The 72,089-nt window shown below is 43.8% G+C and overlaps 3 protein-coding genes across 6 annotated transcripts; 2 read left to right on the top strand and 1 right to left on the bottom strand.

Annotated features, from left to right (window-relative positions):
* Positions 1-3,855: 3,855 nt before the first annotated feature.
* LOC127333266 (uncharacterized) lies at positions 3,856-8,613 on the top strand. Of its 2 annotated transcripts, XM_071826135.1 has the most exons (5): positions 3,875-3,951; positions 4,081-4,143; positions 4,585-5,357; positions 5,427-5,665; positions 5,767-5,946. In XM_071826135.1, exons 3-5 carry the CDS (start codon positions 4,592-4,594, stop codon positions 5,944-5,946), a joined length of 1,185 nt encoding a protein of 394 aa, XP_071682236.1. In that variant the 5' UTR covers positions 3,875-3,951; positions 4,081-4,143; positions 4,585-4,591. The 2 variants fall into 2 exon arrangements, with proteins under 2 accessions (XP_051215597.1, XP_071682236.1); XM_051359637.2 differs by lacking the exons at positions 4,585-5,357; positions 5,427-5,665; positions 5,767-5,946 and adding an exon at positions 7,861-8,613 and having other exon boundaries at positions 3,856-3,951.
* Positions 8,614-8,768: 155 nt separating this feature from the next.
* LOC127333267 (tyrosyl-DNA phosphodiesterase 1) lies at positions 8,769-21,819 on the top strand. 3 transcript variants are annotated; one of them, XM_071826132.1, is made up of 16 exons: positions 8,769-10,126; positions 10,493-10,684; positions 10,779-11,051; positions 12,291-12,509; positions 12,818-12,878; positions 15,679-15,755; positions 15,830-16,087; positions 16,870-16,959; positions 17,647-17,781; positions 18,260-18,409; positions 18,596-18,699; positions 20,212-20,265; positions 20,867-20,957; positions 21,091-21,168; positions 21,259-21,403; positions 21,478-21,819. In XM_071826132.1, the coding sequence occupies exons 1-16, from the start codon at positions 10,109-10,111 to the stop codon at positions 21,549-21,551; spliced, it is 2,019 nt and encodes a 672-aa protein (XP_071682233.1). In that variant the 5' UTR covers positions 8,769-10,108; the 3' UTR covers positions 21,552-21,819. The 3 variants fall into 3 exon arrangements, with proteins under 3 accessions (XP_071682233.1, XP_071682234.1, XP_071682235.1); XM_071826133.1 differs by lacking the exon at positions 15,830-16,087; XM_071826134.1 differs by lacking the exons at positions 20,212-20,265; positions 20,867-20,957; positions 21,091-21,168; positions 21,259-21,403; positions 21,478-21,819 and adding an exon at positions 19,119-19,704.
* A 31,675-nt stretch (positions 21,820-53,494) lies between these two features.
* On the bottom strand, positions 53,495-55,999 carry LOC127330128 (probable pyruvate, phosphate dikinase regulatory protein, chloroplastic). The gene is made up of 2 exons (XM_051356453.2): positions 55,316-55,999; positions 53,495-54,174 (listed from the first exon to the last, which is right to left on the bottom strand). The coding sequence occupies exons 1-2, from the start codon at positions 55,766-55,768 to the stop codon at positions 54,166-54,168; spliced, it is 462 nt and encodes a 153-aa protein (XP_051212413.1). The 5' UTR covers positions 55,769-55,999; the 3' UTR covers positions 53,495-54,165.
* Between the last annotated feature and the right edge of the window lie 16,090 nt (positions 56,000-72,089).

A 72,089-nucleotide genomic window follows, 5' to 3' on the forward strand; every position in this document is an offset into this window, starting at 1 on the left:
GGCTTGCTGTTTATCAGGCCATCTCACCCTCTAGGCCGGCTGTGGTATGTCTCCAGGAAACGAAGATGGCGGTCATATCTGACCGTGTGGTAAGGGAGGCCCTTGGCACCTCCTTCGATGGGTTTTACTTCCTACCCGCGACAGGCACGCGTGGAGGGATCCTTCTTGCCTGGCAATCTGCCTTGGTCTCGGTCTCCAACCCACACCTTTCGGAGAATGCAATCACTGCCCGTGTTACAGTAGGGGACGGTAATGGATGGTGGTTTACCGGGGTCTATGGGCCGCAAAGTGAGGCAGATAAGCGGTTGTTTCTGCAGGAATTGCAGGATGTCCGTGACTTGCACGCTGGCCCGTGGGTTGTTGCTGGGGATTTCAACATGATTGTGGACGCTGCTGATAAGAATCAAGGGATCCTACACCGGCGTATGATGGGCAGATTCCGCCGTTCTCTGTCCGACCTAGAGCTAAAGGAGCTCTACCTCAATGGACGGAGATTCACCTGGTCTAATGAGCGTCAACATCCAACTCTTGAGAGGTTGGATCGGGTCTTCTCGACCGTGGATTGGGAAGAGCAGTTTCCCGACACTCTGCTGACTGCTACCTCTAGTGGACCTTCGGACCACTGTCCGCTGATCCTTAATCTGGCCCCGGACCTTCACAGAGGGCGTAGATTTCAGTTCCAATCGTTCTGGCCAAAGATGGATGGCTTCTTGGAAGTTGTCCAAGAAGTGTGGAACGCGCAACCGCGGGACCCATGCCCCTTTAAGAGGTTAGATCTGAAATTGAGGGCGACGGCTAAGAGGCTCGCCAGCTGGAGCTCGAAATTCATTGGCAGCGTGAAGATGCAAATCCTTATGGCGACAGAGCTGATCCTGCGATTTGACGTGGCCATGGAGTCCCGCCTTTTATCTCCAGAAGAGAAGGCGTTGAGACGACTGTTAAAAAAGAAGCTGCTGGGTCTGGCATCCCTGGAAAGAACAATAGCGAGGCAACGCTCCCGCATTCTTTGGCTTCAGGAAGGCGACGCTTGCACGCGTTTCTTCCATTTGCACGCGAGTCACAGGAGGAGGAAAAACTTTATTGGACACCTCATGGTCGACGAGGTGCGCATCACAGAGCATGCAGACAAGGCTGAGGCTGTGGATAGTTTCTTTGACGATCTTCTGGGTACCGGGGCTGACAGGCCATTCACTCTCGACCTGGACTACCTGGGGCTTCCTTCCTTTGACCTCCAGCACATAGATGGAGAGTTCACTCAGGCGGAAGTGTGGAAAGCCATCAAGGATATGCCTCTGGACAAGTGCCCAGGGGCACGACGGGTTCTCAGCGCGCTTCTTTGTGGTCTGCTGGGACATCATCAAGGAGGATGTCATGGACGCCTTCAACTCCTTGTCGAGACTTGACTGTCGTGGATTCGGTGCTGTCAATGGAGCCCTGATAACCCTCCTCCCAAAAAAGCCAGGGGCGGACAAAGTGCGAGACTTCAGGCCTATCAGTCTTATCCACGGGGTCGCCAAGTGGGTGGCGAAAGTTCTGGCAAATCGGATTGCCCCGGTCCTCCCGCAGATGGTTGGAGTCCATCAAAGCGCTTTTGTTCGTGGAAGATGCCTGCATGACAATTTCATGATGGTCCAGGGGACTGCTCGCAAGCTCCACAGTAGTTCCATCCCGTCTGTACTTATGAAGTTGGACATCACCAAAGCTTTTGACACTGTGGATTGGTCTTTCCTCATGGATGTTCTCCGGAAGCTGGGCTTTGGAGAGAGACTCCTCACGTGCTTCTGCGCGCTCCTTTCCACGGCCTCGACGCGTGTCTTACTCAACGGCACACCGGGGTCGCGGATTGCCAATAGGCGTGGACTCAGACAGGGCGACCCTCTATCCCCGCAGCTCTTCATTTTACTTATGGAAGTTCTGCATCTGATGATCCAGAAGGCCACGGAGGAGAGATTGTTGAGCCCGCTCGCACCAACAGGGCTGCGTCACCGTACATCCATCTATGCGGATGATGTTGTGACCTTCCTGCGGCCCTCAGTGCTGGATTTCAGGACCTTCATGGCGGTTATTGAGGATTTCGGGGCAGCCTCAGGGCTGCGTACCAACATCGCCAAATGCTCGGTCAACTTCATCCGATGTACGGACGCTCACGTAGCCTTGGTGGAACAGGAATTGCGGAGCCCAATAGAACCCTTCCCGCAGAAGTACCTGGGGCTACCGTTGTCTTTGAGGAAGCCCTCTGCGCCCCAGCTTCAATATCTCGTGGACAGTGTAGCGAACAAGCTCCCAGGGTGGAAGGCGTCGCTCCTCGACAAAGGGGGCCGTTTGGAGCTTGTCCGATCCACTCTATCGGCGATGCCTATTTTCTCCATGATGTCCCTCGACATCCCGGTCAAGACCATCCTTGCGATTGAGAAGATAATCAGGGGATTTCTATGGAAAGGAAGAAAGGACGTGAAGGGCGGCCATTGCCTGGTGGCATGGGACAAAGTTTGCACTCCCAAGGCTTGGGGTGGTCTCGGTATCCCAAACTTGAGAATGATGAACGTAGCCCTGAGGACGAGATGGCTCTGGCTTCAGCGGGTTGATGACACGAAGCCGTGGAAGGAACTAAATATACAAGTTCCTAAGCTTGCAAAGCACCTCTTTGAAGGCGCCACACATTCAGTGGTAGGGGACGGTGCGTCCACCTTTTTCTGGACAGACAACTGGCTGCCTGATGGGCGGATCCGCGACATTGCCCCAAACTTGTTTGCCGCAGTGCCGAAACGTGCAGCCAAACAACGACGGGTCTGAGAGGGACTGGCAGGGGGCTGGCTCGAGGACCTATCCCCGGACCTAGGCGCCTCTGCGCTCGCTGAGCTCCTCGCACTTGCTGATCGACTGGTACAGATCACTCTTACAGAGGGCGTGGATGACAGCTTCAGATGGCGGTGGGAGAGGAACAACTCTTACTCCGCCAGATCCTGCTATGAGGGGATGTTCGGCGCCAGAGTGGACATGGCCGGTGCTCTGCAGGTTTGGAAATCGCGCGCACCCCCAAACTGCAAAGTGTTCATGTGGCTGGCAGTGCGCAACAGGTGCTGGACGGCTGACAGGCTTAGTCGGCGTGGGCTTCCTCACCCGGCATCTTGCCCTTTTTGCGATCAGGGAGACGAGTCCCTGGACCACCTTCTCATGGGCTGCGTCCTAGCGCGTGAGGTTTGGGCTGTGTTTCTACGCCTCTGGGGCAAGCTCCACTGGATGCCACAGCCAGACTCCACTCTCGTCCACTGGCTACAGGATAAGAAGGGGGGCCCGGGAGGGGACAGGGACCTCTGGACAGCGGTGGTGCTCGTGTGCTGGACCCTCTGGCGTCACCGCAACGATGTAGTTTTTGAAGGTTTGGCCCCTTCCAGGGCCGTGGTAATTCACAGGATCTCAGAGGAGGCTGAGCTTTGGCGAGCTGCTAAGTTGTTTAGAGGCATACTCGTGCCGGTGGAAAAGTGGAGATGTCGCGAGTAGTTGCTTAGGTGTGTGTGCTAGCCTTTAGGGTTAGTGTGGGTGCGCCCGTGGCTTCTGTGCCAGAGGCGTGTTGTATCTTTTGGCCTCTTGGCCACCCCTTCTATGAAACCGATACGTCTTTCCATGACGTATCCTTGAAAAAAATGAGATTGTACAGGAAAACAAAGTGCCCCTGAGGCCATGTTTAGATGTTTGTATTGAGGCTTAGCATTGGATATTGGGGCATTCCCAGCCCGAATACCTCAATTGGAGCTGTTTGGCTGTGCTAGACATTGGGGCTAGGTATTCGGCCCGAATATTGACCGGCCCGGTTGCTATGGAGAGAGTCCGTTCCCCAAAGTCGAGCACCACACCTCGACATTGCTTGGCATCGTAGTCGAGCCCCAGACCGCGACTCCCTCGACCTGGCGACCTAGCGCCGTCCTCCAGGCAAATCGACGGCGCCTGAAGGTACCTCACCGCCGCGCGCCCTTCCCCCGGCATCTCCCGGCGACCGCCGGCGTTCGCGCCCTCTCCCTCGACGCCGCCCTTCCTTTTCCCCTGCTGAATCGACCCGGCCCTCACAGATCTTGTCTGCAGGTCGCAAGCAGCAGCGAGGACGACGGGGCCAGCTTGATCTCCCCGACCCGGCGTCGCGCGCAGGTAATCCTCTCCCCGCCCCTCCGGCTGCCATGGCCGGCTACTGAGTTCGCCCCCTCTCCCCCAAATCTCTGTTAACGGGAATTGTATGGACATGGTGACGTACGACCGTTCTCGCCTTTGAACGGCGCTAGCTAGCCACCGCCTGTTTCCTCGATTCCGGTAGCGACGACTAGTACCATACCTGGTCCGCTCGCAGCTCCGGCGGCCGTTCCATTCCCATTGTTTCCATCCGTCTTAAACAAGATTAGTCATCGATCTGGTGGTATAACTTTGAGAAGTTTAATTTTCAATCAAGTTACTTGCTGTGAATTGTTTGTATATGTGATTGTGTGTGAAAAAGGTGTTGTGAATTGTTTGCAAAGTTCTCATAATTTGATGTTGCTATTTACTGTCTAGGTTACAGATTATATGGCATGCTAATAAAATTGATGTATATTGTAGTTGGAAAATGAGCGAAGAATTAGAACTGGTTTCTTATATAACGGAAGAAAACAAAAGAAGAAAGAGAAGAAGGATTGTATTGACTGAACAATACTTCCACTCCATTCTTCTTGCTATGGCGTACCTTAGCTCACAAAGGGCGCCGAGGGAATTAGGAAGCTTTAATGATGATGAGCATAAACTGAGTTTAAGAAAGTACCTGCTAAAAGAAATGTATGATGGCAGCGAAGTAGCATGCTATGATCAGCTTCGTTTAACTAAAAGGAACTTTCATGATTTGTGCACTATATTGCGTGAGAGGTGTGGTCTCCGTGGTAGTGTGTTTGTTGCTGTGGAAGAAAAGGTTGCCATGTTTTTGCTAGTAGTTGGTCACGGTCTGAAAATGAGGTTGCTCCGAGGTCAGTACAAGAGGTCGTTATGGACTATTAGCACACACTTTTCAGAAGTGTTAACAGCCATTCTATCTCTCCATGCTGAGTTTATTAAGCTTCCTGATCCATCTATTGAAGCTCCGAATGATTACAAATGGAAGTGGTTTCCTGATGCACTTGGGGCATTAGATGGTTGCCACGTTGATGTTTGTGTTGATGTGGCTGACCAAGGGAGGTACAGAAATAGAAAACAAGTCTACACCACTAACATGCTAGGCGTTGTTGACTGGAATATGAAATTTCTGTATGTCTTACCTGGCTGGGAGGGTTCAGCATCCGACTCAAGGGTCTTGCGTGATGCAATGAGAACAAGCCGAGAAGATGCATTTGTTGTACCTCATGGTACGACTCTTTCTCTTCGCGTAGTTTTACTTAATTTGTTCGTTAGCTAACTCAGTTGCTTCAACATAGGAAAATATTACTTAGCCAATGCTGGTTATACAAATGGACCTGGCTTTCTATGTCCATACAGATCCACTCGCTATCATTTGAAAGAGTGGGCAGCGAGTCAACAACATCCTCAAAATTATCGAGAGTTGTATAATTTGCGTCATTCTCGTGCTAGAAATTGTGTTGAGAGAACTTTTGGGTTATGGAAGAAAAAGTGGGCTGTTCTACGTTGTCCTAGCTTCTTTGACATAAAGGACCAGGTAACATATGTCCATAAAGTGTTCAATAAAAACTACCCAAATGGCAAATGCTTGATATGAACAAATGCTTGATATGAACAAATGCTTACTGTGTGTTGCAGGTTCGAATTATTAATGCTTGCTGTGTGTTGCACAACTTTGCACGTGATAGGCAGCATATGATGGACGACTTGTTGCTGCCGGAAGTGGATAGTGAAATAGCGGCTCACCCATTGAAGTCATTCCCTTCTTTAAGTCATTCGAATCCACTGAAGCGGAGCTTTTACGCTCATCACTCATAGGCACATACTTCATAATATAATCACCGGGAATAAGCTCTAGGACATCGTCATAGACAATCTTGGCTCTACCCTGAGCACAAACCTTTCTCGCCTGCCCCTCTGACCGGACAACAATGGGATTTGGCCCCTCCTGCAAACCCATCGACATGGAACTGAACCAGTTTATTTTTCCAATCAGAATCAGAAGAAATTAAAACACAACAGCATGCCTCCTGCAAACTCACCACGACAACTTCGACGGAGCCATCCGCGAAGGCGCGCAGACTCAAATGCTTGCGGCTGACCCTCTTGTCGACAACCACCAAATTACTCCTCCCAACGACATTGGAACCCTCAAAGATGGGAATGCTTAGCAGTGAGGCATTCGATGGCCCAGATTTGCCTTGAGCAAAGGGAACCAGGGTCCCAACCCTTACCTACATATACATAACCAACATGCCACATACGAGTCAAATTTTTTCGATAAAGACATACTACCTCTGTCCCGTATTAATCGACGCGGGCACTTCACTTTCTATGTGCAAACAATGAACTAACTTCGCGTCGATTAAAAAAGAACGGAGGGAGTACGAGTCAAATACAATGCACACCATGAAAAATCAGTCGCGCGAAATGAGCAACTGGAACTCATCCAATCCCAATGCACAGGAAAACTCCGATTAGGAGACGGATCGCTGCACTGGAATTCGACCCGTTTCCAATCACGCATCGACCACAAAAATAATCCGACGGAGATTCGCGCGCGGGCGCTCGCGGGGAGAGAATGGGGATGGGCAACTTACTCGGTGTGACGACGCCATGGGAGAGGATCGGGAGGGGAGCTCGGCTCTACCCAATCCTAAACCCTAGAGCCAGAAGACTAAACCCTAGATCAGCATAGCCACAGGAGAAAGAGGCCGAGAGCGGTGAGGTGAAGACGAAGGCCAAGGCTTAAAGCGGCGCACAGGTTCTCCAGTTTTGCCCCCCAAAAATAACATTTTTACACATAGATCCTTACAGCCCTGCCCCTCTTTCAGTGGTTCTCTTCTATCGGCCGATCCCCTCTGTCCAGAGCCGTCCAGCACCAGGTCCAGCCCGCCGCCGCTGACCGGAAACACGCCTCGGAGCTGCCTCGCCGGCCGCGTCGCCAAACCCCGCCTCCCGGAAGAGCTCTACGTCCACCTCTGCCCGACAATCTCCAGCTCCTTCCGACGAACTCAGCCTCGTCATCTAGCTCCCGGTGACCTCCTGCAATCCTCCGGGTATCCTTTCTTGTGTTTGAATACTTCTATTCTCTATGTAACCAATAGGTTAATCTGAGATGGGAGTGTGAACAACAACACGTATCAGATTTGCTGATGAATTTAGGAACTTTAGACAATATAGTGAATTTCAAGGTCATATAATTGATTTTTTCTTCTTTTTGAATACTTGAATTCTCTATGTAATCAATTGGTTAATCTAACCAGAGGGATCTCTGATGAACGAATTATGATATCAGGCGGCTGTAGTCCTAACAGTTTTCATTTTGTGGCCCATAGGTTCTGGACTTCAGAAAAAATAGAGCCTATATCTATTAGAAGAACTTTTTGTCAAAGTTGTACTGTTTCATAATATCTAGTTAGCTAGCAAAGCGTTGGACAGAGTAAGATAATTCCCCTACGTTTCCTTGTCAAGGCAAAGGAAGAATGCAGTGGTAATTTAGGACCCCCTTCACTATTTGTATGTAATGTGTTTGTATTCCTTTGCTTTTCAAATTTTAGTAAATCATCTGGGTTGTCTTCAGTTGACGTGCAACAACATTTAGGCCATATTTTAGGAAAAGCCTGATTTCCCTCTCTTGATACTTTCAGTTAAGAGCATTTTCTCTTGTCCTTTAACATGTATTCATATAGGTTTACTTATTGTGTAACCTTTATTTTGTTTGTGGAGCAGATTGCTTGGACTTGAATGTTTTTGGAAGCCGATTATTGCTTAACGTGATCAGACTGGTTCATATCATGGATCAACAAGCCAAAGACGATACTGATATTTTTGAACCAATGGTAACCTTAGATCAAACACATTATCAAGAGGGTTACAAAAATGGTTATGATGATGGCTTGGTGTCTGGAAAGGAAGACGGAAGGCAGGTTGGTTTGAAGATGGGTTTCCAGATAGGTGAAGAACTGGGGTTCTATCAGGGCTGTTTGGATGTGTGGATGTCAGCAATTCGCCTTGATCAAGATGCATTCTCAGCTCGAATCAGGAAGAACATGGAACAACTGGCTGCACTACTCAGCAACTATCCTTTGTCTGATCCAGAGAATAACCAGGTTCAAGACATGATGGAGAAGATCAGGATGAAATTCAGGGTTATCATGGCAAGCTTAGGAGCAAAATTGGACTATGAAGGTCGCCCCACATCTTCTAAGGAAGACTTTTAGGATCTGTAGTCTGTAGCTGGTTTAGCATTATGGAAGGTCCCTTGTGGATTTCAAATCTCACTTACCACTTTGAAAGTGATGTTTGATATCAATATCTTTGCCTTTTGGTTTTGTGGTTGTGATGTTCTGTTTCATGAATATGGCTAGAGACATGTAAGGACTTATGGTGCTACCGGGATAACTGAGGGTACCTGAAGCACTACTGTATCTTAGTATCAAAGGTCCACTTCAACTTTAAGAAATTTTCAGTCATTGTTCTTTCTTTGCCTGGTCTTCTCTTCTGAAGGTATATTTATTTGTAGCTGTACTTTTACTGTCACTGTTCTCACTTGACCATTGAGAAAGGTCGATATAATTGTTGAGTAGATGATTTACTTCATTATACTCAACGATATAGATATTTTGTTACAATCACATACACATCCACTCTTAAGAGAAGGCGTGGGCCTATCTGCATTACCCAAGGGACCTTCCATAATGCTAAACCAGCTACAGACTACAGATCCTAAAAGTCTTCCTTAGAAGATGTGGGGCGACCTTCATAGTCCAATTTTGCTCCTAAGCTTGCCATGATAACCCTGAATTTCATCCTGATCTTCTCCATCATGTCTTGAACCTGGTTATTCTCTGGATCAGACAAAGGATAGTTGCTGAGTAGTGCAGCCAGTTGTTCCATGTTCTTCCTGATTCGAGCTGAGAATGCATCTTAGAGAAAATGCTCTTAACTGAAAGTATCAAGAGAGGGAAATCAGGCTTTTCCTAAAATATGGCCTAAATGTTGTTGCACGTCAACTGAAGACAACCCAGATGATTTACTAAAATTTGAAAAGCAAAGGAATACAAACACATTACATACAAATAGTGAAGGGGGTCCTAAATTACCACTGCATTCTTCCTTTGCCTTGACAAGGAAACGTAGGGGAATTATCTTACTCTGTCCAACGCTTTGCTAGCTAACTAGATATTATGAAACAGTACAACTTTGACAAAAAGTTCTTCTAATAGATATAGGCTCTATTTTTTCTGAAGTCCAGAACCTATGGGCCACAAAATGAAAACTGTTAGGACTACAGCCGCCTGATATCATAATTCGTTCATCAGAGATCCCTCTGGTTAGATTAACCAATTGATTACATAGAGAATTCAAGTATTCAAAAAGAAGAAAAAATCAATTATATGACCTTGAAATTCACTATATTGTCTAAAGTTCCTAAATTCATCAGCAAATCTGATACGTGTTGTTGTTCACACTCCCATCTCAGATTAACCTATTGGTTACATAGAGAATAGAAGTATTCAAACACAAGAAAGGATACCCGGAGGATTGCAGGAGGTCACCGGGAGCTAGATGACGAGGCTGAGTTCGTCGGAAGGAGCTGGAGATTGTCGGGCAGAGGTGGACGTAGAGCTCTTCCGGGAGGCGGGGTTTGGCGACGCGGCCGGCGAGGCAGCTCCGAGGCGTGTTTCCGGTCAGCGGCGGCGGGCTGGACCTGGTGCTGGACGGCTCTGGACAGAGGGGATCGGCCGATAGAAGAGAACCACTGAAAGAGGGGCAGGGCTGTAAGGATCTATGTGTAAAAATGTTATTTTTGGGGGGCAAAACTGGAGAACCTGTGCGCCGCTTTAAGCCTTGGCCTTCGTCTTCACCTCACCGCTCTCGGCCTCTTTCTCCTGTGGCTATGCTGATCTAGGGTTTAGTCTTCTGGCTCTAGGGTTTAGGATTGGGTAGAGCCGAGCTCCCCTCCCGATCCTCTCCCATGGCGTCGTCACACCGAGTAAGTTGCCCATCCCCATTCTCTCCCCGCGAGCGCCCGCGCGCGAATCTCCGTCGGATTATTTTTGTGGTCGATGCGTGATTGGAAACGGGTCGAATTCCAGTGCAGCGATCCGTCTCCTAATCGGAGTTTTCCTGTGCATTGGGATTGGATGAGTTCCAGTTGCTCATTTCGCGCGACTGATTTTTCATGGTGTGCATTGTATTTGACTCGTACTCCCTCCGTTCTTTTTTAATCGACGCGAAGTTAGTTCATTGTTTGCACATAGAAAGTGAAGTGCCCGCGTCGATTAATACGGGACAGAGGTAGTATGTCTTTATCGAAAATTTTTGACTCGTATGTGGCATGTTGGTTATGTATATGTAGGTAAGGGTTGGGACCCTGGTTCCCTTTGCTCAAGGCAAATCTGGGCCATCGAATGCCTCACTGCTAAGCATTCCCATCTTTGAGGGTTCCAATGTCGTTGGGAGGAGTAATTTGGTGGTTGTCGACAAGAGGGTCAGCCGCAAGCATTTGAGTCTGCGCGCCTTCGCGGATGGCTCCGTCGAAGTTGTCGTGGTGAGTTTGCAGGAGGCATGCTGTTGTGTTTTAATTTCTTCTGATTCTGATTGGAAAAATAAACTGGTTCAGTTCCATGTCGATGGGTTTGCAGGAGGGGCCAAATCCCATTGTTGTCCGGTCAGAGGGGCAGGCGAGAAAGGTTTGTGCTCAGGGTAGAGCCAAGATTGTCTATGACGATGTCCTAGAGCTTATTCCCGGTGATTATATTATGAAGTATGTGCCTATGAGTGATGAGCGTAAAAGCTCCGCTTCAGTGGATTCGAATGACTTAAAGAAGGGAAAGAGGCATAGCGAGGAAGATAGCGTAGTTGCAAAGAGGAATCGGCAAGTCATGGAAGACGAGGCTTTGGCAAGAACATTGCAGGTTAGTTAACTCTGTTTGCTGCTATGAAACTTATGCCTGGATGATCTTTATCAAGTTTATATTTGGGTGCTTTCTTACACTTATTGGCAGCATTTGCATAATACTGTAGTTGGTTTAATCTAGAATTAACACTAAAACGATCCCAGTGTCTGATAGCGCAAACTGAAAAGGAGCAGGAGCTTTTTCCAATACCTTGTATTATTGTTAATTGAGAAAATTAGGCTAGGATTAGGTTTACATGATGATGAGTCCTTATCTTATATAGCTGTACTTTACCCAACAACATGAAGGTAGTGATTCTTAACCTTCTGTTTGTGTTTGCTCGTCAGCCTATGTTGTTTACCTTTTCTTTTGTTGTGATTTGGATGATCACATTGGGCTTCATAAACTGATGTATACAATATTCTGGTAATCTTCGCATTGATAATACCAAAACTTATTGATGCTATTAGCAAAGATATACCAATACTAGCTGCTCATGTCATTCAGCTAATTTACTCATGTAAAGGCAAATAAAATTATGCAATTATCTAGAGTCCGGATATAATATTATTTACTTACTCAGCATTGAAACCATAATACTCCCTCTGTTCACTTATGTAAGACCTTTTAGATATTTCAAAGTGGACTAGAAATGAACCAAAATGAGTGAACCTACACACTAAAACGTGTCTAGATACATGCATTTACGAAAAAAGCTAAAAGGTCTTACATTAGTGAGCGGAGGGAGTACATTTAATAGTTATGCTTTGGGGTTCGGAATGTCTTTTGAGGACAACATGCGGGTGGAGATGTATATATGTATGACACTAGTTTTGACCATTTTTTTACTGAATATTGTTTTTTTATGTTCTTCAAATGCCGATGGATTGCAACTACATGTACTGGGCAAGTATGGACTATTTCAATATGGTACAGGAGTCCTCTTTTGTGCACCTCGTGAACACAATTTTCATGTTCCATAACTTAGCTATAAATGAAAGGGAAAGTGGAAACATTTATGAAATGAACCATAAAGTTTCTTTGACATAAAAAGTGTTTTCTACTTTGTGCCATAGTCACCCCCCTGTTTATGTGAGTGGTGGATATTTGTATAGTTGTACAACAAACATAATTCTTATTCATTAGTTTGTTCTATCTCTTTTTGTTTGGAAAATCTGCAAATATTTTTTATGCAACAAGTGGAATTTGAACTTCATGCGAACATTGGTGCTGACCCCATTGCTGAACTCTAATCAGGAAAGTTTTGCAGAAGAGGGTACATCTGTTCCTGGCATGGCTTGTGGTCAAGCATTAAGTTCACTTGATAGTGCTGGTTCTTCTGAGAGAAATAGCAAGAGAACGCATTCTGCCGGTCCTTTGAAAGATGTACTCCCATTGACTTTTCGACTCATGCGTGTCCAAGGTCTTCCATCATGGACTAACACTTCCGCAGTTACCATTCAAGATGTCATTCAGGTATCATTCAGCATGAACACTTTCAGTGGAAGTTACTTGAGAGATCAGTTAATTTTGTTTAGCAGGTCATGTGACATCATTGTTTACAATAGGATCTATTAATCAAATTATGAAATAAATGTTGCATGGGAGCTCATTCCTTGACCTTTAATAAACATGCGCGGATTTCCTGCTTGTCATTCAGTGAATCTTTATTCCATGGCATTTCACAAAAAGATCTCAAAGAAGCGTAGTTTATCATTTGTTTCGTTTTTTCCTGCATTGTCAGATTTGATCTGTAAGTTCTTACATGATGAATGAATTGTCAGGGTGATGTGCTTTTTGCTGTACTCTCAAATTATATGGTCGACATTGATTGGTTGCTTACGGGTAAGTTATTTATTATGGAGAAATAATTCTCTACATTGTTAATGAATAATATTTTATGTCCAGACTGTTGAATTGCACTCATGCTTTCTTGATGGGATGACTGTTCATTGGTATGAATCCATTTTCTTACTTGGTCGATGCTAGTATGAACTTAAATCATAGGGTACCTTTTTGTATCCAGACAATCAGAGTGGCCATTTTCTGTTGGTTCGTCGAGTCATTTGGGTTATTGGCTTATTGCCTTGTGACCTTCCTTAGGTTGTTTCATGTGTATAAATGTTGAATGCTCATTTGTCTGAGCTGTTGCAGCAAATTTTTGTAACATCCTGATTTTTACGGACTGATTTTTTCTTCTCTTTTCTAAAACGAAGGATGTTGCAAAGGGGTCAAGTTAATCCTCACATAGGATTGCCGAGTAACACAGTGGGGGTTGGAAAGTTAAGTTCCGGTCCTCACAGAAGTCGTATTAGAGCCGACGTTGACCTAGTCGCATGGCCTTAGTTAGAATGGAAAACTTTAGTACTCGTTTGTTAATAAAAATATAGTTGACAAAAATAATAGGTTTCTTTGATGTTACTTGTCTCTCTCATTTAGCATTTACAAAAAAAATTGTTGCTGATTATTTTTCTCTTATTTAAATTAAATGTGCGTAGATGGTAGTACCTTCGACGTGGCGGATCCAGGAGTTTGGGCATCTTGGATAGTAGTTTCGAGACATGTTGACGAGGTTGGGTTACAGCCGTGACCTAGAAGTGTCTAGACACACCATTCGTACGCCCTCGAGCGAGAAGATTGTTAGAGCTACCTTCGTGGTGTATCTGAATCATGCACCACGTGGAAGTCGCGCGGTAGCAAAAGGACGACACCGATTCACTGCTGAAGGAGAGGACTTTGTGGATGCCACTATTCATGTCGTTCACCGAGCGATGCATGGGATGGCGGTTACCTACCAGGATGAGCTACGCAACACACCTTTCCTTTACTTTGCCTACCGAGACAATAGGTGTGTAATTCATCAGAACATGATGTACCAGAATGATGATGATCCTACACTCGTTCGCATGACGTCACTTAATTTTGGACTACAGCATCACCTAGTTGCTGTCACCATTATACTGGACGATGTCCGACACCTTTGCCATCACTACTAGGACCGAGTTGAGACTGTAGAAGAAAGGTTGGTGGAAGCTAACACAACCTTAGGTGCTATTAACGCTGCATGTGAGACTGGTGAGACTTGTGGAGGACACCACCACTGGTGCTCACGTGGAAAATGTTATCGTACAAATTGTGCTCATGGGCGAAGGACAAGAGGACCGCTGCAGACCTTGTACGTAGTGCACAACGACGGAGAGCCAGGCACCATCCACGTATAATGGTTACTCGAACGAAGAAGAACCTTCGTGTGAAGAAGCGCCGCCTGACACTTCGAGCCATCTCACCACCAATTTGACACTTCTTCCCGGACTAGTCGGATTGCATTGGTGGCTTGATGGCTCAAAGTGTCAGACGGCGCTTCTTCACACGAAGGCTCTTCTTCGTTCGAGTAACCATTATACATGGATGGTGTCTGGCCCTCCGTTGTTGTGCACTAGGTGCAGGGTCCTGCAGCGGTCCTCTTGTCCTGCGCCCATGAGCATGATTTGTGCAGCGGCATTTTCCACGTGAGCACTAGTGATGGCGTCCTCCACAAGTCCCAGCAGCCTCACGTGCAGCGTTAATAGCAGCTAAGGTTGTGTTAGCTTCCACCAACCTTTCTTCCAGAGTCTCAACTTGGTCCTGGTAGTGATGGCAAAAATGTCGAACATCGTCTAACATACCAGTGACCGCAACTAGGCGACGCTTTAGTCCAAAATTAAGCGATGTCATGCGAACGAGCGTAGGATCATCCTCATTCTGGTACATCATGTTCTGGCGGATTACACCTTCATTGTCTCGGTAGACAAAGTAACGGAAGGTGTGTTGTGTAGCTTGTCCTGGAAGGTAACCGCCATCCCATGCATCGCTCGGTGAATGACATGAACAGTGGCATCCACAAAGTCCTCTCCTTCAGTAGTGAATTGATGTCCTTTTGCTATTGCGCGACTTCCACGTAGTGCATGATTCGGATACATCACTAAGGTAGCTCTAACAATCTCCTCACTCCAGGGCGTACGGATGGTGTGTCAAGAGTCACAACCGGGTCAACATGTCTCGAAACTGCTGTCCATGGTGCCCAAACTCCTCAATCTGCCGCGTCGAAGGTACTGCCATCTACGCACATTTGAATAAGAGAAGAATAATCATCAACAATTTTTTTGTAAATGCGAGAGTAACATTAAGGAAACCTATTATTTTATTCAACTATATTTTTTATTAACATACGAATACTATAGCTTTCCATTCTAACTAAGGCCACGCGACTAGGTCAACGTCGGCTCTGATAAGTTTCCAACCCTTCCGTGTTACTCGTCAATCCCATGATTAACTTGACTGCTTTGCAACATCCTTCTCTTTTGGAAAAGAGAAAAAAAATCAATCCATAAAAATCAGGGTGTTACAATTTTTAAGAATAAAAACTTATATGTGTTGATGTACTTGTTAAATATATTGAACAGTAATGCAAGACTACATAAATAAGCAAGATATATATACCTTGGACCCTTCCTTATGTTATGTTGTCTTTTTTTCAATATTTCTTCTATCTTAGTGAAGTTGTGATTCCCAGATGGTTTGGTTTATATATTGTGAGATGCCATTGCATCTTTTCTCCTCATTATCTTGATCATTTTGTAATGTGATCAGATATTCCATGTTGCAGCATGTCCAAGCCTAAGGAAAGTTCCACATGTCCTAGTTCTCCATGGAGAGGATGGTGCTTCATTGGAGCATTTGAAGGTGGCAAAATTGCTTAAACAATTCATTATCTTGTTTTATTTTCTTATTTCATGTTACTGCATGCTTGGGTACAGAAATCAAAGCCTGCTAATTGGATCCTTCACAAGCCTCCGCTCCCAATTTCATTTGGAACACATCATTCAAAGGCCATGCTGCTTGTATACCCTCAAGGGATTCGTGTTGTTGTTCACACTGCAAATTTGATACATGTTGACTGGAATAACAAAAGTCAGGGACTATGGACGCAAGATTTTCCCTGGAAAGATGCAAATGATATGAATACAAATATTTCTTTTGAGAATGACCTGGTTGATTATCTCAGGGCACTTAAGGTAGCAGGGTATCCTCTTTGCTTCTAGAATATTTAATCGACTGTTGTTTCAATACTCACCTAAAAAAAAACTCTTGTTTCAATACTCATTGTGTTCAATAAATTAATTGTTATTTTCAGTACCTTCAGATTTGAAATTTATTATCAACATATTGAAAGGAACAGTCACTCAACCTTACCTGAAAACGAATGGAGTAAATAACTATGTGCAGCTTTAAAAAGTCAAAACATTCATAATAGGCACTAGGAACTTGTGTTTGTATCTTGTGGTGTACTACTACATAATATATTTATGGATATAGTAAAGTAGATTGGATGGGGAAATATTTACTTGCTTTCAGTCGGATTAAGGTCTAGGAATCAATGGAAACACTGATCTGTTATAAACTTATAATTATAATGACATAACTTAGTACATGATTTTTATCATATCTCTTGCGAAAATCAGTCAGTCGTGTATAACTGATGTCATGTCTCACGTTCATCATAAAATATGCCTTAAACAAGTTTAATGGGTTTTCTACAGATCATGAAACATGATCTGGTCTTGCATGGAACTTTGTTCTGTAGCAATTTTTATCCCTCTCTGATAAATCCTAGTGTAATTTAGTATCTTTGAACTGTTTGGCTTTCACAGATCATATCCAGATAGCTTATCTTGAAAGTTTCTAGCTTTTAGCCTGTTAGAAACCCCTCCCTATAGTTGATTCTATCTGCTACTTTGCATTACTTTGTCCCTGTAGTTAAATTTTGACCAACTCTATCTTGTCTATGATGATGCAGTGGCCTGAGTTCAGGTTAAATCTCCCAGTTGCTGGTGATGTCAACATCAATGCAGCATTCTTTAGGAAATTTGATTATAGTAGCTCAACGGTTGGTATATTTCTTTAATCTTGCATTTACTTTTAAGCCTTGTGAGACAGTGAGACAAGCTGAATCATAAATTGTGTTCATTTTTCAAATTATTATCCTTACATAGGATGAAAAGGGAAATGAAAAGAAAACGACCATTGGCTTATCAAATGAAGTAGCGTTCTGTTAAATGTCAGTTATTGACTTTGTGCTAGGATTCTATTAACTCTGGATTTGCTTGATAAATGATGGCAATTTCTAAATCATGTGGCCACTAGCACTGAATTATATTATCTATGTGCACTGTGAATCATATACCGCTTCATCTGAAAGTCTGCTGCCTCTCTTACCAGCTATATACCACATTCATACAAAATGACTGCAATGTTCCATTTATTATCCATTCTCAGATCCTTTGATTAGGTGTCTTGTACCATTGTGGCAGTTGTTGAAATGAATATTACCATGCATTTTGCTAGATGATTGCATTACATGTTAGAAGGTGTGATGTGTTGTTTTGTCTTCCACCCTTGCCTGTGCAAGCACCCATTTACTACAAAACAGCCACTGCTCTTCAACCATGATTGTGCGGCTACTTGCCTGTAGTTATACTTAAATGTTGAAACATATCTGACCACTATAGCACACATGTAGCTCATACCTTTTCCCCTTGTGTTATCATTAATTAGTCTCAGCTAACTTCTGCAGGTCAGGTTGATCGGGTCTGTTCCTGGTTATCACGTGGGCCCCAATATGAAAAGGTGGGGCCATATGAAGCTTAGGAGTGTTCTTGAAGAGTGTGTATTTGAAAAGCAATTTTGTAAGTCACCACTTATTTATCAGGTACGTTTCCTTGTGATCCATCTATCAATTTGTTAGGGCATGCAACTTGGCAAGCTGTGATAAATAAACTTAATAACCTTAACTTTATCCATGATTTTTTTAAATAAACAACTTAAAATGATATGCTGCCAAACTTGGTGCCTGGCTAGCAGCCTTGTCGTGTATTAGAAAAATCAGTACCTGACTCACAGTTTCATAGCACTCAGTATTAAGCTGTCATCAGAGCATAGCAAGTATAGTAATTTTTATGTTGTACTATAGGAGCGTGTAAAATGAGTGGTCTGCATGAAACTAACATCATGCACTACCTTACAATTATAATATCACTTACTGTATTCCCGATTAATTTCACTAAAAACATCTGGCATTCATACTCCTTTTCATTTGTCTGAGAAGTTTATAATGCATTTGTCGTTTACTACTCATCATGTTTGAATGTCTTGAAGGATGTGTAACATTAGTTGCTTCTTGCGTCCAGTTTTCTTCCTTGGGTTCACTTGATGAGAAATGGATGAGTGAGTTTGCATGCTCGTTATCAGCTGGTAAAGCAGAGGATGGATCACCGTTGGGTATCGGTAAACCACTGATTGTCTGGCCTACAGTGGAAGATGTTAGGTGTTCAATAGAGGTATAACCCATGTTTGGTCTTCCTTTATCTTGTTGGAATCAGTGCTGGTGCCAAAATAGTAGAAACATATAAAATATTTGTGTTCACTTTTTAGATCAATATTGGCAAGATCCAAGATAACAATTTGTCTTGTCCATTACCATCTTATTGACCTTTTTTTTGCGTGTGTTCCATATTTCATATTAGGGGTATGCAGCTGGTAGTTGCATTCCAAGTCCTCAGAAGAATGTTGAGAAAGATTTCTTGAGAAAATATTGGTCCAGGTGGAAAGCAGACCATGTAGGCCGTTGGTATGCTCTCTTTTCCTGCAGCTAAAGCTATCATGTTGGTCCAATGAAATTTTAGTGTTTACGAATCCAGTATGATGTCATGTACTGGTTATTGACCCATTCTACAAATTATCTGCTCCATACTATAGATTCATTTAGTTTTCAGAACAGCGCAATAGGTTATGTAGCTAATCCCTTATGTGTTGTATACTTGCCATATGTCACAAGGATTTGCTTGGGCTGTTTAGTTTTCTCCCATGATAGCCATGATTGGAAGATTTGTAACTTGGCACTTGGCAGTAAATATACACTTTTTTCAAGAAAACGCAATGACATTGCGTTTCTTTTCATTGCAAAGAAGAAGAGTTTGTTACTAGGTAACGCCTCCATGGAGGGTGGGTTACAACGTGCTGCTAACAGCAAACTAGTGCACATCCCAGTCTACAGGCAAAATGGCGCGAAGGCCAAGTGCCCCAGCCCTGGCCCAAAGCGCCGCTTCTGCCTTGATCTTATCGTTGACGCTCTGGACTGACGGTTGCTCTCCGTCGAAGACGCACGAGTTGCGATGCTTCCAGATTAACCAAGGCATGAGCAGTGATGCAGTTGCAAGGCCTTTTCGCATTGGCTTCGGCGTGTTCTGTCTCATGGCGACCCACCAGTCGAAGCCAGGACAATGCATCATACCAGACCTGCCTCGAGAAGAGCCAAGCCAAGGTGTTGCATTGACTCAGGCTCCTGGTCGCAAAGTAGGCACCAAGGATGGTGTTGTAGCCCCCGCCGTCGCAGCTGTTCCGCCGTCCAGCATCGATCTTTGTTTGCCAACCACTGGAAGAACTTGACGCGCGGAGGCGCTCAAGTTTTCCACAGTAGCTTCCAAGCGTGGCAAGAAGTGGAGCCCTGGAATGTGCTCAGGTAGCAGGATTGCGGAGTAGGCACCTTTTGCGTTCCATCGCCAGACGAGCTGATCAGGCCTGTCCCTTTTCAGGCAGTAAATATACACTGATACCTGTTGTTCTTTGGCCTTTATATTTGTGTTAACTAACCTTTAAATTAATTTTTGCCGTGATATAGCACTTGAAGAGAAAGCTTTCCATTCCATATTTCCAAGGATGGAGATGAGTTTCTTTTTATCCTGCAATATTCTGTCATTACACCTAAAGCAAGAAGATTGATCTACATGGCATGGCTGTGGCTTTGTGGTGTGGAGGCTTACTAGTTTCATTGCATCTGGAGTGCTTGGCAAAATAAGGTCTTAAAAATCCTCTACCAGGTGGATTTTGCTTTAGTTGCAATGAATGATCCCATTATAACCTGAACAATACAACTTCTTTGTAGTATTATTAGTATGTAATATAATGATTATGACTATATATTCTGGACTACACAGTTCAAGTAAACATCTTTAGTTGATATCGGCATCGACTGCAAAAGATTTGCATCCTTACTTTCTGAATTTTTCAGTTTTTCTTCTTTTGAACCAAGTTCTTTTACTACTAACAGAAACTGATATTCTGATCTTGATTTTTGTATCAGCCGTGCTATGCCTCACATAAAAACTTTTACTCGTTACAATGGTCAAAATATTGCGTAAGTTCTTATAGCAAGTTCTTTGATGATCATTATCAGAAGGAAAAAAAGTCAACTTTAACCCCTCTGCTTTCATGGAAGTCCAGATTAGACCACCCACTACAAAACTAGTTATTCAACACGGTCAACTTTCAAAACTAGTGTGACTTTCACAGCACTGATGGTATTGGTAATAGTTTTGCTTACATGGCATCTCACTGAGCTAGGTTCGCTCCATCAGAATAATCCGAGTCATGTCAGCAAGTAAGCTTAAAAATTGACCGAGCATATATTTAAAAAGTTCATTGTATTCCTCTTCTCTATTGGTTTTCCACTTTAATAAATTGACCAGGATGTCACATACTCCCTCCGTTCTTTTTTAATTGACTCAGATTTAGTACAACTTTGTACTAAATCTGAGTCAATTAAAAAGGAACGGAGGGAGTACTAAATAGCTAGCACAGCAATGAGCTTTGAAAAGCACCATCCATAGGTGATTTGTACCAATTCTCAAAGTTGGGGAGGTTAAATAGCTGGACTTGTAGGGCCTAATCTGGACTCTGTTGATAGTAGAGGGGGGTAAATTGTTTTCCTTACCTAAAATCTTGTATATCCCCATCAGATGGTTTCTGCTTACCTCATCAAATTTAAGCAAAGCTGCTTGGGGTGCACTGCAGAAGAACAACACGCAGCTGATGATACGGTCATATGAGGTACCGAAATTATGATGCTTGTTGCATTCCTATTGTTTTTTGTCCACAACCTCATTGTGAAGCACTGCTAGTTGAATAATTGAAGTCATCATGGGATCATGACTTTTTACCTTATTATTTGACTTACTTTCAGTTGGGCGTATTGTTCTTGCCCAAAACTCTCCAGTGTGTGCCTCAGTTTTCATGCACAGAGAAGAATCGCTCAAACCAGGTAGTACCAAATGGTCCCTTCTTATCATTCTATTATCGCTTTGTAGATCTGGCTCTTTCATCAGCCTTGGTTACTCGCATTTGTACCCAGGATAAACTTGCCCTTGGTAAGAACATCAAGACCAAGCTGGTCACACTTTGCTGGCAAGGTGATGAAGAAACAGATCCATCTACTACAGAAGTTGTCAAATTGCCTGTGCCGTATCAACTCCCTCCACGGCTGTATGGAGCTGAAGGTTAGCTGATGTCATAATGATGAATGACTGTCATACCTTGGTCTTTAAAACCTAACATTTTGATTTATTTTCAGATGTCCCATGGTCATGGGATCGGAGGTACACAAAGAAAGATGTGTATGGTTCGGGCTGGCCGCGCCATGGCTAGCTAAGCTGTGCGTCTCACTGCATTCTAGGCATGGACATGAACCCGGTAGTATGTTGAATGGATCGCTAGTGAAGTCATTGTCTGTAGATAGCACCTGATTGTTCGTCCTCCCTATGCCTTGGCCACTCGGCCAGCTGTTAGAGAAACCAGTTGGGATGGAACATTTGATTAAAGAAATGCTGGAATATTTGTTATTTTAAGCTTACTGAGACGGGAAGTATATGTTATTTGCTGCTTGCTGATGTGATGTGTATCCAGTCTTTTTTTTTATATGTCTTACACCTTGCTAAAGGAGTTGTTTCTGCGCGAAAGTAATACTCCCTCCGTCTCATGAAACTTTTCTGAGATTTGTGAAAATTTAGATGTATGTAGATGCCATTTAGTATTTAGATACATCTGAATTTAGATAACTCTCAGACAACTTTCATGGGATGGGGACGGAAGGAGTAGAAAAATGGGTATCATGTTTTTATTTATTTAAAGAAAGGACAACTGAACAATGGTCTTTGGGTCTTCCGCATGGTTAGACCACATTTGAAAAAGACGATGGTAGATACGCAACATTTCGAACTTGTACACCTTGAAAATATGACTGCAAAAGGAAAAAAAAATATAGAAGAAAATATTTGTAATTTCTCTATTTCTGAATTACTTATTTTTTGTCATTGATTTACAATCAAATATTGATTGAATGTACTCAGAAAGTTATAATTCAAATCCAACTTTTCTTTTTGTTGAAATTCAGAGTTCATGTCAAAATCCGTCGCAGGCTGGTGATAACGATTAGAGCATCTCTAGTTGCGTTCCCTAAAGCGGTCCCAAAGAGATTTAGGGTGGGTCGGATAAAATTTCGTTCCTAGCCACACGTCCCAAAGGCGCTTTCCGTCTGGCACGGTCCAATACGGTGCTCGGTGCCCCGAGCCTGTCCTCGCTCCACAGGGGACGCTCCGGGCACACTGGACACAACGAAAAGCGAGACGAGTAGTGGCGGGCTCGATGCGTCAGCGACACGGAAACCTAAAACCCCTTCGCTTACCTCTGGTCAAGCGACGTTAATGGCGCCCAGTTTTTCCAGGCTACGCAGGGACACGTCTCGTTGTGCATAGCCGCGTGGCCATCCGCGTCGGCGTTTATTGCGGCCAACGTCCCGCTGCCGCTTCGCCTGCCGTCGCTGTGCATTAAGAGCGCCCCTTCTTCCTTCCCCATTCCAAACTCGCCGCTCCAATCTCTCCCTCTCCCTCGCCGCTCCCAATCTCCTCCTCCCTCGCCGCTCCAATGTCGTCGTCCCGCAAGAGCGTCGCGGCGAACGGCTTCGGCCGTGGCAGCCTCACCGTGGCGGAGGCGTGGGCGCTGTACCGCGCGGGATATCCTGTCCCGCCGGACATGCGCCTGCCAAGCAGTGGTGGGTGGAGGATGGCCGTCAACGGCGTCGACGTCCCGCCACTGGGCACGAAGCACTGGAGGGATGCGATCAGGACCCGGCGGGCTCGCCTCATCACCGAGGAGCGCGCCGATCCAATCTGGGCGCCCACCGGCAACGACGACTGGTGGGTGGACTACTTCCAGGCGCAGCACGACGCCGAGATGAACCGTACCGACGGCCTCATCGGTCGGCAGAACAACTGGAACAGGGAGGGGCGCCTCCGCTTCTGGAGCGTTCCCAGGCGCACCCTCGAGCACGTCGTCGACGGCATCCACAACGGCATGCCCAGGCTCGAGATGTCGCTGTCGCCGCCACCATCTCCTACGTGAAAGGACACGGATGCCGCCTAGAGTGGGGGTGAATAGGCGGTTTAAAACTTTTACGAATATGGCTTAACAAATGCGGAATAAAACTAGCGTTTAATTTGTCAAGCACAAAATCCATATAACTAGGTTTCACTTATGTGCACCAACGACTTATGCTAAGCAATTCAAACAACTATGTGATAGCAAGATATATAACTTCAAGCATATCACAAAGTAAAGTGCATAAGTAAAGAGCTCGGGTATAGGATTAACCGAAGTGACGCGAATACAACGAGGTATCCCGAAGTTCACACTCTTGCGAGTGCTACTCTCCGTTGGAGCGGTGCGGAGGACAAGTCACTCCAGACGCACGAGGGCCACCGTATTCTCCTTGAGAATTTCCACCAAAAGGGATGTCCTCGATCCACTATGGAACCTTAGGGTGGTCACCGAACCCTCACAAAGCTTGGGGCTATCTCCACAACTTAATTGGAGGCTCCCAATAAATCGCCACAAAGGCCTTGCCCTTGAAGAATCTCCACAACTTAATTGGAGTCCCCAAGAACACCACAAAGACCACTAAGCCAGCTAGGGTCCAAAGACCCAAGAGGAACACGCTCCGGGAACAAGCTCCCGAAGTGAATATCTCACGAACTTTCACCTCTACGTATCACCGCGGAGAAGTCAAACCGATGCACCAAATGCAATGGCTAGAACACCACAAAGATACCCAAATCCTTCACTCTCAAATTCCAACAAAGCTACTAAAGCTATTGGGGGAATAAGAGAGGAAGAACAAAATAACAAGAGGAACACAAAATTTCTCTCCAAGATCTAGATCTAGAGATTCCCTCACAAAGAGGGGGATTTGATTGGTGCAAATATAGATCTAGATCTCATCTCTCTTTTCCTCAAATATGAGCAAGAATCATGGAGGGATTGAGGGAGACGGAGAGGAAGAGCTCTCAAGATGCAACAATGGTGGAGGGCAAGAGGTTGAAGAAGAAGTAACCCAAAAAGAGAGAGAGAAAAGCTTAAATAGGTGGCCTCAAAAATCTGCCCGTTGGGGGCTTCATGGCCGGTAGTATCGGTGATAAGGGGTGGCCCGATCTTCTCAGTAAACACGGTGGTGATGATGATCACGGGATGAACACAGCGGAGATATACGATGATGAAGTGGATGATAACTTGTATGATGCTAACGAGTCTCCCGGTCGATCCATGTCGCCAATACAACAGCTCTCAACCCTGCAAGATATTCGCAACTCCACACACTTGCGCACGTAGCCGCCGACCATGAAGCGGTAAATTGCAACCATCTAATTCCCAATAGAACAGCAGATCACACAAGACTTCCAGGGGTTCAACACCAAATCGATGCAATATGGTGTAGAGATTCAATAGAGTTGCAAAGCAATCAACTATGAACTAGGGTTTATCTTAAACATGGTCTAAACCTAATTTGGGAGCGTCCTGGGCACTTATATAGGGGTTTAGGACGACCAGGGGTCGAAAAAAGTACATAGAAAACCGACCCAGATCGGATCTGGTCGAGACAGACTCGGAGTCGGCCGGTTAGGGGGCCGGTCGACTGGGCCTGGGACCGGGCCATCCGGTTTCAACCGGGTCTGGCACGGGGTGGCAACCGGGCGAGGCGTCCAGACTTACTAGATAGTTGCCCGGTTGGCACAAGCGCGGCATCCGGTTTGGATCGGACGGATCCGGCGTGGAAGCCGGTCGGACCGGGTGGCCCGGCGGCACGGCCGGTCTGACCGGGCCTGGCGCCGGCCTGAACTGCATCTCCTCCTCTCGCACATGCCTCCCGCTCCTCCCTCGCGCGTCCATGGGATGTCTTCATGTCCAACTCCATGTCCAGCTTCACGTCCAGCTTCTTGTCCAGATGCTCCTCTCCTCCTCGTGCGATGCTTGTTTCCTCTTCATACCTGATCATACATAAGTAATACGACTTAGGCAGTATAAAGTTCTCATCGATCAAAGTATCACATAGGAACAAGTTCACCTGTTGCTTAAGTAGCTTCGCACGAGCTCGTATCATTGGTTCAATCCTGACTTCATTGGACTTGAGCTTCACAGCAGCATCGTCTTCGTCTTGCTATAACGGAGGTAGTAGTATAGTAGGGATGTCCTCATCATCTCCCCCCCCTTCAAAAGGCGTCGACCTCGACGCTCCAAGGTCTTCTCCGTCATATGGTGTCAAATCAGCCACATTGAAAGAATTGCTGACACCAAACTCATCAATTGGAAGATCTATCGAATATGCATTATCATTGATCTTGGCAAGCATTTTGTAAGGACGAACACCACGGGGAAGCAACTTGGACTTCCGTAGCGTCGGGAACCTATCCTTGCGAAAATGTACCCAGACCATATCACCAGGCTTGAACAAAATCTCCTTACGCTTCTTGTTCATCCTTGCAGCATTGCTCTTGCCTTTCTTCTCTATCAACTCTTTAATCTTCACATGTATCTTCCGTACAAAATCTGCCCTCTTTGATGCCTCCATATTGACTCTCTCATGTATGGGCAAAGGCAACAAATCAAGTGGAGTAATGGGTTTGAAACCATACACCACCTCAAAAGGACACAACTATGTGGTAGAATGTACCACCCTGTTGTAAGCAAACTCCACATGCGGCAAATAATCTTCTTACTCCTTCAGGTTCTTCTTGATCATGGATCTCAACAGTTGTGATAATATTCTATTCACCACTTCAGTTTGACCATCAGTTTGGGGATGACAAGTAGTACTAAAAAGTAGCTTTGTCCCCAGCTTTCTCCAAAGCGTCTTCCAGAAGTAGCTCATAAACTTCACATCACGATCAGAAACGATAGTCTTCTGGACTCCATGTAGACGTACAATCTCCCTGAAAAACAGGTTAGCAATATGTGACGCATCGTCGCTCTTGTGGCAGGCAATAAAGTGTGACATCTTTGAAAACCTATCCACTACCACAAATATAGAATCATGGCCTCTCTTAGTACGCGGCAAACCCAACACAAAATCCATACTAATATCCTCCCAAGGTGTAAAGGTGCCGGTAAAGGAGTATACAAACTGTGAGGCTTCAACTTGGACTTGGACTTGTTGCAAGTAATGCATCTCTTCACATACCTGTCCACATCCCGCCTCATCTTTGGCCAATAAAAGTGGTCAGCTAGCATGAGTAGCGTCTTCTCACGCCCGAAGTGACCCATCAAACCTCCAACATGAGATTCCTGCAATAAGAGCAAACGCACAGACGATTCTGGAACACATAGTTTGTTAGCTCTAAACAAGAACCCATCATGTATGTGATATTTCTCCCATGCTTTACCAATAGCACATAAGCGATATGGTTCAGTAAAATCATGATCGGGAGCATACAAATCACATAGTATCTCTAATCCAGGAATTTTAACATCAGCTAGACCATGAAAACTTCTTACTTGACTCACATTCATGGGAGTAGGCCAATTTTGAATAGATTCAACTTTAGACACATCTACCTCTACTCCATGCTTAGAGACAACGTAACTAAGAAATATGACCTTATCTTTGCAAAATGTGCACTTCTCAAGATTACCATAGAGTTTATTATCACGCAACACTTGCAAAACATGTCGAATATGTATAGTATGATCAGATTCATTGCGGCTGTAGATTAATATGTCATCAAAGTACACAACCACAAATTTGCCAATAAAATCACGCAAAACATAGTTCATCAGTCTCATGAAAGTGTTAGGTGCATTAGTTAAACCAAAAGGCATCACTAACCACTCATATAAACCAAATTTTGTTTTAAAGGCCGTTTTCCATTCATCTCCCTCTTTCATCCTAATTTGATGATAACCACTACGCAAATAAATTTTAGAGAATATAACAGCACCACTCAATTCATCTAGCATATCCTTTAAACGGGGAACAGGATGACAATATCGAATAGTAATGTTGTTTATCGCTCTACAATCTACACACATGCGCCATGTACCATCTTTTTTAGAAACTAGAATAACATGAACAGCACAAGGACTAAGGCTTATCCGGATATAACCTTTGTCGAGTAGCGCTTGTACTTGCTTCTGTATCTCCTTCGTCTCTTCGGGGTTCGTCCTATATGGCTCCCTATTGGGCAGCGAAGCTCCGGGAATCAACTCAATTTGATGCTCAATACCACGCAATGGTGGCAATCCTGCGGGTACCTCCTCCGGAAACACGTCGCTGAATTCCTACAAAACACTAGAAACACCAAGAGAAATAGGGGTCATGTCGTTAGAAACCAAAACCTCACCCTTGTACATGAGCACAAGAGGCATGACTGTAGGATACTCACTAAATTCTCTCATGTCTTCTTTGGTGGCTAATAAGACTAAGGAATTCACTCTCTCACTTTTCGTTATATCACTCACGACATTACAATTCTCTCGCCTATCTAGAGGTGCATCCTCCAAGTGTACTTCAGTCTTCTGACGAGATTCATTGACAATTTGCTGTGGTGACATAGGCTGCAAGTTGATTTTCTTGCCCTTGAACTCCAAGTGATATGTATTGGCGCGGCCATTGTGTTGCACAGAACGGTCATAGAGCCATGGCCGACCCAACATTAGGTGACACACCATCATAAGAACCACATCAAAATCAATGGCATCCTTATACGGTCCAATCGCAAACTCAGCACACACCATGTGGCTTAACTTCATCTCACCATTATCGCTCAACCATAGAATGTAATATGGATGCAGGTGCGGTAGATACTTCAACTTCAGCTTGGCACACAACTCCTTGCTTGCTAGATTGCGACAACTCCCGCCATCAATAATGCCCTTGCAAGCTTTATCAGGACCAACTAGTGCCTTTGTTTGGAATAAATTGCAGCGTTGAGTAGATGCACTTGGCTGCACATTAAGCGCACGCTGTGACACAACAATAGTGCGAGTTTCAGACGGAAAAGCATCTACACCATCACTGTCATAGTCATCATCTTCTGGAGCATTGGGATCAACATCATCTCCAGTCTCATACTCGTTGTCCTCATTAATTATCATGACCTTGCGGTTAGGAAAATCTCTCTTGAAGTGACCCTTGCCTCCACATGTATGGAAATTCATATCGCGGTTTCACGGAGTAGACATGCTAGAACCACTCGTACTTGCAGCAGATTCGAACTTCTTTGTGTTGGACACATTGGAAACCGGCTTGCTAGACGGAGTAGAAAACTGTGCGGGGCGCGATGATGATGTCGGCGCCGTGGATGGGGGCGCCCTAGGCGTGTAGCGCCCAGCTCCCGTAGCACGACTTTTGATTTGCGCTGCTTCAGCCAACTGTGATTCAGCTTCTCCTGCATGATGTAGAAACTCATTCATAATGGTGTGATACGTCTCCAACGTATCTATAATTTCTTATGTTCCATGCTAGTTTTATGACAATACCTACATGTTTTGTTCACACTTTATGATGTTTTGATGCATTTTCCGGAACTAACCTATTAACAAGATGCCGACGCGCCAGTTCATGTTTTATACTGTTTTTGGTTTCAGAAATCCTACACAGGAAATATTCTCGGAATTGGACGAAACAAAAGCCCACGGTCTTATTTTTCCACGGAGTTTCCAGAAGACCGAGGAGGATACGAAGTGGGGCCACGAGGAGCCACCACCATAGGGCGGCGCGGCCAAGGAGGGGCCCGCGCCACCCTATGGGGTGGGCCCCTCGAGCCCCCTCCGACTCTGCCCTTCTGCCTACTTAAACTCTCCGTCGCGAAAACCCTAGTACCGAGAGCCACGATACGGAAAAAGTTCCAGAGACGCCGCCGCCGCCAATCCCATCTCGGGGGATTCAGGTGATCGCCTCCGGCACCCTGCCGGAGAGGAGAATCATCACCGGAGGTCTCTACATCACCATGCCCGCCTCCGGACTGATGCGTGAGTAGTTCATCCTTGGACTATGGATCCATAGCAGTAGCTAGATGGTTGTCTTCTCCTCTTGTGCTATCATGTTTAGATCTTGTGAGCTGGCTAACATGATCAAGATCATCTATTTGTAATGCTACATGTTGTGTTTGGTGGGATCCGATGAATATGGAATACTATGTCAAGTTGATTATTGATCTATCATATATGTGTTGTTTATGTTTTTGCATGCTCTCCGTTGCTAGTAGAGGCTCTGGCCAAGTTGATACTTGTAACTCCAAGAGGGAGTATTTATGCTCGATAGTGGGTTCATGCCTCCATTGAATGCAGGACGATGTGAGAAAGTTCTAAGGTTGTGGATGTTCTGTTGCCACTAGGGATAAAACATCGATGCTTTGTCTAAGGATATTTGTGTTGATTACATTACGCACCATACTTAATGCAATTGTCTGTTGTTTGCAACTTAATACTGGAAGGGGTGCATATGCTAACCTGAAGGTGGACTTTTTAGGCATAGATGCATGCTGGATGGCGGTCTATGTTCTTTGTCGTAATGCCCTGATTAAATCTCATAGTGATCATCATGATATGTATATGAATATTTATTTGTCAATTGCCCACCTGTAATTTGTTCACCCAGCATGCTATTTATCTTATTGGAGAGACACCACTAGTGAACTGTGGACCCCGGTCCATTCTTTTACATCTGAAATACAATCTACTGCAATCATTGTTCTCTGTTGTTCTTCGCAAACAAACATCATTCTCCACACCATACGTTTAATCCTTTGTTTTTAGCAAGCCGGTGAGATTGACAACCTCACTGTTAAGTTGGGGCAAAGTACTGTGATTGTGTTGTGCAGGTTCCACGTTGGCGCCGAAATCACTGGTGTTGCGCCGCACTACACTCCTCCACCAACAACCTTCATGTGGCCTTCATCTCCTACTGGTTCGATAACCTTGGTTTCTTACTGAGGGAAAACTTGTTGTTGTACGCATCACACCTTCCTCTTGGGGTTCCCAACGGACGTGTGCTTCACGCGTTATCAAGCTCTTTTTCTGGCGCCGTTGCCGGGGAGATCAAGACACGCTGCAAGGGGAGTCTCCCACATCCAATCTCTTTAGTTTATTATTGTCTTGCTTTACTTTATTTTATTTTCTGTCTTGTTTGCTTTATATCAAAAACACAAAAAAATTAGTTGCTTTACTTTACTTTATTTTTTGTCTTGCTTTCTCTATATCAAAAACACACACAAAAAATTAGTTAACAGTTGAATATCATAAGTCATCATTCATTACATACCATAGTCGTCTTACAAATAGATCACATGATCTAATATTACCATAATAGTTGAACTATTGTTTCAACACACATCACAAATACATGGCGGAAGCGTAAAGATAAGGGACTCTCTAGTCCACAGGCCAACGCTTGACGTCAGGAGTAGTCCTAGTTATCGTAGACGTCCTGCTGTCCATCATCTTCATACTGCGGCTCCTCTTCATAGTCTGGCCATTTGAATAGCCAGGGACACAGCCGTGAGTACTTTAAAGTACTCGCAAACTAATACTAGTGTAAGTGCTATCAAATCTAGTAAAGGGGTACTAAGCTCTAGTTTCTTTTGCATAAAGCCAATTTTGGGTTCACAAGTATTTGAAAATAAAGACTCTTCATGTACTAACTAACTCAAGTGGGAACATTAGTGTCATTCCCACAACTCAAGTTGTGATTCACAAACAAGTCACCAATTCACCATTCATTTCATCACTATTTTCAAAGAATCTGACACTGGTAACAATATGGCCTTTCCAACCGTCCGTAACCGTGGACACGGCTATTCGAATAGGTTTACACTCTGCAGAGGTTGCACACTTGTGCCACAACATTTGGTTTCATCCGTCGGGATAACCCCGAATCATCGTAACACAGTACGCGGATCATCAACCATAACCTTTCATTTACAAACTCTAGTAGAGCACCTCTCCCCATGAGCTTGGCCTCCCAGTGAAGACCAACTGTCAACCTGGGAACTGCACAGGGCTTGGCCGTACAATTCACCTCAATTCACATCATTCATCAACAACGGAGGCAGCCTCGGCATAACCCCTATGATGTGTGTTCAGAGGGAACCCACACTAAAGTACATAAAATTCTAGTTAAGCCCTTACCCATAATCAGGTATTATGGGGGTACTTATGAATTGGAAAGGTATCGCATTCAAACCAATATTAGTTTTTAATCAAAAATCACTATCTTCTCTTGGTCATATTCACCTTCAAAATTCATTCAATGGAATGCATCATCATTCCAAAGTTTTCAAATTCATTTCAAGTCACATGTTCCCATCTAGAGTAGTCAAGTTTTATATTTAGCACTAGCGTCTAGTCATGAGGTGTGCTAACTACTTGTAATGCTAATTTGGCTAAGTTTGATACTCTTGTAGTATTCTAGACTTAGACCAAAGTTAACTATAAAAGGAAACTTCAAGATTCAAATTGGAAAACTTGAATGATAAAACTTGGGATAGGTTCATGCAGCATAAGAAAAGGTGAGTGTGCCTTGTTCTTGGTAGAACTTTGCACTTTGCAAGAATATTAGCTTGCCTTGGTGGTTGAGGTGATCAAAGTGGTCTTCTTCTCCTTGAAAGTAGACTTCCTCCTCCTCTTGATACTCCTCGGTACTAGCATCTAAAATACGAATACGAGGATACAATCACCAAACAATTCATTGGCTATTCCAAACATCACATATATTCACACAAACTATTATATCCACACAATTAATACAATTTGGTGCTTTGGTGGTCTTGCTTTGAGGAAAAAATAATAATTGCCTCTCATTTTATATGTAAATTATAGTTTCCATATCGTTCTTGAGGAATAATTTCCTCTCATTGAATCTTCTTTAAGATTTAATTTCTCAAACCATCACACATGAATTTATGTTGACCTAGGTCAACCATTCATCATCATCAGTTGAGAAAATGATTTAAATGAGGTAGAGATACCTCATACTATTTGACAATTCTACCAATGATTTAAAATCTCCAAATATTTCATATGAGAGCATTTGACCAGGGGTTCAAACTTCATGTGAAAGTACTTAGGGCAAGATTTAAATGTAGTGAAACACTTCATACAATTTACACAACTTAAACTAGCATCACACATTACTAGGGAGTGGGTAGATGTGTTTTTCTTATTTAAGGAAAGTAAGTTCCTCTCCTGCTAATTAAGGTGTTACTTTTAATTACTTAGATAAATAATTTCCTTTCATTATCTTATTAAGATTTAATTTCTCTCATGAATAATATATGACCTAGGTTGACTAAGTCAACCTCTTCATACTCATCATTTAAGAAAATGATTTAAATGAGGTGAAGAACCTCATACAATTTAATCCTAATATGGTAAAGATTTAATATCATCAACAATTCGTATGAGACCTAAATGACCAGAGTGTCTACCTCATTTTGAATTGTTCATGACAAGATTTAAGTGAGAGAAAAACTCCCATATGATTTATTAATAATTTTGGACAATTTCTTTGGCTAGAAATAGCCAAATAGTCCTTTAATTGAACTAGGCCATGATCATTCAAAGTAAGCATGGAATATTTTTGCAGAAAAAATTAGTACAAGTGTAATGTGATTTATAGGAGTTGGAATTAACTTAAGAGCATTTTTGGTTGATTTTTAATAATTATTCTAACGCAGAAAAGTCCATGTCTTGTTTATTTTGCTACTTTAATTATACAACAGATATTGATTTGAATCCAGTGGCATTGGATAGATAATTTCACAGGCTTTCCAACCATATGAAATTCACTAAAAATGGCCAAGTAGATTGGGAGATATTTGATTTCTAGCAAAGCATATGATAGCAATTTAACTGAAAAAGAAATAAACGAAAATTTGAATCAAACGGGGGCGGGAAACGAAGTGGGCCGGCCCAGCGGCGGCCTGGGCCACGCGTGCATGGCGCATGCACGTAGCGCGCGGGCGGGGCACGCGGGGCTCTGGATCGGGATCGGACGGCTCCGGTTCATCGCCTACCTCGCGATGCTGCCGGCTTGCGACGGCGAGATCTCCGAGCTCCGGCCACGGTTTCCGGCGAGCTTGGGCTTGATCGACAGGGTTTTCCAAGGGCTACAAGAGGGTATAGGCGTTGGAGGCTGAGGAGGTGAGAAATGGGGCGACTTTTGGTGTGGCCGCCGGCGAGCTGTTGGCGCCGGTGAGCTGCGAGGAGGGAGAGAGGGAGGTGCTAGGGGGAAGAGAGGTGAGCTGCTGGGTGGTGTGGTGAAGTCCAGAGGCGCGGGGGGCGGGGGTTATATAGCATTCCGGGGCGGGAACGCGGCGTGGAGGCCATGGCGCGACGTCGACGGTTCCGGCGCGTGCGCCGGCACGGGAGCGTGTCTGGCGGGCGGCTGTCGTCCAGGGGAGCGCGCAGGAGAAGGGAAAGGGCGAGAGGGGGCCTGGGTCGACGGCGCTCGTCGACGCACGGGCGCGTCCAGAGCGTGTAGGGCGCGCGCCGGGCGCGTTCTGGCCGCGTCGGGCACGACCCGTCCCCGGCGTTGGCGGGTTCCTCCTCGACAAGGGTTGGGCTAGGCATGCTCAGTAGGGCTAGGTGGCGCTCAGGGACATGGGGGACAGGGCTGAAGAGGTGAGGAGAGGGGGAGGGCATGTGTTCATGCGTGTTGGCCGGCATGGCATGGCTAGGGTAGGGTAGGTTTGGCCTCCTCCCTTAGGGTTTCTGTGCATGGTGTAGGGAGAGAGGGGACAGGGGAACAAGGTGGAGTGAAATGAGGGTGTAGGGTTGGGTATAGGGCACTATTCCAAATAGTGTCAAATAGTGCCATACTTAGGAAATTGCAATTTGTCCCAATTTAAAAATGAGTTCAAAAGGTTGACCAAATTGAAATATGTGTGTTTAGTTAAGTTACAAATGACCAGAGAAGATGAGGTGTGGTGGTGGAAATTCCAAATTCAAAGTATTGCAAAATTTGTTAAGTGTGAGATTGTTGAATGTGATAAAAGGTTCCAACTTTGGATGAGCATAGCATTTGATCTAAAAAGAATTTGGCATGGTGATCTTTACAAAAAGTGTTCACCTTGATGTCCTCTTGGATGACATGTAAAGAGTTGAGAAAATTTAGTTTGAAAATATTGAATTGCAGGGGCTCAAAGTGGTGACCAGAAAATAGTTGGCAGAATTGACCATCATCATATGTGAGCACAATTTGAGTTGAATTTTGATTTGATTTGTGTTTCAATGATTCCAAAAGTTGTAATAAGTGTTCAGTACTGTAATACAACTAATGGTGAAGGCCAAAATGGTCTAAGGTCAAGATTTATAAAAAAATGGCATAAACCATAAGTGAGGGTTTTGTGAATTTCTAACTTTTATTCTTTTATTTTTCTTTTGCTTCATTTTGACATGAGTGAGGTTTATTTGGTGTTAGATTTAGTTGGGTGAAAGGTTCAAACCATTTTGAGGTAAAGGAAGTGGCTAGGTCAAGATTTGATAATTTGGCTAAGTGCCACATATGCCTCTATGCATAAATTTGATTTTATTTTGTTTCTCACTTGACTTGGTTGGAAGGTGCTTTGTTGAGTGGGTTGAGGTATTTCAACTCATCTATTCAAGGTAGACAAAGCAAAGTTCATCATTTTCAAAAAGTAGCCATAGGCTTGCATATGCTTTTTTTTCTTAAATAAGATCTTTTCTTTTTATTTTATTTTTCAAAGATTGAAGACAAGAGGGATGAGGTTTTAGGGTTTAGTAGGTTTTGCAAGGGTTCATCACCATTTAGCAAGTAAGAAAGATAGGGTTCAAAATTTACATATTAGGGCTACATGCCCACCTATGTCTTTTTCTTTATTTTGGGTTTCTCAAAATAGATCCCAAATATTTTTTTAAAGGGTTAGGGTTTAGGGTTTTTCTTATTTGATTTCTTTCTCTTGTATTTGGTATGTGATCTTCACTGGATCACTTTAGGGTTTTAGGGTTTATCACATAAGCATAAAAACACTCATCATGGCAAAAACACAAGTAATAGTTATGAGCACTATGCATAGCACTCTATATAGGAAAAGTTTTTGTTGGTTCTCATTTTTGGAAAAAAAGAATTTCATTCTCTCTTTGTTTTGAAATTTGGGATGTTACAAGAAGCTAGTTGCATCATTGATAGTCTAGTTGGAACACCACCTGTTAATGAAGTTAAAATTGAAATCTCTCTTGAGGATGTCATGAAAAAGTTGGAAGCCGTAGAGAAAAATCTTCCAAGTGTTGAGACTAAATTGGGGATATTACTTGATAATACTGATAAACTTGATAAATCCCTAGGAGGAATTAATGAAAGAATTGCTATCCTAGAAACTTGTGTTATCGATGATAATCAAACCAATAGGATTAGTGAACTTGAAGAAGCTATGGGAACCTTGGGTTCAACTTTTTCTTCTCTTAAGTTTAAGGAGAAAGCTTATGTGGGTAAAGAGCAAAAATTCATGTATGTCTCTAAGGTGCCTAAACCAAAAAATTATTATAGGCCTAAAATTGATAAAACCCCTAGAACCACCATGGGAAATTTAGATAATGGAGAATCTAAGGTACCCTCTGCAACAAATTGTGTTTGTAGAACAAATTATGATGTTGATGCTTCTTCTTTTGATGTTACTTGATTTGCACTTTCTGCGCCTAGCTGAAAGGCGTTAAAGAAAAGCACTTCTTGGGAGATAACCCATGGTTTTATTTTTACTACTGTTTTGTTGAGTCTTGGAAGTTGTTACTACTGTATCAACCTCTCCTTATCATGTTTTTGTGCCAAGTAAAGTCTCTAATAGAAGGTTGATACTAGATTTGGATTTCTGCGCAGAAACAGATTTGTTGTCTGTCACGAATTCGCGTCCTTCTCTCTGTAGAAGAATCAAAAAAATCTGCCAATTTACGTGCGTGATCCTCAGATATGTACGCAACTTTCGTTAGTTTTGATTTTTTCCATCTGAGCAAGTTAAGTGCCTCAGAAAAATTCGTCTTTACGGACTGTTCTGTTTTGACAGATTCTGCCTTTTTATTTCGCATTGCCTCTTTTGCTATGTTGAATGGATTTCTTTGTTCCATTAACTTTCAGTAGCTTTTTGCAATGTCCAGAAGTGTTAATAATGATTATGTCACCTCTGAACATGTGAATTTTTGATTATGCACTAACCCTCTAATGAGTTTGCTTAAAGTTTGGTGTGGAGGAAGTTTTCAAGGATCAAAAGAAGAGGATGATACAATATGATCAAGAAGAGTGAAAAGTCTAAGCTTGGGGATGCCCTCGTGGGTCATCCCTGCATATTTCAATAATACTCAAGCATCTAAGCTTGGGGATGCCCAAGGCATCCCCTTCTTCGTCGACAATTTATCAGGTCACTTCTAGTGAAACTATATTTTTATTCCGTCACATCTTATGTTCTTTACTTGGAGCATCTGTTTTTTTTTGGGTTGAATAAAGTTGGATCCCACAATCCTTGTATTGGAGATATACACGCTCCGCTTTTTCATGTGAACACTTGTGTTCTTAGTTATGCTTTAATGTTCATGGCGAAGGCTGAAAACTGCTTCGTTGATTGCTATTTGGTTGGAATCAGAAAATGCTTCATATGGTCTTGAATAATTTGATACTTGGCAATTGTTTTGAGCTCTCATAGATCATGTTTAAGCTCTTGCATCATTTAGTTTAAATCTATTAGTGGAGAACTACCGTAGAGCTTGTTGAAATTTGGTTTGCATGATTGGTCTCTCTAAGGTCTAGATATTTTCTGGTAAAAGTGTTTGAACAACAAGGAAGACAGTGTAGAGTCTTATAATGCTTGCAATATGTTCTTGTGTAAGTTTTCCTGTACCTGTTCATACTTGTGTTTGCTTCAAACAACCTTGCTAGCCAAAGCCTTGTACTGAGAGGAAATGCTTCTCGTGCATCCAAACATCTTGAGCCAAAACCCATGTCATTTGTGTCCACCATAACTACCTATATGTGGTATTTTTCTGCCATTCCAAAGTAAATTACTTGAGTGCTACCTTTAAAATTTCATTTCTTTGTCTTTGCAATATATAGCTCATGGGAAAATAGCTTAAAAACTATTGTGGTGATGAATATGTAGCTATGTATCTTAGTTCTTATAAGTTGCTTGTTGAGCGGTAACCATGTTTCTGGGGACGCCATCAACTTTTTACACCTTTGTTGAATATCATGTGAGTTGCTATGCATGTTCGTCTTGTCTGAAGTAAGGGTGATTTATCATGATCAAATGGTTTGAGTATGCATATTGTTAGAGAAGAACATTGGGCCGCTAACAAAAGCCATGTATCATGGTGGAAGTTTTCAGTTTGGACACTAATCCTCAATCTCTTATGAGAATATTATCTGTTGTTGAATGCTTATGCATTAAAGAGGAGTCCATTATCTGTTTTCTATGTTGTCCCGGTATGGATGTCTTTAGTTGAGATCTATCAAAAATGAGAAATCAAATGCGATTTATCTCCTTGGACCTTTGTACAGGCGGCAGAGGTACCCCTCTATGACACTTGGTTGAAACATATGTTATGCAATGATAATCCATGTAAATCCAAGCTAATTAGGACAAGGTGCGAACACTATTGGTATTCGATGCATGAGGCTTGCAACTTGTAGGAAGTTTTATGCATAACACATATGAATTATTACTACCGTTGACAAAATTGTTTCTATGTTTTCAAAATAAAAGCTCTAGCACAAAAATAGTAATCCATGCTTCCCTCTGCGAAGGGCCTTTCTTTTAATTTATGTTGAGTCAGTTTACCTACTTCTTTCTATCTTAGAAGCAAACACTTGTGTCAACTGTGTGCATTAATTCTTATATGTTTACTTATTGCACTTGTTATATTACTTTATGTTGACAATTATCCATGAGATATACATGTTACAAGTTGAAAGCAACTGCTGAAACTTAATCATCCTTTGTGTTGCTTCGAAACCTTCTACTTTGAATCTATTGCTTTATGAGTTAGCTCTTATGAAGTCTTGTTGATACTTGTCTTGATTGTACTATTCATGAAAAGTTTTTGCTATATGGTTCAGCTGTTTAGTCATTATCTCTTTGTTAGCAATCTATTGCTTCGAATCACTCCATTCATCTCATATGCTTTACAATAATGTTGATCAAGATTATGATGGTAGCATGTCACTTAAGAAATTATTATTTTTATCGTTTACCTACTCGACGGCGAGTAGGAACTAAGCTTGGGGATGCTTGATACGTCTCCAACGTATCTATAATTTCTTATGTTCCATGCTAGTTTTATGACAATACCTACATGTTTTGTTCACACTTTATGATGTTTTGATGCATTTTCCGGCACTAACCTATTAACAAGATGCAGAAGCGCCAGTTCCTGTTTTCTGCTGTTTTTGGTTTCAGAAATCCTACACATGAAATATTCTCGGAATTGGACGAAACAAAAGCCCACGGTCTTATTTTTCCACGGAGTTTCCAAAAGACCGAAGAGGATACGAAGTGGGGCCACGAGGAGCCGCCACCATAGGGCGGCGCGGCCAAGGAGGGGCCCACACCACCCTATGGGGTGGGCCCCTCGAGCCCCCTCCGACTCTACCCTTCCGCCTACTTAAACTCTCCGCCGCGAAAACCCTAGTACCGAGAGCCACGATACGGAAAAAGTTCCAGAGACGCCGCCGCCGCCAATCCCATCTCGGGGGATTCAGGAGATCGCCTCCGGCACCCTGCCGGAGAGGGGAATCATCACCGGAGGGCTCTACATCACCATGCCCGCCTCCAAACTGATGCGTGAGTAGTTCATCCTTGGACTATGGGTCCATAGCAGTAGCTAGATGGTTGTCTTCTCCTCTTGTGCTATCATGTTTAGATCTTGTGAGCTGCCTAACATGATCAAGATCATCTATTTGTAATGCTACATGTTGTGTTTGGTGGGATCCGATGAATATGGAATACTATGTCAAGTTGATTATTGATCTATCATATATGTGTTGTTTATGTTCTTGCATGCTCTCCGTTGCTAGTAGAGGCTCTGGCCAAGTTGATACTTGTAACTCCAAGAGGGAGTATTTATGCTCGATAGTGGGTTCATGCCTCCATTGAATCTGGGACAGTGATAGAAAGTTCTAAGGTTGTGGATGTGTTGTTGCCACTAGGGATAAAACATCGATGCTTTGTCTAAGGATATTTGTGTTGATTACATTACGCACCATACTTAATGCAATTGTCTGTTGTTTGCAACTTAATACTGGAAGGGGTGCGGATGCTAACCTGAAGGTGGACTTTTTAGGCATAGATGCATGCTGGATGGCGGTCTATGTTCTTTGTCGTAATGCCCTGATTAAATCTCATAGTGATCATCATGATATGTATATGAATCTTTATTTGTCAATTGCCCACCTGTAATTTGTTCACCCAACATGCTATTTATCTTATTGGAGAGACACCACTAGTGAACTGTGGACCCCGGTCCATTCTTTTACATCTGAAATACAATCTACTGCAATCATTGTTCTCTGTTGTTCTTCGCAAACAAACATCATTTCTCCACACCATACGTTTAATCCTTTGTTTTCAGCAAGCCGGTGAGATTGACAACCTCACTGTTAAGTTGGGGCAAAGTACTGTGATTGTGTTGTGCAGGTTCCACGTTGGCGCCGGAATCACTGGTGTTGCGCCGCACTACACTCCTCCACCAACAACCTTCACGTGGCCTTCATCTCCTACTGGTTCGATAATCTTGGTTTCTTACTGAGGGAAAACTTGCTGCTGTACGCATCACACCTTCCTCTTGGGGTTCCCAACGGACGTGTGCTTCACGCGTTATCATGGTGTAACTGTGATAATGAACAATGCCTTTGATATCATACTTCAAACCATGTAAAAACATTGCATTGTCATCTCAAGTGACTCACGGACACGGCCACGCTGCATAAGCATCTCCATATCCATGAAGTAAACATCAACAGTCTTCACACCTTGTCTCAATAGGGTCAACTTATCATATATAGTACGCAAATAATTAGTGGGAACGAAACGAGCTTGCATAATGGCCTTCATCTCGCGCCATGTAAGAACCGTCAACGCGTTGTCTTGTTGACGAGCACGTGTAACTCCATCCCACCAACGCAATGCATAACCATCAAATTCTGAGGAAGCGAGTTTAACCTTCCTGTCTTCAGTATAATTATTTAAGCGCCATAACTTCTCAATCTTCAGCTCCCAAGTGAGGTATTCTTCAACATCAGCTCCTCCTTCAAACTTGGGTATGGAGAACTTGGGCTTACCCAAACCATCGTCTTGTTGTTGTGGAGGGACATGATACGTCTCCAACGTATCTATAATTTCTGATGTTCCATGCTTGTTTTATGACAATACCTACATGTTTTGTTCACACTTTATATCATTTTGATGCGTTTTCCGGAACTAACCTATTGACGAGATGCCGAAGTGCCAGTTCTTGTTTTCTGCTGTTTTTGGTTTCAGAAATCCTAGTAAGGAAATATTCTCGGAATCGGACGAAATCAACGCCCAGTACCTTATAAATCCACGAAGCTTCCAGAACACCCGAGGGCCACCATAGGAGAGGCCCAGGGCCACCACACAAGGTGGCGGCGCGGCCAGAGGGGGGGGTGCCCCCTGGTGTGTGGGCTCCCCGAGACACTTCCGACTCCGCCCTTTCGCCTATATAAGCTCCCTGACCTAAAACCCCGATACGAATAAGCCACGGTACGAGAAAAGTTCCAGAGCCGCCGCCATCGCGAAGCCAAGATCTGGGGGACAGGAGTCTCTGTTCCGGCACGCCGCCGGGACGGGGAAGTGCCCCCGGAAGGCTCCTCCATCGACACCACCGCCATCTTCATCACCGCTGCTGTCTCCCATGAGGAGGGAGTAGTTCTCCATCGAGGCTAAGGGCTGTACCGGTAGCTATGTGGTTAATCTCTCTCCTATGTACTTCAATACAATAATCTCATGAGCTGCCTTACATGATTGAGATTCATATGATGATGCTTGTAATCTAGATGTCATTATGCTAGTCAAGTGGGTTTTACTTATGTGATCTCCGGAGACTCCTTGTCCCACGTGTGTAAAGGTGACAGTGTGTGCACCGTGTGGGTCTCTTAGGCTATATTTCACAGAATACTTATTCACTGTTATGAATGGCATAGTGAAGTGCTTATTTATATCCCTTTATAATTGCAATGTGCTTTGTATCGCTACTAGTCTATGTGCTACTCATGTGATGTTATTAAAGTAGTCTATTCCTCCTGCATGGTGTAATGGTGACAGTGTGTGCATCGTGTAGTTCTTGTCGTAGATTATGATCATAATCTCTTGTAGGTTATGGAGTTGATTATCGCTATGATAGTATTGATGTGATCTATTCCCCCTTCATAGTGTAAAGGTGACAGTGTGTATGCTATGTTAGTACTCGGTTTATTTTGCAAAGATCTATTATGCTCTAAGGTTACTTAAACATGAATATCGAATGTTGTGGAGCTTGTTAACTCCGGCATTGAGGGTTCGTGTAATCCTACACAATTAGTGGTGTTCATTATAAACAAGAGTGTATGTAGCACAAATGAGAGAAGTTATTATTTTTTATGCGATCAATGTTCACTACAAGAAAAGTTGCCATGGCCGACGAAGTTGAAGTCGCGCCGTGGTTGCTGGTGTACCATGGCCGACGATTTTGGTCCCTCCGTGGTGCATGTCAAAACTTTTTTTTTCTCGTTTTTGAGGCCACCTAGCCCGACGAAAGCGGCCAAAACGTCGCGTATGGTGGCCCGGGACGTGGTGCATCTCGAAATCTCGGGTTCGCCGGCCGAGTCAACGCAAATCCGCACCGCCGAGGGATGTAGGGCCCAGATGGCAGCCTCTCTGGCATTGTTTTTTTTCTAGATCACGCCATCTCGTTCAACGTTCTCCGATCGAGCCGTTTACGATGCAGGATCATGGGTCCCGCATGTCATCCTCTATGAACCAAAATTCTTTCTATTCTTGGATTTTTTTGACCCCCTGATTTCTGGCTACTTCCTTTTTCTTTTGATCCCTTGCCGCCTTGGAAACGTTGAGACCGCTGCTGCTAAATGGGACCCGCATGTCATCCTCTATGTGCAATCAACTTTCTTTTCTTGGAGTTTTTTTTGGCACCTCAAATTTGGTCACTTGCCTTTTTCTTTCGATCCCCTGCCGCCTCTCAAACGGTGATACCGCTGCTGCTAACTGGGACCCGCATGTCATCCTCTATGTACTATAAAACTTTCTTTTCTTGAATTATTTTTGGCACCTCATATTTGGTCACTTACCTTTTTCTTTCGATCCCCTGCCGCCTCTCAAACGGTGATACCGCTGCTGCTAAATGGGACCCGCATGTCATCCTCTATGTACTATAAAACTTTCTTTTCTTGGATTTTTTTTGGCACCTCATATTTGGTCACTTGACTTTTTCTTTCGATCACCTGCTGCCTCTCAAACTGTGATACCGCTGCTGCTAAATGGGACCCGCATGTCATCCTCTATGTACTATAAAACTTTCTTTTCTTGGATTTTTTTGGCACCTCATATTTGGTCACTTGACTTTTTCTTTCGATCACTGCTGCCTCTCAAACAGTGATACATTGCTGCTAAATGGGACCCGCATGTCATCCTCTATGTACTATAAAACTTTCTTTTCTTGGATTTTTTTGGCACCTCATATTTGGTCACTTGACTTTTTCTTTCGATCCCCTGCTGCCTCTCAAACAGTGATACCGCTGCTGCTAAATGGGACCCGCATGTCATCCACTATGTACTATAAAACTTTCTTTTCTTGGATTTTTTTTGGCACCTCATATTTGGTAACTTGACTTTTTCTTTCGATCCCCTGCTGCCTCTCAAACGTTGATACGCTCTTGCTAAATGGGACCCGCATGTCATCCTCTATGTACTATAAAACTTTCTTTTCTTGAATTATTTTTGGCTCCTCATATTTTTTCACTTGCCTTTTTCTTTCGATCCCCTGCCGCCTCTCAAACGGTGATACCGCTGCTGCTAAATGGGACCCGCATGTCATCCTCTATGTACTATAAAACTTTCTTTTCTTAAATTATTTTTGGCTCCTCATATTTGGTCACTTGCCTTTTTCTTTCGATCTCATGCCACGTTTGAAACGTTGAGGAACCTGCTGGCTCATGGGACCCGCATGTCATCCTCTATGTACTATAAAAGTTCATTTTCTTGGTTTTTTTTCACCCTCTGATTTTTGGCAATTTCTTTTTTCTTTTGATCCCCTGCCGCCTCTCAAACGGTGATACCGCTGCTGCTAAATGGGACCCGCATGTCATCCTCTATGTACTATAAAACTTTCTTTTCTTGAATTATTTTTGGCTCCTCATATTTGGTCACTTGCCTTTTTCTTTCGATCTCATGCCACGTTTGAAACGTTGAGGAACCTGCTGGCTCATGGGACCCGCATGTCATCCTCTATGAGCAATCAACTTTCTTTTCTTGGAGTTTTTTTTGGCACCTCATATTTGGGTACTTGCCTTTTTCTTTCGATCTCATGCCACGTTTGAAACGTTGAGGAACCTGCTGGCTCATGGGACCCGCATGTCATCCTCTATGAGCAATCAACTTTCTTTTCTTGGAGTTTTTTTTGGCACCTCATATTTGGGCACTTGCCTTTTTCTTTCGATCTCATGCCACGTTTGAAACGTTGAGGAACCTGCTGGCTCATGGGACCCGCATGTCATCCTCTATGTGCTATAAAAGTTTCCTTTGTTGGATTTTTTTTCACCCTCTGATTTTTGGCTTGCCTTTTTCTTTTGATCCCCTGCCCCCTTTGAAACGTTGAGTAAGCTGTTGGCTCAAGGGACCCGCATGTCATCCTCTATGTCCATCAACTTTCTTTTCTTGGATTTTTTTCACCCCCTAATTACTAGCTACTTTCTTTTTCTTTTGATCTCAAGCCGCATTACAAACATTGAGACCGCTGCTGCAAAATGGGACCCACATGTCATCCTCTATGTACAATAAAGTTTCTTTTCTTGGATTATCTTTTGCTCCTGATATTTTGTCACTTGCCTTTTTCTTTCGATCTCATGCCGCCTTTGAAACGTTGAGTAAGCTGCTGGCTCATGGGTCCCGCATGTCATCCTCTACGAACAATAAAAGTTTCCTTTCTTGGAGTTATTTTTGACCCCTAATTTCTGGCTATTTGCCTTTTTCTTTGGATCTCCTACCCCTTTGAAACGATGAGGACGTCATATGGCAGGTCGGTCCCACAAGTCATCCTCTATGAACAATAAAAGTTTCCTTTGATGGATTTTTTTTGAACCCCTAATTAATTTCTAGATATTTCCTTTTTTTTTCTTTGATCCCCTGCCGCCTTGGAATCGTTGAGGATGCTGCTGCCTCATGGGTCCCGCATGTCATCCTCTCAGAACGGTAAATGTTTCTTTTCTTGGATATTATTTACCAAATGATTTTTGGCTTATTTTTTCTTTTGATATCCTGCCGCCTTTAAAACGTTGAGGACGCTGCTGGCTCACGTGTCCCACTTGTCAGCCTCGCCGAAATCTAAACGCTGAGGACGCTGCTGCCTCATGGGTCCCGCATGTCATCCTCTCAGAACGAAAATGTTTCTTTTCTTGGATTTTTTACCAACAGATTTTTGGTTTATTTTTTCTTTCCATCCCCTGCCACCTTTAAAACGACGCTGCTGGCTCATGGGTCCCCGATGTCAGCCTCCCCGTACAAGAAACATGTGATATCTTGATTATTTTGCAGACAATAAACAGTGTATTGCGCTCTAAGCTATTTCAACGGATAAATTAAATCTTTATTTTTACATAAACAAATTTATATGCTGAATCTCCTTGTTTTTTGTTTTTGCGAAGCATAGGACTTTCCTGTTTTTTTTAGAAAAATCCGAACTATCCTGCTTTGGAGTGGGCTGAAATTGTACGAGTCAAAAGGCCCAGCAGGATAGTTCGAATGCCCAGATGTCCACATGCAGCCCAATTGAAATCGTTCTTTTTTGGGATTTTTTTCACCCCCTGATTTCTGGCTACTTCATTTTTCTTTTGGTCCTGTGCCGCCTTGGAAACGTTGAGACCGCTGCTGCAAAATGGGACCCGCATGTCATCCTCTATGTACAATAAAATTTCATTTGATAGATTTTTTTTTGATCCTGATATTTGGTCACTTGCCTTTTTCTTTCGATCCCGTGCAGCCTCTCAAACGGTGATACCGCTGCTGCTAAATGGGACCCGCATGCCATCCTCTATGTACAATCAAGTTTCTTTTCTTGAATTATTTTTGGCTCCTGATATTTGGTCACTTGCCTTTTTCTTTCGATCTCATGCCACGTTTGAAACGTTGAAAAACCTGCTGGCTCATGGGACCCGCATGTCATCCTCTATGTACTATAAAAGTTCATTTTCTTGGTTTTTTTTTCACCCTCTGATTTTCGGCTATTTCCTTTTTCTTTTGATCCCCTGCCGCCTTTGAAACGTTGAGGACTCTGCTGGCTCATCGATAAAACTTTCCTTTATTGGAGTTTTTTTACCCCCTGATTTCTGGCTACTTTCTTTTTCTTTTGATCTCAAGCCGCATTTGAAACGTTGAGACCGCTGCTGCTAATTGGGACCCGCATGTCATCCTCTATGTACAATAAAGTTTTCTTTTCTTGGATTATCTTTGTCTCCTGATATTTTGTCACTTGCCTTTTTCTTTCGATCTCATGCCGCCTTTGAAACGTTGAGTAAGCTGCTGGCTCATGGGTCCCGCATGTCATCCTCTACGAACAATAAAAGTTTCCTTTCTTGGAGTTATTTTTGAACCCTAATTTCTGGCTACTTCCTTTTTCTTTTGATCCCGTGCCGCCTTGGAAACTTGAGACCGCTGCTGCTAAATGGGTCCCGCATGTCATCCTCTATGTACAATAAAATTTCTTTCTTCGATTATTTTCGGGTCCTGATATTTGGTCACTTGCCTTTTTCTTTCGATCTCATGCCGCCTTTGAAACGTTGAGGAAGCTGCTGGAGCATGGGTCCCGCATGTCATCCTCTATGAACAATAAAAGTTTCCTTTCTTGGAGTTATTTTTTACCCCTAATTTCTGGCTACTTCCTTTTTCTTTTGATCCCCTGCCGCCTTTGAAACGTTGAAGACTTTGCTGGCTCATGGGTCCCACATGTCAGCCTCTATGAACAATAAACACTTCCTTTCTTGGAGTTATTTTGTACCCCTAATTCTGGCTATTTGCCTTTTTTCTTTCGATCCCCAGTCGCCTTCTAAACGTAGAGGACGCTGCTGGCTCGTGGGTCCCAGATGTCAGCCTCCATGGACAATAAACCTCTCCTTTGTTGGATTTATTCTTCACCCTCTGATTTTGGCTATTTCCTTTTTCTTTTGATCCACTGCCGCCTTGGAAACATTGAGTAAGCTGCTGACACATGGGGCCCGCATGTCATCCTCTATGTACAATCAACTTGCAAGATCTTCGAGCGAAATAGCTTGTATTAGTGGGACCCATATGTCAACCTCTATGTACAATAAAAGTTTCCTTTCTTGGATTATTTTTAGCTCCTGATATTCGGTCACTTTCCTTTTTCTTTCGATCTCAAGCCGCCTCTGAAACGTTGAGTAAGGTGCTGGCTCATGGGACCCACATGTCATCCTCTATGTACAATAAAGTTTCTGTTCTTGGATTTTTTTACCCCTGATTTTTGGTCACTTGCCTTGACGCTGCTGGCTCATGGGTCCCACATGTCAGCATCTATGAACAATAAACCTTTCCTTTGTTGGATTTATTGTTTACCCCTAATTTCTGGCTATTTGCCTTTTTCTTTTGATCCCCACCGGCCTTTGAAAACGTTGAGGAACCTGCTGGCTCATGGGACCCGCATGTCATCCTCTATGTACTATAAAATTTCTTTTCTTGGTTTTTTTTCACCTCTGATTTTTGGCTATTTCCTTTTTCTTTTGATCCCCTGCCGCCTTGGAAACGTTGAGTAAGCTGCTGACTCATGGGACCCGCATGTCATCCTCTATGTACAATCAACTTTCTTTTTTGGAGTTTTTTACCCCCTAATTTCTGGCTACTTTCTTTTTCTTTTGATCTCAAACCGCATTTGAAACGCTGAAACCGCTGCTGCAAAATGGGACCCGCATGTCATCCTCTATGTACAATAAGTTTCATTTCTTGGATTATTTTTGGCACCTGATATTTGGTCACTTGCATTTTTCTTCCGATCTCATGCCGCCTTTGAAACGTTGAGTAAGCTGCTGGCTCATGGGTCCCGCATGTCATCCTCTATGAACAATAAAAGTTTCATTTCTTGGAGTTATTTTTGACCCCTAATTTCTGGCTACTTCCTTTTTTCTTTTGATCCACTGCCGCCTTTGAAACGGTGCGGATTCTGCAGACTAATACAAGCTTTTTCTCTCCAAGATCTTGCAAGTTGATAGATTAAATCATGGAATTATTAGGATATGTTTTAAATTTCAAATCCACTTTATGAATTATTAAAAATACCGTTATCCATGTGGGTATGGAGCGAACAAGGATTTTCATATTGGGCATGAGCAGTTTCAAAAATTGGAACCCAATAATTCAAAATAACTAAAAACAACTTTTATGTAGAATCTCCGCGTTTTTTCTTTTGCCATTCATAGGATCTGTATTTCATTAGAAAAGGGCCGAAATTGCATGAGCAGAAAGGCCCATTTGTAGTTATTGGGCTTCGACGGCCGGAGCAAGTAGGCCGAGAGCAATTACCATGTAGATGGCCGTTGGCAACCCAAAGTGAAATATTGGGCCCAACAGGGGAAGGCTGAACAGTACTATTTTCTAATTGGAAGGTGGTACATGGCGTAATCTGCCAAAAAAAAAAGATGGACACGGGTTGCTGAAATTTGCCCATCTGCGCCTAATATCGCCGCCGCGGCTCCGCTTCCGCCGCCGCCGCCATGCCTCGTCTCGCGTCGAGCTCGCGGTACTGCCGCGTCTCGGGCACGGGGTACCGCGGCGTCCGCGCGCGCCCCAAAGGTACGTATTACGCGGAGATACGTGACGGCGGTGAGCGCATCGGCCTCGGCACCTACGAGACCGCACACGAGGCCGCGCGCACGTACGACGCCGTGGCGTGGCGGCTCGGGCGCCCGCGATCATCGATGAATTTCCATGACGTGTGGACGCGCCAGCAGGCCGAGGATCTCGCGCCGCCGCCGTACATCGTTAGACAGGAGGAACAGCGCCGCCGCCCCGCGAGACGGAGCGCCGTTTGCGCATTGCCGAGCGGGACGAGCGCGCGGCGCGCGAGTGGGCGGCCCGCTTCCCGAGGACGTAGCCGCCGAGAACGAGCACTTCCGCAGACGGAGGGCGGAGAAGGCTACGAGGCGGGCTGCGAAGAAGGAGGACCGCGCACAACGGAGGGCGGAGAAGGCGACGAAGCGGGCCTTCATCGAAGCGCAGCTCGCCGGGCCGACCACCATTGGCGAGGACGACCCCCGTTGGATTGACCTCTTCTCGTCGGATCCGGTGTCGGGCACGACACCTGACTCGTCAGATGTCGAGTTTTAGTTTAGTTTTATCGCACTACTTTGTACAAATATGAACTACGGAGTATCTATCAAGCTAATTTTATCCTATTTTATGTCTATTTCTAGTCTTTATTTGATCTTCTGTTTTACTGCACTCTATTTTTCATTATATTCTGTTTTTGGCGCTGCATTATAGCGCCTCTGAAAATACGCTGTTTCAGCCCTGCATTTGGCCGCCACAGTTTGCAGCTTCCGGTGAAGCTATTGCCGGCTCCATGCGCAGCATCAGCCCACAGCGCCAAAATATAGAGCCACTGCTGGAGTTGCTGTAATATGTTTGTCAGCAGGAGCTTACCTAATTAGTGAAAAAGATGTTCAGCGTGGGATTCGATAAAAGGATCTTCATGTTTTTTTCCCTAGCGATCCTAGTTCGGACTTTTGATTGTGTTGGCTAGTGCATGAAGCTTGACACCTGTATTATGTGATCCTGATATGAGGATAAGAACACCTTCAGGTTGCATTGCTAATGGTGTCTACTGCAGCAGTGGCGTACCTTCAATGGAGACTGATGCAAGAGAGTTGGTACTGGTGAACCTGCACCTGACATCATCGTGCCACCTGAAGTAGGTTGTGTATTGGGATTAGACTGATAAGCATAGCACCTTGCAAAGAATAAGATGCTGCTAGTGTTGGTTAACGTGATTTTACGACAAAAGTCATGTATGCTCAACAGGTGCCGTACCTAGTTTGGATATTGTGTTGTTACCCTTTTGTGGTTTGGTGTTTGTCCAACATAGAAAGCTACTCTTTTCCCGTGTAAGTGTTATTATGTGAACAAAAGTTGTATGTACATATATATCGGTCAGAGAACCAAGATTGCATATTCTTGCCTGGTTATAACACATAAGTCATAATAACAATTAAAGAGAAAAGGAACATTTGCCTTTGCAATGTGATTGTGCCAAGTAGATTAGACAACCAACCACAAACATTACAGGTCAACAGCCAAACGCATGCGAAAGTCCTAAGGTAAGCTCCATAATACATGTTGAAACCAAAAGCCTAGAAACCATAAGAAAGGTAGCTCCACATCACAGTTCCACGACAGCAGCATACTGATCATAAAACATATATCAAGTCAGGACAGCTGCACCACTGGGTAAGCATCCATGGGGTCTGGCTCAAGAGCGAAGACTGTGTGAATGCTGCAAAATGTGGCTCTTGCCTCACCCCACCCATACATCTTATCATGGAACCTTACCAAATCAGCATGAATCATCTTGACATAAACATAGCTCCTCTCTCCATGCTGATGGGATTGAACAATGCGCCAGTTGCAGTGCTTCAGCTTGTCAAACAGTATGCAGGAGATAACGAAGCATGCTGGCTGGTCTTTTGTAGTGACAATGGCTTGGAGTAGCTGGTCCTGTGAACCACCCAACTGGATCTTTAGAGCTTGAAGGACAGTCCGTGCCATATAAGCTACCGTTGCTGACTTCAGCTCGGGTTCAGGTGAATGACAGCTGACATCTTGTCCTCGAGATGCAGATCCTTCTTGATCAGATTCAGCGGAATCATCACCACTACTTACAGGTGCATCAGGTTCTACAGAAGGCACATCAGGTACATGCTCCAGTTCATAGGAGTTGGGTGGGACAGCACTGTTTGCTGAAATCTCTACAATACCAGCTCCAGGTAGACCACCAGTATCTACAGAGGGTAAACCACCAATATCCACTTCAGAGGATTCTCGTGGCACGACACCTTTCGCTAGAGGCTCTACCCTACCAGCTCCAGGTCCACCACCAACAAGATCGTGGGCATAGTGATGACGGTTTCTTACAATACAAAACATCCTTCGGGTGGCGTTGGAACTTCTGGTGCAGGAGCATCGTAGCAACTCCGGCATCGGCACCTACATCGGTCTTGACAATAGGTAAACCGTCTTGCTCTAGTTCGAGAGAATTCCCGTGGCACGACACCGTTCACTAGAGGCTCTACACTAGCAGCTCCAGCTGCACCACCGCTTTCTTCAGCAGGGGTAAACCCAATCCACAACCTTCTTCATGTGGCACGATGATGCCACGTATAGGCTCATCGGTACCAGGTCCAAGTTGCATCGGTCTCCATAGACGGTAAACAAGGTGGCGTCGGAGGTTTAAAAGACTGGCATGCCATTTCACCTTTGTCATCAGACAATATAGAGTTTTCTTCAACTCTATGTTTCTGCAATAATAAGCACATGAACAGAAATTAGACCAGAGCATCTAGCCATCTAACGGGGGCAGCAGCAAAACAAGCGTCGGTACATATGTTTACCTTGTCATCTGGGATATCAGAACACACAGATTTAGAAGTCATTTCACATAGCATCCGCTTTTTCGTTCCTTCCCCTACGTCCATCTGGAATAAGTAATACTATTGATCACATAAAACTAATTAATCAAATATATGCATATGTTGAGAAGTTTGCACGGCAAATTGTGGATTCTGCTTTCATCACCTACGAATCATCGTTCTATATATTTACCTTGTCATCTAGGATATCAGAAGTCACAGAATGAGAAGTCATTTCACTAAGTATCGGTTTTTTCGCTCTTTCCCCTCCATCCATCTGCAATAAGAAGTAATATTGATCACATAAAGCCAATTCAACGAATATATGCATATGTTGAGAAGTTTGCACAACAAATTGTGGATTCTACTTCCAATCACCAAGTAATCTCGTGAGAAATGCATGATCAAGATATGTTTCTCCCTCTTGATCGACATCTGCATCTCCATTAAGACTAATCATCGTGCGATGGTGCTCTTCAGAAGAGCGCATACAATTCCAATCACCAGACAAGCAAAAAATTGTTGATTCTAGTAATGATTAATCAGCAGTGGCCATGGAACGACCACAGATCGACCAAGCAAAAAAAAATCATCAGCCTACTGACCACCAGGCAAAACAAACTAGGCCCATACATGGCCTCACAAATCATCATCAAACGTCGATCAAACTAGCAACTTTGAACATGGATTACTAATTTATTTTCTGATAAAGTGAGTATATTAATATCGAAAGATATTGATTACACTGAGCCTCTGCAACAACGCAATACCTTACTGGTAGTACGGATGCACATGGATTCCTAATACTCCCTCTGTTCGGTTTTAATTAGTCGACGCGAGGGAGAGAAGAAAATGAACTGTCGATGCTTTCAACTAGAGTCAATTAAATACGAACGGAAGAAGTACGTAGTAGTATTGACAAATATCCGGATCTAGTCTAAAAACAAATTGGCATGTAAATCCTAGTAGTCTACTAAACTAGGATCAATACCCTAGATTAGGGTTGCAAGCGGCGTCCGCGAATCGTCCCGCAAAGCAGAAAATTAGAGCAAATAGTGGTTGAGATTAGAGCAGATTTAAAGCACTCGCACTGAAACTAGCTAGCCCGCTACCCACCCCGCTTGACACCCTGCCCTAGATGTGAATCTACACCAAATATTCAAACAAGGATGAGCAACCGCCAATAAAATTTTATCCGCACATCATCATCTCTACCATACAAAAGGGTATGGTGATTTCACATACAGCCATTGTTGCCGCGGGACGAGGATGAGTGATGCGCCGCGGAGAAGGTGCCTCACGCCTCTGTCGCCGCCGCCGTCGAAGATGAAGTCGAAGCCGCGCGATTGTGGTCCGTCGCCGATATGGAGGTGGAGCTACTAGGGAAGAGATGGAGGTGGAGGTGGAGAGGGAGTGATGGTTTGTACTAGTGGCGGCCGGTGAGATAGTTATAAATACAGCCTCTCTCTCTTTTTTGGCAAGGAATGCAGCTTCTCTTGGAAGGCAACGAGGCAACGCACTCCAGATTATAATAATATGGACGGAGAAATTTGGACGCATCTGTGTTGTCTTGTCAAATGAATCACCAGGATTTGCTTTTAGTACTCCAGATTTGGGCGACCCAAGGAAGTAGAGATAGTAATGTACGCCATCTAGTTGCACGCTATCAAATCAAATAAATGGTCATGCCATTTACTTTTAAGATGGTGCAGCAGTTATTCTGACCAAAGAAACATGCACGTCTGCTGATTATTTCTGATGGGTATACATTTACCGTCCGCTAGCAAAGATTGTTTGGCACATTGTTCTTATGGCTTTCAACATCACACCCCTTAATAATATTATTAATCAATGTTTGGGCAATCAATTGAGTGTGTTAATAAAAAATTAAAACCCACAAATCCAACTGTACTATTTTTAGGGCCATATGAAGGACAAGGAATGATTTTAAATGCCATATGGAGTACCTCCAACCATGTGAAATATGGTTCTGTCATGCAGGTGATACCCATGGCTTCGCATTGGATCTGTATGTTGTCCTACATACAGTCAACTATGAAGTACCACGATTTGGTTTTTGGGTGCAACCGGCTAGAGAATGATGCACGGGTTTGTACAGCCAGTACAATTCACATTAAGATTTTCTGATAGGATGTTGATGTGTATATGTAAGAATCATAAACTAGAATGTCTACTATGTTTAGATGGTTGATCTACGTTTATACTTTCTGTGAACCATGAGGTTAAGACCTTTGTACTGTAATAAAGATTGCTAAATAACAGTATATATGTATGCCTCTAGGGACACTGAAACAGCCAAACAACCATGCATGTGTATAGACCGTATTTGATCAAATTAAAAGAAGCGCCTGGGTTCATGCAAATAGCATAAATTTATCACCTAAGTACATTAGCTATAAATAGTTAAATAGGAGTCAAGACCAACTGAGCTAGCTAGTAGTATGATCCTACTATTACATAAATATCCCTAACTCTGATTGTCTTTGTTCCAGTCCAGCGCGTTGGTGTAGCTTGGGATGAACCAAAACCCCGTATGCCAGTTGGCCCCTGGACCGCTGCTTGAGAAAGATATGCTTTGGTGGTCTTCGCCATTTAGACTGAAGCGGAAAATTTCTTGATGTGATGTGTCAAACTGAGAGCCAATGGCCTGAGGCGTGGTGTAGATGCAGTTTCTTCTTGTCAAATATCCTGGGGGAAATGTTGCACCACCCACTGGCATGAAAATCGGATAGTTCAACCCAAGGAACATAGAATAGTCTCCAAGATTAGTAACCCTTTCCCACGGGTTGGCTGGAAGTAACCGACTAGTGTCATTCGAGAATACAATGCAGGTATACCCCGAATAGCTGTGAACAGCGCGACCGCAATGGACAGAAGGGGTACTATCATAATGAGTTGGAGCACCGTCAGCGTTAAAATCCATTACGCCACGTGCATAGACCAGGAGAAGTCTAGAACGATCTTGAGATCTTGCCAGCCACCACGTACGACTATTAGAGTCAAAATCATCATCGTCATCAAATCCAGCCGTCCACGGAATGAATGGAGCAGGGAGCACTATAGGACCTTGAAAAAGGAAAGAACACGTCACATGAAAATATATTTCATGATTTATCTACTAGTGATATTGATTTGATATTGGGATGCCAATACTAGTACTTTATAAAATCATGGTCGAACATAAGATGGTTTGAAATATATTTCGAACATCTTGGTAAAACTTCATATGGATTTAAAACATGTTCCCGAAAATATTGGTCCAAATTTTAGATGGTTTGAATATAGTACTCCTTATTCTCTAGAACCGGGGGAATATAAACAAATGAAAGTCTTTATCAATATTGCATGGCACCTTTATTGATTCTATTTCTACTCTACCTTAAATTTTCTAGGGAGTAATAATAAAGAAACTTAATTACTAAGGGGTCTTTTTCCTAAGGAACAACATGCACATTAGACCATACTAAAATTCCTATAGATGTTAAACTGAAGCTTGGGTCCATGTACCTCCTATAAACTGAAGCAATGGAAGTATAGAACTAGGAAGAAAGAAATGATGGCACACAGAAGGCCCACCCAGCTCATAAACATGGAGACGTGGGGTAGATAGCCGGCTAGCTTTTCTAAGGACCTAATTTCCTTGATGCTTTTTTCTCATATGAACAAGCAATGCCTGCATGATTCCATTAATTTTTTCCCTTCCCAGAGTCCCATTAGTTACCAAACAAGAAACTTTCTTATTGGAGCCCAAGAATGGTGCTTATGAATAGCAATGCCTGCATCTGCATGATTCCATTTCTTTGTCGATCTGTAGTTAAGCACTGTATCTAACTAGTTGACCAGAAAGCAAAGTTGCAGGGTTGCCCCTGTAAGCTTAAACTTAACTGATTACAGGCTTGTTTGATTCAGTATGTGTACTTGTCATTGCGTGGTCTACTTATTTCTTACCCTATAACACAAATATACAACTTCACATTCTCGCATCTCCGTTATTTAGATTGGTATAATTAGTGCATTTGCAAGGGGGACAACTCGCTACGGTTTACTGTTCACTAAAAATCGAATTTTTTCCCTAGCAACAGTACATAGCGACGAGCAAAAAAACATTTCGTGCAAAGTAGACACCGCACTGTATCACGGGGATCTCTTAAAATCCAGCGTGAACTGTGAATAATTAAGATAGCAGAGGGGATAGATGTTTATTTACCCCGGAGAAGAGGTGGGTGCTTGTGGCGCAGCGGCGGTCGACGAGGCAGTGCTCGAACTGGCCGAGCACGGCGTTCACCGATTGCTCCAGCGTCGACCCCGTCCCGTCCGACACCATGTAGATCGAGTTCGCCGCGGCCTCGCCGTCGACCTCAGACACATCGCAAACGTCATCGTCCTCCTCCTCCGCCGCCGCAGTCTCCTGGTCGAACGCCGGCGGCGAACTGGTCGGCACCGAGACCGTCGCGCTCCCCCGTGTCGCCGGCCACTCCAGCCGCCGCCCGGACCGGACGGCGCGCGCCCGCGACCACCGGCTGAGCTGCGAGCTGGCGCGCGAGCGCGGCGGGGAGGAGACGGCCCCCGCCACCGCCGCCGCCTCTTGCCCGGCCGGGACAGGGCGGTCTAGGTCCGAGCCCGCGGTTACAGGCGGCCCGTGCCTGTGTCTGGGAGGCATGAGGCGGCCGTGGGGGAGAGGCGGCGGCCGCGGAGGCGAGGGGAGGGCGGGAGGAGCACCGACGGCGTTGGCGTCGCGAGCTTGGCACCTATCATCGAGTCTCGACGGCGAGCGGGGACGAGCACGAGACCACCGGCTCAGCTGCGTGCGTGTGAGACGTGTGACCGTAAGGCGACGCAAGAGGTTCCTCTTTTTTTTGTGCGCGTGTTTTGGTTTGACATGGCATGTCACGTGTTTCGACGTGGGCAAGAAACATGGGGCCGCCGACGGGTTTGGACCAGAAGATGGTTGGTCTCACCTCTCATCTTCTCGGTCGCCGCAAACCTCGTTGGAGCATCGTCACTCCTCATCCGTTTGTACACTCCAGCTTAAAATTTTGTTGCATACTCCCTCAGTCCGCAAATAAAATAGTATAAAACAACTTAGATCTCTCATCTTTTATTGGATGCCACTAATTTTATACTGAAACTTTTACATACTTATCACTCGACCCATGCAACGGTCCTCTCGGCGATCTCTGGCACATGCGGCGAGGCAACGAAAACAAAGACAAGCAATATGCTGCTTAAGATCACCTCTATGATAAGATAGATAGAGAAGGTCAATATAAACCGAAAGTGGATGCGTAAGCCGTCCTGACGTGCCTCGTTGGGTAGGGTTCTGCTTTCTTTATATAGGGTATATACTACAAATACATACTCCTACATAGTATACTCTAACACCCTTCCTCAATCTTAACAGGGAAAGATTGAGATTGCGCTTGCAATGCTCACATAATGGTAAAGGGAGAGATTTAGTGAAAATGTAAGTAACTTGATCCTTTGAAGAGATGAACCGGATTTGCAATTGCTTTTGAGAAACACGCTTACGAACAAAGTGAAAGTCAACTTCAATATTCTTTGTACTTGCATGAAAGACTACGTTCGACAACAGATATGTTGCACCAATATTATCAAACCATAACACCGGAGGTTGGACTTGAGTTACACCAAGTTCTTGCAACAAAGACTGACAAGTCCCGATGTAGCATTAGCAAGAGTTTTATACTTAGACTCGGTACTCGGCCTTGACATAGTACACTACTTACGAGCACTTTAGACGATTAAATTCTCTCCATAAAAGATAGCATATCCGTCGTGGATCGCTTGTCATCCATACTGCTGTCCCAATCAGCAGCATCTAAGAAGCAGTGTAGAGGAGGGGGATATAAGCTGCAACCCACAATCAATGGTGTGGCGCATATAGCGAAGAATACACTTGACAACAGGCCAGTAAAGTGTACGAGGCTCATGAAGTTATTGACACGTACACCTTGTTGACAACAAAGGATAAGTCAAGCCGTGTCAGGTACTGAAGACCACCAACAATATTACAATACTGAGTAGTCTCCTCAGAGGAGAGGGCATCACCATCAGAACTGCAAAGACGCTGAGAGGAAGCCATAGGGGTAGTCACTAGAGTGCACTTCAACATACTAGCACGGGCAAGGAGCTTTAGAGTATACTTGCGATGTCGAAGGAGAAGACGGCAACATGAAGGTGGGAACACTTCAATGCCCAAAAAATAAGGCATTACACCAACATCATTCACGTAGAACTCAGACCGAAGCTGACAGACCAATCTGGAAATAGCTGCAATAGAACTCAGAACAATTATATCATCAACATATACGAGCATGTAGATAGTGACATCTGAGTGCTGATGGATGACCAATGACATGTCTGCAACAGAAGGTGAAAAACCAAGCCAAGCACCAAATTAAGATGGGCATTCCAAGCATGCACGAGGACCCTGCTTAGATTTCACAAGTTGACAGTAATGACCAGGCTTGCTCTGCTCATCAAAGAAGGCGTTGTGTATATCAAGTTTATGGATATGTCACCTATGAGAAAGAGCCATAGAGATAAATAATCGAATAGTTGTTGGCTTCACCACAGGATTGAAAGTATCATCATAATCCAAACCATAGCGATGTTTGTATCCTTTAGCAACCAAGCACGCCTTGTATCGCCCAATGGAACCATCCGCATCAAGCTTGACTTTAAAAATTTAGCGAGAGTCAATCAAATTAATACCAGGAGCAGGAGGTACCAATCGCCATGTACCAGTAGTTTGCAGAGCAGAGAACTCAGGCTCCACAGCATTGTGCCAATGAGGAATGTAGAGAGCCTCTTTATAATCACGAGGTGTATGTGTGATTTTAGATGTTACATGAGATGCAAGAACACAACTCCAAACCACTATGCCGTAAATTCAAACTTTAGGTTGGTGAATGCCATGACGAAGCCGCGTGACTGGGCCAGGTAGTGGTGCAGACGATGGCACAACAGATGACGTTGTATCCGGAGCTATCATAGTCGGGGATGTTGTTGCGTCGGGTGAGGCATGTGAGCCAGGCGACATCGGTCGTTGAAGGAGAAGATGAACAAATGAAGATGGGGACACTTCAATGCCCAAAATATAATGCAGTACACCAAGATCCTTCACTGAGAACTCAGACCGAAGCTGAATGACCAATCTAGGAATGGCAACCGCAATAGAACTGAGAACAATGATATCATCAACATATAACAGTAGGTAGATTGTGACATCTTAGCGCTAAAGGATGAACAATGACATGTTTGCAACAGAAGGTGAGAAAACCAAGGAGCCAAGTATTGAGATAGGCACGCGAAGCACGAGGAAACTACTTCAGTCCATACAAAGATTTCACAAATCGACATTAATGATCACGCTTGCTAGAATAATCAAAACTATGAGGCTGGTGCATGTAAACCTACTCATCAAGAAAGCCATTAAGGAAGGCATTCTGGATATCCAATAGTTTTTGGCTTCACCAAAGGACGAAAATTCTCATCATAATCAAGACCATAGCGATGTTTGTATCCTTGTATCACTCAATCTAAACAATCCGCATGAATCTTGACTTTAAAAATCCAGCGAGAGGCAATCAAATTAATACATGGAGTAGGAGGTACCAATCGCCGCGTACCATTAGTTTGCAGAGCGGAGAACTCAGCATTCATAGCATCACGCCAATGAGGAATGCGGAGAGCCTCTTTATAATCACGAGGTGTATGTGTGACTATAGATGTTTCATGAGTTGCATGAAGACAACTCCAAGCCACTTTGCCATCAGTACAAACTTTAGGTTGTTGAACGCCATGACGAAACTACGTGACTGAGCTAGCTGGCGACGTAGACCATGGCACACCAGACGATGTTGTATCTAAAGTTGTGTAGTCGGGGATGTTGTCGCGTCGGGTGAGACAGGGGAGTCAGGCGACATGTGCATATTGTTGCCAGAAGAAGCAGGGGTCGGGGAGCTGTTGCCCCGAGCCTGCAGGTCCATGTCGTGCATGTCCTGGCGCACACGGGAGAACATGGGAGAGCGTGCGTCCGCATCGCGTACATGTCCTAGCCCGCAGGGGAGCACATGGGCAAGTGCGCGGGCGTCAACTCGCTGGTTAGTGGAGCCACGGTGCCACGCAGGGGCGAGCCCGGCTCCCCAGCAAAGCCAGTGACTAGCTCAGGCGGTGTGAAGCCCGAGGCAACACCATGAAGGGGTGATGTTGTGCAGAGCACACCGTTGGGAAACCCCAAGAGGAAGGTATGATGAGCACAGTAGCAAGTTTTCCCTCAGTAAGAAACCAAGGTTTAATCGACCAGTAGGAGATAGAAATCACTTATGAAGGTGTTGCTAGCTGACTTTGGCAGGGCGCACTACCGGTGTCAGCAACAACATGGAACCTGCACACAACACAACCAAAATATTTTGCCCCAACTTACATTGAGGTTGTCAATCTCACCGGTTTTGCAGAAAACAAATGATTAAACGTATAGTGTGGAAAGAGATGTTTGTTTGCAGTGAAATAAAAAGAGATATTGTCGTGGGTGTTGGAAATAACAAGAGCGGGTATTTGCAGTGTAAAAGAAAGGACCGGGGTCCACAGTTCACTAGAGGTGTCTCTTCATAAAGATAAATAACATGTTCGGTGAACAAATTACAGCTGGGCAATTGATAGAGAATAAAGACCATACATGACAAGATGATTACTATGAGATTCATCTGGGCATTACAACAAGATATAGACCGTAATCCAACTGCGTCTATGAGTAATAATCCACCTTCCGGTTAGCATCCGCATCCCTTTCAGTATTAAGTTACAAGCAACAGATTATTGCATTAAGTAAAGTATGTAAATTAAACAATAGAATTATCCTTAGATAAAGCATTGTTGTTTTCTCTCTAGTAGCAACAGCACATCGATCTACAACCTTAGAAGTTATTGTCACTCTCCCAGATTACTAGAGGCATGAACCCACTATCGAGCATAAATACTCCCTCTTGGAGTCACAAACACATACTTGGCCAGAGCATCTACTAACAACGGAGAGCATGCAAGATCATAAATAACATATGACAAGTATATAATCAATCTCAACCACAGTATTCAATATTCATCAGATCCCAGCAAACACAACATGTAGCATTACATAAAGATGATCTTGATCATGATAGGCAGCTCACAAGATCTAAACATGAAGCATAAAGTGGAGAAGACAACCATCTAGCTACTGCTATGGACCCGTAGTTCATAGATGAACTACTCACGCATCACTTCGGAGGCATGCATGACGATGTAGAGGCCTCCGGTGATGATCTCTCTCCGGCAGGGTGCCGGGAAGAGCTTCAGAACCCTCCCAAGCTAGGGTCGACGATGGCAGCAGCGATGGAACTTTTCGTGGATGTAGGCTCGGGTATTTAAGTTTTTCCCGATTAGATTAATTTATAGGCGGAAGGGCGAGGTCGGTGGGCGCCCAAGGGGCCCACACCACCCTTAGGCGTGGCTAGGGGGTGGCCCGCGCCTAGGCATGGCGTGGGTGCCTCCTGGCACTTCTTCGTCTACCCTCTGGACTCTGTCTTCGTTACAGTAAAATAGGAACTTCGGCTTTTGTTTCGTCCAATTCCGAGAATATTTCATGTACTACTTTTTTGAAATACAAAAATAGCAGAAAACAGGAACTGACACTGTGGCATCTTGTCAATAGTTTAGTTCCATAGAATGCATAAAAGTGTCACGAAGTGTAAACAAAACATATATAAATTGGTGTAAAACAAGCATGGAGCATCAAAAATTAAAGATACGTTTGCAACGTATCAGCATCCCCAAGCTTAACTCCTGCTCGTCCTCGAGTAGGTAAGTGATAAAAAAAATTTGAGGTGACATGCAGCCAACACAATCTTGATCAAGTTATTGTAAAAGCATTGTGAGCTGGGATCAAAGTACTCTAAACATAGGCATGATAGATATAATTCTAAAAATAAAACTTAGCAACTATGTTACAACATGAGAAGTAAGAGCATCTCCACCGGCGGCCCCGATAGCAATTTGGGGGCCGGGGGCGAAAATGGGCTCGCACCTGCACGCCCCAAACGGCCACGGCAAATTTTGGAGCCCAATAGAATCGCCGGCAACCCCGTGCCAGCCCCTTCGCCAAGGGCGCGAATCGGGCGCGCCGGCGCCTCGCGGAACGACGGTTTTCGCGGGTGGGGGCGGCTTGTCAGCGAGGGGACGCGGCGGTTCGCATCGGAAACGACGCGGGGAGGTTGGTCATCGTCGTTAATGGCCTCCCGCACAGAAACCAAAACGGCGAGGGGTGTCGACTGGCCACGCGGCGTACACCTACCTTACACATGTGCCTTCAATGCGCGTCCGCCGCCTTCCTTAAAACCACACCAGCGCGAACTCCTCTCTTTTCCCCGCCATCATCCCTAGCCTCCGTCGTCCTCAACCTCCGCGCGAACCACCACCCGCACGCGAACGCGATGGCGCACAACGACCAGGCCGGCGGCAGCGGCGGCGGCATCCTCCGCTCGACGCAGCTGTCGTACGACGAGGGCGACGTGCTGTTCTAGCACCGCATCCCCGTGCCAGTGCAGTGCCGCACGGCTGGCACATCTCCAACAGCGGCTTCGCCGTGCCACCACCGCCGCCGCGAGGATCACAGACACGGTGAAAGTGCATAGAGCCCCCTTGTGTGGTTTTGGTAATTAATGAAAATCCCTATGGACTAATCATTGCATTGAGTTATATGTGTAGGAGTTGTCCATAGGCAATGCTTGAACAATTAGTTCGTGTCAAGATTGCAATACGAAGAAATGAGGTGCAAGTTCAAGATGAGTCAACTCAAAGAGCTCTCATGCTCGAAGCTTGCCATTCATATGTGCTCATGGATATGTGAAGATGCACCGAAGAAGAAGCTCTCCTATAGTGGATTATGGGGGAGCAATCCGCAAGACATTCGGCGTTCCATCCTTGTTGCGGTCAAGACCATCATCATCAAGCTCAAGTGGAATGCGCAAGGTTAAGGTTTGCTCTCGATAGGGTTTCTTTCTCACCGGTCTCGTGGTTTAGTTGAGAGACCTGTTTATAGGCTAAGTGTCGTACTATCAAGAGACTCTCAAGTAAGTAACTCGGTCGTATCGTTCGGAGTGCGGTCAAACCTTTGCATCCTTGCATCATATCTCTTGATTGTTATTTGGATTTTATCCATGTGGTGTATTAGAGCTTGTGGTTATTTCCATGACAAGCTCTAGTTCATCGAAAACGGATTTCACATATATCATTTATTGCGTTTTCGATTTCGGAGTTTTTCTCGGTTCTCCGGGTTTTGAGGGTTCACTCTAAAAATTATAGAAAATCATCCCTGGCTAGTTTCCATATTTTGTAGGGATAGCACTTGTCGTCCTCTTTCCAACAAAATTGGTTTCATTCCATTTGGTTTTTCCTAGCTCTAGTTATTGCGGTTTAAAGTTGCCTCATTTTTGTCTAAAAAGAAATGAAAAGAGATGAAGAAATGGAGAGATGGGGCTGGAGCCTCCAGGCGAGGTACCGCTCTGCCCAGGCTGGAGCCTCCAGGCAAGGTACCGCTCGTGGTATCGCTAAAACGCCAAAGCTCACAGTAAGTTTCCAGGGTATTGGGACATGCGACCGGTACCACGACTGGTACCGCGGCCGGTGGTACCGCCCCGGCCCGGCCGGAGGTACCGCTCAGCCACGGCCGGAGGTACCGCTCCCCTCCCCTCCGCGCGCGCAGCACACCACACACCGCCGCCTCCTGCCATCACTGGGCCGTAGTACCGGCCACCAAGGGCCGGTACTACCGGTCCCTTCTCCCGCGCGCGCATCAGCCTCGACTGGCCAGCTCTCAAGTCAAGCCAGCCCCAACGGGAAGAAAATTGGGGTCTTCTTTTAAGCCCCCTTTCTCTCTCACCTTTTGACTTCTTCTGCCTCCTCTCTCTCAATCTTTTCCCCACCATTGTTGTTCATCCTTGAGCTTGAGATCTTTCTCCCCAACCAATATTTCTTGCATCTATTTGAGAGAAAGTTTGAGGAGATCTAGATCCACACTTTGACCAAACCAAATCATCTCTTTGAGAGTAAAACTTTGGGATCTAGATCTTGGAGAATTTCGTGTTCTCCTCTTTGTTCTTCCTCTCTTATTCCTCTAATAGCTTTAGTAGCTTTGTTGGAATTTGAGAGTGAAGGATTGGATCATCTTTGTGGTGTTCTTTCCATTGTGATATGTTGTTGGCGTGGTAGTAGTTAACACACGTCCGTTGGGAACCCCACGAGGAAGGTGTGATGCGTACAGCAGCGAGTTTTCCCTCAGTATGAAACCAAGGTTATCGAACCAGTAGGAGTCAAGGAACACGTGAAGGTTGTTGGTGACGGAGTGTAGTGCGGCGCAACACCAGGGATTCCGGTGCCAACGTGGAACCTACACAACACAATCAAAGTACTTTGCCCCAACGTAACAGTGAGGTTGTCAATCTCACCAGCTTGCTGTAAACAAAGGATTAGATGTATAGTGTGGATGATGATGTTTGTTTGCAAAGAACAATAAAGAACAATTGCAGTAGATTGTATTCCAGATGTAAAGAATGGACCGGGGTCCACAGTTCACTAGTGGTGTCTCTCCCATAAGATAAATAGCATGTTGGATGAACAAATTACAGTTGGGCAATTAACAAATAAAGAAGGCATAACAATGCACATACATATATCATGATGAGTACTATGAAATTTAATCAGGGCATTACGACAAAGTACATAGACCGCTATCCAGCATGCATCTATGCCTAAAAAGTCCACCTTCAGGTTATCATCCGAACCCCTTCCAGTATTAAGTTGCAAACAACAGACAATTGCATTAAGTATGGTGCGTAATGTAATCAACACAAATATCCTTAGACAAAGCATTGATGTTTTATCCCTAGTGGCAATAGCACATCCACAACCTTAGAACTTTCTGTCACTGTCCCGGATTCAATGGAGGCATGAACCCACTATCGAGCATAAATACTCCCTCTTGGAGTGTGATGACCCAGCGTACCACTGCATGGTGTAGTACACAAGTCGTTGACATAACACAAGTGAAACACTGTTCCACTCATATTACATCCCTCGGAGTGGTACAACAGAAACATATGCGAGTCCAAGGTATGTCTATAGAAGGATACACAATCTGTTTACATAAGATCAACACAGCCTCCTACTTTACAGTGAGGTAAAACATCATATAAAAGCTCCAGAAGAACGACTCGTAGTCTAACTTATTGCTAACTCAAACTTAAGAGCTACTTGGCTGGCTATAGAATTCTAGCTACTTAGGTGCTAGGATTAGGGAAAGGTTCCCTTCTATTACTAATCTAAGTTTCCACTTTAGCTGATGCAGAAGTTGACTCCATTGACTTCTTTGATCGTATTCTTCATCTTATTGCAGTGGACTCCTTTGTCTTGTAGTTCCACGGTAGTTTCTCCTTCGGTGCCTTGATCTAAGAAGGGGGTTCAAATGGGAGGGAATGAGTACGAGCGTACTCGGCAAGTTCATATTAGGAAATAGGTGTATCATGCACTAGCTACAGCCATAGACCAGAAAGTCATAGGCCAATGCAAGTTTTCATAAGCATTTCTTCAAAAGGTTTATTTTATTCTGAAAACTATGCCCGTCAGTCTTCACAGGTTGACTAGAACTTCATGGAGTTCCTTTCATGCCGCGTTCGCAGTTCCCTTCCCGGAACAGGGAGTGACAGTCACAATTCAGTATCCTCTGCAGAGGTGTGTTACTTTTCCCATAAGAGACCTTATCCTTGTTACCAACCAGGTGCAAGCTTTCCCGTCCACACTTCCTTTGGTGTGAGGCCAGGTGTAAGAGCCAAGCCCACACCGCCTTCTCCGCGACTGCAAACCCACCCTTTTGTCTGACCCTACACCCCCAGTAGACTTCTCCCGATAATACGGCTTTACTCACGGTGTACTCCGGACAATCCATCATAGATCGTAGAGCTAACATCACTAATGGATGGGGATTTAAAAGGCTATCCCAACCTACGGCAGTGCCTCCAACACCCCGCAGCTCTACCAGTCTATTGGCGTGCAGAAGGGAAAAGATACAGCTGACTTCCCCAGAGCCATTATAGATCTTATGGTCAACGCGATTTGTACGGCGCTAGAATCACTGGACGGCATTGGTACTTAGTCCTAGATGAGTAGTACCCATGCAATGGAACCTCCACCATATCAACACATACCATGGTTACATTGCCCACCACATAGTCATATTCATAATTGTAAAATAATACTTTGCTTTTCAATGCATGAGCGAAAAGTATAGTACTTTGCATATAGTTTGATACAAATAATCAAATGACATGAGCAAGCGATGAACTTGCCTTTCTTGACTGCAAGATTATGCAGGCAAAAGCTTCGATACGTGATAACTCCAAATTCTGAAATACCATCATTGTCCGGTAAGGACAATGTTTAAAGAACTGGCAATAATGCTATAATGCATAGTATGAGATGCAATCGTCCCGGGCGTAACCTAACCTCGATGATTTAGGATGTATGAGTTGTAAAGATTTCTTTAGGGTTGGTTGCACTTTTAGAATGGTTCTCAAACAAGGTTCTTATTAGGGTTTGGTTATATTAGCATTATATCCAAGTGATATAAGACATCATAACAAACATACACATAAAGAGTAGTGGTGGAATAATATATAAAGAACAGTTGTCAATTTTAGGTTCTACAGAACATGGTTGATGATTACTTATACTATACTTCAAAAGAATAACTTTTGAAGAACATGTTAATTAAGAATTAATGAGTATTTCAAAGAAGGATTAGGGCTTCTAAGGTTTGATTGACATTTGTACTTCAAAAGAATAACTTTTGAAGAACAGGTTAAATAAGAATATGAACTACTATACATAGGAGCTATGGCTTTCTAGGGTTTACTATTGGATTCATTTAGTTCACTAATAGGAACTAGTTGGGTTCTTTAAGTAGAATGGGTTTATATGTAGCAGGTATTGATAGGGTTATTACCATGGTTTCCCATATACATCATATCAAAGGATGGTTATTAAGATGGTTCCATAGGTTTTCTATTAGGTTTACTATGGCTTCATATTTGCTTTACCAAATAATCTCTAATGGTTTCTAAACTAAGTGGCTTATCATTTCCTAAGTAGGGTTTAGTGGAATAGAAGCATGTGTTGTGTATTGCTACATAAGGTTGGTACTAGGGTTTATCTTATGGTTCTACTAGGGTTTAATGATTGAGGTTTATTCTAATGGTGTGGTATAATGGAGTGGTGATCAATGGTACTAATCCAATTAACAAGCTAGGGTTTGCATCTAGGTGGCACTAGTGAATCATATAGGTTTAAACTAAGAATATGGACATGAAATGATAATCTCATGTGACTTGGTTTTATGATAGTAGATCATAAGTATGCATTCATTGGTCACATATTATGGTTCTTTATGTAAGGGGAAATTCACATGATCACATGTGATAAGCAACTAGGGTTTTAGGGTTAAAGCATTTTCAAATGATCACGTAAAATAATGGGATCCAGATTCTAACTTATAATAAAACTAGGGTTTCTAAATTATGATCCAATTCTTAAAGTAATACTTGGTACTAGAATTAATGTGATTAAGTACTTGAAATATAGCTATTAATAATTTTAACATGCTATTAATTTTTAGAGGGTTTAAGAAATAAAATAATTACTAGTTAGGGTTTAATTAGAAACTAGGGTTTCCTAATTATTGTTAGGTTATAAGATAATGACTTGTTAACTAAAGATGTTTAAGAAAACAAGTTTTGAATTACCAAACAAATATGGGCTTATAGTATTTTCTTGAGTTATTTTATTTAAGAAAGTAGTAAATTAGCAATTTGCAAATTATGGTTGATAAATTATCACTAATATTTAAGTGGATGTAATTATGATAAAGAAAACTAATCTTAATATTTTATTTAGTTACTGAATAGCTAATATTTAATTTTTTTAAACTTCACTAATTATTGAATTTAAATTAGAGTTAAAACAAATGAAATGGCATAATTAATCAGGTTAAAAATAATTAAATTTTTATTTTGACACACATTTTTATTTTATATTTTATTTGAATAGAGTTTATTTTTGTGAGCAGTTTGATATATTATTCATATTTTTCTGAGTTGAAATGAATTTTATATGATTTTGCAAAGTTTCAGCAATTTACTAGTTTTTAAATTAAACAAAAATGCTAAACATACCGATTCGTAACCTAGCTACGGTCACTGACCAGTGGGACCTATGGCCACGTCGAATGCCACGCAAGCAAGGACCGATCCACGATTGATCGAGGCTGTTGACCTCACCGACGTTTAAACGCCGGCGGTCAGCTGAAGGCAGCGCCGCCGATTTACTGCCTCCCGGGACGCGCAACTAGGTGCATTTGAACGAGTACTGCAAGGCAAAGCGAATGGTGGTGGTGGTTTCCGCGGGGACTCATCGGAACCATGTCGGAAAACATGTCCCGCGGCGGTGCTCTCCGGTGAACTATCGATCGAGGGCTATGATACGTCCAATTTGCATCACTATTTTATATCATAATTTGCTGTTATTCATTGATATATTTCATATTTGGAGATGATACTTATGTTATTTCATCTATTTTGCATGTTTCATGATTATTGGAGGATCGTGCACCGGAGCTAGGATTCTGCTGGAAAAAGCATCGTCAGAACGCAATATTTCGGAAGATCAACAATTGACGGGAATTACACGAAAAAATCCTATTTTGCAGATGACGAAGGGAGCCAGAAGGGGGAGCTGAGGAGGGCCGCCATGGGCCCCCCTAACAGGCCGGCGCGGGCCCTGCCCTGGCCGCGCCGCCCTGTGAGGAGGGGGCTCACAGCCCCTCTCGCCTCCTTTTCTTCGCGTATGCCTTCGTCCCGAAAACCTAAGCCAGAGGGGTACGTCGCGAAGAGACACAGCCGCCTCTGCCGGGCGGAGAACACCAGAGAGAAAAGAGCTCTCCGGCAGGCTGAGATCTGCCGGGGAAATTCCATCCCGGAGGGGGAAATCGACGCCATCGACACCGTCATCGAGCTGGACATCATCTCCATCACCATCACCATCACCATCATCTTCATCATCATCACCGCCATCTCCACCGCTGCACCTCGTCACCGCTGTAACAATTTGGGTTTGATCTTGATTGTTTGATAGGGGAAACTCTCCCGGTGTTGATTTCTACTTGTTATTGATGCTATTGAGTGAAACCGTTGAACCAAGGTTTATGTCCAGATTGTTATTCATCATCATATCACCTCTGATCATGTTCCATATGATGTCTCGTGAGTAGTTCGTTTAGTTCTTGAGGACATGGGTGAAGTCTAAATGTTAGTAGTGAAGTATGGTTGAGTAATATTCAATGTTATGATATTTAAGTTGTGGTGTTATTCTTCTAGTGGTGTCGTGTGAACATCGACTACACGACACTTCACCTTTATGGGCCTAGGGTAATGCATCTTGTACTCGTTTGCCAATTGTGGGGTTGCCGGAGTGACAGAAACCTGAGCCCCCGTTGGTATATCGATGCAGGAGGGATCGCAGGATCTCAGAGTTTAAGGCTGTGGTTAGATTTATCTTAATTACTTTCTTGTAGTTGCGGATGCTTGCAAGGGGTATAATCACAAGTATGTGTTAGTCCTAGGAAGGGCGGTACATTAGCATAGGTTCACCCACACAACACTTATCAAAACAATGAAGATTAATTAGCCGTATGTAGCGAAAGCACTAGACTAAAATCCCGTGTGTCCTCGAGAACGCTTGGTCATTATAAGTAAACAAACCGGCTTGTACTTTGTGCTAAAAAGGATTGGGCCACTCGCTGCAATTGTTACTCTCGCACTTTACTTATTCGTACTTTATTCATCTGTTACATCAAAACCCCCTGAATACTTGTCTGTGAGCATTTACAGTGAATCCTTCATCGAAACTGCTTGTCAACACCTTCTGCTCCTCGTTGGGATCGACATTCTTACTTATCGAAGATACTACGATACACCCCTATACTTGTGGGTCATCAAGACTATTTTCTGGCGCCGTTGCCGGGGAGTGAAGCGCTATTGGTAAGTGGAATTGGTAAGGGAAATTTCTACTGTTTGTGCTGATTTTATTTCTGCCTGCTGCTATAACTCATTATGGAGAGATCTTCTCTTGAGTGTTTATTTGGGAAATCTACTACTACTGCAAAGGTAGTGGATGAGGCGCCAGGTAAGGAAGAATTACCATACAAAATACCTATGAAAATTAGTGAACGTGTAGTGGGTAACCGTTATACGGGGGATGGAACTGTCCACCCTGGAGATCATTTACTGTTCTTACATGAATTATGCGGTTTATTCAAGTGTGCAGGTATTGCTATGGATGAAGTGAGGAAGAAACTATTCTCTGTATCGCTGTCTGGTAAAGCGGCGCATTGGTATAAATTACTGGATAATGGGGATTCTCTTGAATGGAATGATATTGTGCCCCGGTTTTATTCTAAGTTCTATCCTCCAAGTGAGATTCACAAAGATCGGAATCGCATATATAATTTTTGGCCTCATGAAGGAGAAAGTATTGCCCAAACGTGGGGGGATTGAAGTCTTTAATGCTCAAATGCCCCATTCATGAGCTTCCTGGTAATATTATTATTGATAATTTCTATGCAAGACTTTCTTTCAAGACAAGACCTTGCTGGATACTTCTTGTTCTGGATCCTTTACACGCAACAAGGAAGAGTTTAAAAGGGACCTTCTTAATCGGATCCAAGAAAATACTGAAGGATGGGAGAACGACAAGGATAGAGAATCAGGTATAAATTATGATTATAAATGCATTAAAGCTTTTATGGATACTGATAAATTTCGTAATATGAGTGCTACTTATGGTCTTGATTCTCAAGTTGCTGCAAATCTTTATAAAGCTTTTGCTTCTTATTATGAATTGCCTAAGAAGAACTTTGATAAGTATCATGAACCGTATAAAGATAAAATTGATTCATCTATAAATAAATGTGTTGTAGTTGAAACTGTTGATCATGTTATTCCTGAAGCTTATATTGAAAAAACTCCTTTCCCTGCTAAAATGAAGGAGTACTCTGTTATAAATAGTGCGGTTCATAAAAGTGAAAAGAAACCTATAGAACCTGAAGAACAAATAAAACTTGAACCTGCTGTTGCAATTGTTAAAGATCTTGTGACTGAAAATGTAGAGGATGGTCATATTATTTTCTGTGAAGATGCCTCTAATATTGTTTCGCATCCTAATAAGTCTAGGAAAGCTAGTGTTCCTATGCTATCTGTTAGAATTGGTGATCATTGTTATTATGGTTTATGTGATATTGGTGCAAGTATTAGTGCTATTCCTTATGAGCTTTACACGGAGATTATGCACGAAATTGGTTCTTGTGAACTTGAAGATATTGATGTGGTTATTCGGCTGGCTAATAGAGAAACTATCTCTCCTATTGGTATTATTCGAGATGTGGAAGTTCTATGTGGTAAGATTAAATATCCTGCTGACTTTTTGGTACTTGGTTCTGCTGCTAGTAAATATTGTCCTATCATTTTTGGTAGACCTTTTCTAAATACTTGTGGAGCTATTATAGATTGCAAGAAAGAGAAAATTTTGACTAAATTTGTTGGTGAATCTTATGAGTTTAACTTCTCTAAATTTACCAAAACTCCTTATAAAATTGATTCGCCTAATAGTGATTTTAAAGTTGAACAGTGTGCATCTATTGCTCTTGCTCCTAGTAATCCTTTGCAGCAACATTTGGAGAATAGTGAGAGTGAAGTTTTTAGGGAAGAAAGAGACGAGCTTGATGAAATTTTCCTTCGCCAACCTATTCTTAAGCATGATTTACCGGTGGAAGACTTGGGTACAACACCACCACCAAAGGAAGATCCTGTCTTTGATTTAAAACCATTGCCTGATAATCTTAAATATGCTCATATTGATGATAAGAAAATATATCTTGTTATTAATAGTTCTAAGCTTTCAGAGTTTGAAGAAGAAAGGTTATTGGAAATACTGAAGAAACACCGAGGTGCTATTGGCTAAACTCTTGATGACTTGAAGGGGATTTCTCCCTCTATTTGCCAACACGCCATTAATATGGAAGATGGTGCGAAGCCTGTTGTTGAATGATACGTCTCCGACGTATCGATAATTTCTTATGTTCCATGCCACATTATTGATGATATCTACATGTTTTATACACATTATATGTTGTATTTATGCATTTTCCGGCACTAACCTATTAACGAGATGCCGAAGAGCCAGTTGCTGTTTTCTGCTGTTTTTGGTTTCAGAAATCCTAGTAAGGAAATAGTCTCGGAATTGGACGAAATCAACGCCCAGGGTCCTATTTTTGCACGAAGCTTCCAGAAGACCGAGGGGGAAAGGAAGTGGGGCCACGAGGCGCCGCCACAACAGGGCGGCGCAGCCCAGGTCTTGGCCGCGCGGCCCTAGCGTGTGGGGCCCTCGTGTGGCCCCCCGCGTTGCCCTTCCGCCTACTTAAAGCCTTCGTCGCGAAACCCCCAGTACCGAGAGCCACGATACGGAAAACCTTACTGAGACGCCGCCGCCGCCAATCCCATCTCGGGGGATTCTGGAGATCACCTCCGGCACCCTGCCGGAGAGGGGAATCATCTCCCGGAGGACTCTTCACCGCCATGGTCGCCTCCGGAGTGATGAGTGAGTAGTTCACCCCTGGACTATGGGTCCATAGCAGTAGCTAGATGGTTGTCTTCTCCTCATGTGCTTCATTGTCGGATCTTGTGAGCTGCCTAACATGATCAAGATCATCTATCTGTAATTCTATATGTTGTGTTTGTCGGGATCCGATGGATAGAGAATACTATGTTATGTTGATTATTAATCTATTACCTATGTGTTGTTTATGATCTTGCATGCTCTCC

Source organism: Lolium perenne, chromosome 2, assembly GCF_019359855.2.
Source record: "Lolium perenne isolate Kyuss_39 chromosome 2, Kyuss_2.0, whole genome shotgun sequence".
Lineage (NCBI taxonomy): Eukaryota > Viridiplantae > Streptophyta > Magnoliopsida > Poales > Poaceae > Lolium > Lolium perenne.

Bases quoted from the DNA above. Each gene is read 5' to 3' on its own strand.
- LOC127333266 (XM_071826135.1), top strand. From the start codon at position 4,592: ATGAGCGAAGAATTAGAACTGGTTTCTTATATAACGGAAGAAAACAAA. The intron at 5,358-5,426 runs GTACGACTCTTT...GCTTCAACATAG, and splicing joins TGCATTTGTTGTACCTCATG to GAAAATATTACTTAGCCAAT. The intron at 5,666-5,766 runs GTAACATATGTC...TGTGTGTTGCAG, and splicing joins TCTTTGACATAAAGGACCAG to GTTCGAATTATTAATGCTTG.
- LOC127333267 (XM_071826132.1), top strand. The intron at 15,756-15,829 runs GTGGCAAAATTG...GCTTGGGTACAG, and splicing joins CTTCATTGGAGCATTTGAAG to AAATCAAAGCCTGCTAATTG. The intron at 17,782-18,259 runs GTACGTTTCCTT...TCTTGCGTCCAG, and splicing joins AGTCACCACTTATTTATCAG to TTTTCTTCCTTGGGTTCACT.
- LOC127330128 (XM_051356453.2), bottom strand. From the start codon at position 55,768: ATGCCTCCCAGACACAGGCACGGGCCGCCTGTAACCGCGGGCTCGGAC.